This window comes from Myotis yumanensis, unplaced genomic scaffold, assembly GCF_028538775.1.
Source record: "Myotis yumanensis isolate MYYU_CA2020_CCGP unplaced genomic scaffold, mMyoYum1.0.hap1 SCAF_17, whole genome shotgun sequence".
In the NCBI taxonomy this organism is placed as follows: Eukaryota; Metazoa; Chordata; class Mammalia; order Chiroptera; family Vespertilionidae; genus Myotis; species Myotis yumanensis.
This window is the reverse complement of record NW_027223768.1, coordinates 3,498,617-3,570,705: the sequence shown is the minus strand read 5'-3', so window position 1 is coordinate 3,570,705 and position 72,089 is coordinate 3,498,617. Positions and strand designations below refer to the sequence as shown.

General features: G+C 41.5%; 1 protein-coding gene across 1 annotated transcript; it reads right to left on the bottom strand.

Moving 5' to 3' along the window:
• Window positions 1–53,331: 53,331 nt before the first annotated feature.
• LOC138996383 (pancreatic alpha-amylase) lies at window positions 53,332–63,583 on the bottom strand. Its single transcript, XM_070397569.1, has 11 exons — window positions 63,398–63,583; window positions 61,277–61,490; window positions 60,785–60,931; window positions 59,638–59,835; window positions 59,003–59,233; window positions 57,659–57,792; window positions 56,691–56,813; window positions 56,496–56,595; window positions 55,217–55,335; window positions 54,988–55,113; window positions 53,332–53,557 (listed from the first exon to the last, which is right to left on the bottom strand). The coding sequence occupies exons 2-11, from the start codon at window positions 61,442–61,444 to the stop codon at window positions 53,368–53,370; spliced, it is 1,536 nt and encodes a 511-aa protein (XP_070253670.1). The 5' UTR covers window positions 61,445–61,490; window positions 63,398–63,583; the 3' UTR covers window positions 53,332–53,367.
• Between the last annotated feature and the right edge of the window lie 8,506 nt (window positions 63,584–72,089).

The window sequence follows — 72,089 nt, the reverse complement described above, 5'->3', positions numbered from 1 at the left end:
TTTTTTATGTATTTTATTTATTTTTTTACAGAGAGGAAGGAAGAGGGATAGAGAGTTAGAAACATCAACAGGCTGCCTCCTGCACACCCCCTACTGGGGATGTGCCCGCAACCAAGGTACATGCCCTTGACCGGAATCGAACCTGGGACCCCTCAGTCCGCAGACCGACGCTCTATCCACTGAGCCAAACCGGCTAGGACTTCACTTATTTTTTTAACCTGGGTTATTGCCATTTGCCTTCCAACCATCTATCTTCATTCACATTCTGTCGATTTTCACAGTTGCGTCTTAAAATTCTAGCAAAACATGTCCTATTCATTTTATTCTCTTAACTGTGAGACAGAGGATAACATCCTTTTAGAAATGATCAGATTATTCTTATCAAAAAGAACCAATTACAACAGTCACTCTCAATTTACTGGCTAAATATACTAGTATTTACTGATACTACAGTGTAACCAGAGTATTTTGTAGGTGCACAGGTCTCCATTTTAGTTGAGAAAATTAAAAGCATGATGTAATGAATAGTTCATTAACTTGCAATGCTTTCTTATGATGGAAAAAGGAAAATTATTATCTTAAATTGTCAGTTTGGTAATAATGAACAGAGATGAAATTACTTGTTCCCAGTCAAAGCTTGAATCAAGATAGGAGTAGAGCCAGTCAGATAATCTCCTTTACAGTAAGCCTACCAAATAGGTTGAACCCTTAGGAGAAAAGTATGAATAAATTGAGATGATACATGACTCTATTAAGTATTGCTAATTTACAATAAGTACTTTAGCTAACATTCTATTTTAAAGCCGAATTACAACAATTCTGTGAAATTTACTAATTTCCTTTTCCATTCTCCACCGAGGATTTTGTTGAAGAAAGGAAAATTGTATTTTTATTAGACACAAAAATATTGCCATCTAAATTCCATATTTTACATGATTGTGGTGAATAGTTTGAGTAATCTTAAATTCACCCATATTCACTGGTGAAGTGATCATGTACCAGTCACTCTTAGATCAGAGTAATGTTTATTAAATTATAGATGTATACCGTGAAACCTAAAAGGTTGGGGGAAATAGCATTAAGAATACAGATTGCCTGGCTGGTGTGGCTCAGTGGTTGAGTACTGACTCATTAACCAGGAGGCCACAGTTCGATTCCCAGTCAGGGCACATGCCCGGGTTGTGGGCTCAATATCCAGTGGGGGGGCATGCGGGAGGCAGCCCATCCATGATTTTCTCTCATCATTGATGTTTCCATCTCTCTCTCCCTCTCTAAAATCAATAAAAATATATTTTTTAACAAAAGAATATAGATGAAGGTGCTTAGAAGTCCCCAGAATAACTGCATGTCTTTATGAAGTGAACAGAAGGAAATATTATCTACATTCGGTTGGTAAAAATAACAAAACAACTTCAACTGCCCTTGGTTGCTTACTTACCACAAAGATTTATGATGAAACTGACATAGAAAGCCAAGACCACCAAAATGCTCTGCCTTCCTGTAAGGGAAGCTTTTACTCATCACCAAAAGTGAAACAATATCATGGAATGAATGCATATTGTGATTTATTTTTATCCACAGAGAGGAATTTGATGAGGACGTGAAGGGTTGAAATGTGTAAATGGCCACAGATTCCTCAGAAATGAGTATTTTAAAGCATTGAATCTACCCCTGAATGGGACAAAAGCAAAAATGTAAATCAATAAAAAAAAAATCAAACCCTACAGCACACCACCGCTGAAACAGTTTATATTGCCAATTCTGTGTGGCCAATATATTTTTACAGCATGTAGACATTAACTATTCAGAACAGACATCTCTGACACAATAGAACGCTACATGAGAGGCCTGAGAAATCTTCCCACTGTGAAACCAGGCCCCACTGAGAAATTGGCTCATTATTTCATTTTTTGCAAAAAGTATTATTTCTGCCCTTATCTCTGCATTCTTTCCTTCGCCGTGCACCATTCCTTCCTGATATCTGACCACGTCTTTCCCTCGGAACAGGCTGCACGTTAGCAAGAAGCCACTGTCGCCTTCTGTGTCTGGAACTTGGTGATCTGTTGTCTGCTACTTTCGAAGCCATTCAATTGTCAGAAAGAAATCCCTCTTTGTTCCTCTCTGGACTGTGGTACCCATGGCTGGTCGTGAGTCATTTCAAAGAATACCCAAAAAATTCTTCACAGGAAACAGAAAATGATGGGTTTTCTCCAATATGAAAAAATATGTAACTTAGCCAGAACTTCATTTTAAAAAATTTTTAATTTAGTACTATAAAAATACAGTATACATAGTGAAGAATGATATACTGTATGTTAAAGTATAATTAACAGGTATATTTGACACACTACAGACTATTTACACTTTACTATTTATATGTACTTACATGTGATATGTATTACATATTGTTTTTAAAAAATTAAGCTTTAATTTTTTTCAAAATCACTAAAAAACCTTATTTCTTTTGAAATAGAATATAATGCATTTATAATTTTTTTTCTTTTTATTGAATTTATTGGGGTGACACTGGTTAACAAACTTGTACAGGTTTCAGGTGCACAATTCCACAACACCTCATCTGTACACTGTATTGTGTGTTTACTACCCCATGTCAGGTCTCCATCCATCACCATTGACACCCCCTTTACCCTCCTCCACCTCTCCCAGCCCCCTCCCCCAGAAATCACCACACCGATGTCCCTAACCATGAGTTCTTTCTCTTTTTTTCTTCTTTTTCGCTCAATCCCTGCACCACCCCCCACCCCGCCCCACCAGAGCTATCTGCCTGCTCTCTGTCTATGAGTCTGTCTCTGTTTTGCTTCTTAGTTCATTTTGTTCATTAGATTTCACATCTGAGTGAAATCATGTGGTACTTGTGTTTCTGACTGACTTTTTTCACGTAGCATGATATTCTCTAGGTCCATTCATGCTATCGCTAAGGCTAAAATGTCCTTCCTTTTTCTGGTTGAGTAATATTCCATTCTGTATACCCACCACAGCTTTTTTATCCACTCATCTACTGATGGGTACTTGGGTTGCTTCCAAATCTTGGCTATTGTAAATAATGCTGCAATGAACAGGGGTGCATATATTCTTACAAATTAGTGTTTCGGGTTTTTTCAGATAAACTCCCAGAAATGGGTAAGAATGTCCTACTTAAAAACAACAACAAAACAACAACAAACAACCTGTAGGTACTGAAAATCAAAATAGATCAAATATTTTGTTCCATAGAAAGTTAATTTAGTGTGGACTAGAAAAAACCTGTGAATAGTGCCTGGGTTCCTTCTCCCTGCACTGTCAGAAGTCTCCATCCGGTTCACGCGGCCACAGCACTGTCCAGCTCCCTCCCAGCTGCCCACACCCTGGCTCCTTGTCGCCTGCCCTGCAACCCTGGCCTCCCTCCCGCACCTTAACTGCACCTGGCTCTGCTGATTCCTCCACACCGCTGACCACACCCCTTCTCCACTAGATAATCCGCTAATTATCTGTGAAAACTCCCATTCGGTTTGGAATAGCCTCCTAAAAGAACATAAGACAGTTTTCTCAGTGTGTTTAAAGAAAGGAGTGGGAAGTGACATGCATAGTGGCTGTGACAAGCCATGCATTGGGTGCTCACTGCATGCTTCCCCACTGCACAGAGCCCACACAGCTATAAGCCAGAGCATAAATGGCATATGTAACAAAGTCCTAATATGAAATTGTAGGAAAGCAGGCATTAGCCTCTCTCCCAGAAGCCATGCAGAGAGTTCGAGCTGTGTATAAATATAACGATAGAATTACAACCATGGGCGTTGTCACTGTGCAGAGATAAGAAAGAGTTCTTTCTTGCTTGGCCACGGAAGGATCATATATAAGTCAACTAACCTCTGGGAGACATTCGTTGCCACCTTCCTATTTCACAGGAGGGTTTTGGAAAAGCAGATGAATATGAATTAGTGTAGCTCTGTTTATTAAGTGGCTGTAATCCAAAAACTGAAGAATAGAAACTGCAGCAATCTATGCCCAGGTACGAAAATCAAACACATTGCATTGTTGGTAGCGTTGAAAAGGTATTTATTGCAGAATTGATTTTAGCTCTGGTGGTGTGTGTGTTTTTTTTCTGTTATTAGAGTAATTCTTTCAAAAAGAACTGTATTCCTTTATGAGTATATATTAGATTCTGAAAACATTGTGTTGAATTTGAATACATACAGCAGGGAAATAAATTTTCACCTCAAAACAACATGCATTCATTTACCCTTAAAGTTAGGCACATCTATTGATATCAGTTGTTTGACAGGAGACATGTTTTGTTTTAAACTGATCTTAAACATTTGGAAATTTGAGTAGATGTACCCTGATCCTTTTATCTAGGTTAACTTTTATTCTTCAAAGTTGTAAATTATTTCCTTCACAATGTCCATCCAAGGTTACTGGATATCTAGTGTATATATTTTTACATTAGAATACATAGGGGGTATTTATATTAAAATAAATAACTTTAATTAAAAGTGGCCACAAAAACTTTACTTAGAAAAATTTGCAGAACATTATTCAATGTTGCCACCTTCAGGGCAGATTTTAAAATAGCAGCGAATGAGTAGGATGAAAGATATTTTTTCCGTGATTAAATATTCCTGAATTCAAACATGACTTTTAGTTCCTAGAGAAGATATATTTTTTAAGTTAGGAACACAGAATCTATTTGCTTAACAGTTTGCTATCTCGACACAGTTATGCTATAAAGCGCCATGCACTACCAATGTGTTCTACAACACGGGCAAGACTCTGAATAATTATGCTGGGTGAAAATGCCAGATTTAAAAAAAGATTGCATTTATTTAAAATTCTAGGAGCAATAGGTCTTAATATTTCTCTTTTTTTGGAAAGATTTTTATTGATTTCAGAGAGAAGGAAGAGGGAGAGAGAGATAGAAACTTCACATGGATCGGCTGCCTCTTGCACGCCCCCCACTGGGGATGGAGCCCAAATCCCGGGCATGCGCCCTGACCAGGAATGGAACCGTGACCTCCTGGTTCATAGGTGGATACTCAACCACTGAGCCATGCCAGCTGGGCAATATTTCTTTTTTTCTTCATTTTATTGATTTTTTTAGAAAGAGAGGAAGGGAGAGAGAGAAGAGATAGATGATAGATAGGGAGAGAGTGTGAGAGAGAAACATCAGTTTGTTGTTCTACTTACTTATGCACTCATTGGTTGATTCTTACATGTGCCCTGAACGAGGATCAAACCATAAACCTTGGCATATCAGGTCGCCACTCCAACCAACTGAGCTCCCCGCGAAGGCAGCTTTAATTTTCCTTGAGTAGTTAGTAGGGGTAGAAAGGCTGGAACAGGTATCATGTATGTGTCGACTTTTCGAGAAATGGGCATATCTTTCCCCAAGGCAGGTGCACCACTCGCACTGCCCCCAGCAGCGCAGGAGAGTTTTCATGCGGCTCTTCTGTGTCCTCGACAACATTGGGCTCAACCAGCCATTTCATTTCAGTGAGGGTCTCCGGTGGCTTTAGGTTGAATTTCTCGAATCGCCAATGATGTTGAGCACCTTTGCACAAGCTACAGTTCTGAGGAAAGGGGTTCATCGCTTTAACTTACTGAGGTTTTCACCTTGGCCCAGAATCAGATGTACCTTGTTTCTGTGTCCACATGAAAAGAATGTGTAGTCTGCTGTTGTGTACAGCGTTCTACCATGTCACAGGAGGTCAAGTCGGTTGATAGCGTTGTTCAAATCTTCTATGTCCTTAGCAGTTTGGGGTTGCCTTGTTCTAGCAGTGATTTCTATAGAAGTATTTAAATGTGTGTCTACAACTGTAGATTTGTTTATTTTTCTTTTCAGTACTATTTGCTTTTGCTTTGTGTATCCTGGAGTTTGTTTTTTTGTTCATAAAAGTTTAAAATTTTTAAGATCTCCTTATGAACCCATTCCTTTAATATTGTCGAATGACCTTTATCCCCAGTAATATACTTTGCTCTGAAATTTGCTTTGTTCAATATTAATTGAACCACTCACCCTTAATTTTTTATAATGTTTATGAAGCATAACTTTGTTTATCCTTTCACTTTTAACATATTTGTTTCTCTTTTTTTGAAGTGTGTTTCTTGTAGGTAGCATATATTTATTTGGGTCCTTTACTTTTTTAAACCCAACCTAACAACCTCTGTTTCTTTTTTTTAAAAAATATATTTTACTGATTTTTTTACAGAGAGAAAGGGAGAGGGATAGAGAGTTAGAAACATCGATGAGAGAGAAACATCGACCAGCCGCCTCCTGCACACCTCCTACTGGGGATGTGCCCGCAACCAAGGTACATGCCCTTGACCGGAATCGAACCTGGGACCTTTCAGTCCGCAGGCCGACGCTCTATTCACTGAGCCAAACCTGTTTGGCGACAACCTCTGTTTCTTAATTGGAATATTAGACCATTAGATTTACTGCATTATTGATTAAAATCTATCATATCGCCCTTTGCTTTCTATTTATACCATATGTCTTTTATTTACCTTTCCTCTTTTTCTTCCTGCTTTTGGCTTAATTAAATATTTTTAATTAATGTATTTTATCTCTGTTGCTTAATATGCTAATTGCTTTGCTATTAAGTGGATAAATAGTTTATATCATTACATCGGGTTTATAGTTTACGTCATTAATTGGTCACTGTCCAGTGATATTCTACCACCTGACATATAGTATGAGAATTTTAGATTTTTATATCTCCATGTCCATTATATTCCTGGTGGCTGTCCCTCAAATGCTATATCATGGCTTATGGAAAATTACAGAGATAAATGGAGGCTCTGGGTGTGAAATTTTCCCAGAGAGGATTTGGGAGAGGGGTGTCCCTCCTTAACCCCTTCTGAGATTGAGCTGATTAGACGTTGACTTGAAGCTTGGTTTTGGTCCCTTTCCGATTTGCTCTTACTTAGAGCGTAGGTCAGTTAGCATTTCTCCATCTGCATTTTCTAAATTTCAAAATTGGGTTCCTGTTACCTCTCTCTTTATACTTCTGTCCTCGTTAATTTACGTCTTTTTCAAAATGCCTTCACTGTGGTTTTAGTGAAGTTTAAAGAGGGAGAAACATTTGCTGTGCACTCTGTCTGTGACCTTCGTTTGGAAAAGTCTTTTCCATTTTCACTGCTGACCCTACTTCTCAGGATTTGCTATGAATTTGAGAGAGAGAGAACAGATGATCAAATGACTAAGAGGCAGAGTAGAGTTCTTTATTATAATATTCATGGACCCCTGAACTTAGGGTGCTTCTCTTGAACTCACTTGCTTTCATCTTTGAATGAGTCCTTTCTCAAGTATACACCTGACTTCTTGTTCAAGTACCTAGTCCTTTTGTGCGTGTACCCAGCACATCCTCCAGCCTTGTAAGGGAGTAGGGTAAACACGGCCTAGGCTTAGAGAAGGTAACCCTCCTTACTTTCACAAAGTGATAACCAAGGGAGTTTCCCACAGAAAATGAGTCATTCAGCCACTGTTTACTTAGGGCTGTCTATATGGAAAGCACTGCATTGGTCTTCATGATTCAGAGCGTTTCTTCATATATTAACAAGTGAACAAATCACCGGAAAGCTCAGAATTCACTGGAGGCAACTGCCTCTAAGCATCAGAACCAACAGGGCCTCGGGGCCTACATAGTCTTCATTCTGCAGGTGAGAAACCGGAAACACTGAGTGGCCTGAGGATTCAGAGAGCTGCCCCTTACTGAGGAGTCATGATGGTTCCTGGGGGAATTTCTAGTCTGTTCAACCCAAACTGAGAGTCAGTGGACTGATTTGGAGACCGTCTGCGCTCAACAAGAAAATCAGTTGCTGATGGTGTATTAGCTAGCATCTTGGGTGAAACAGAATCCTTATGTTCCAGGGAGTTATCAGCTCAGGTCCAACCCACTGCGGAGGCCCTGGCCTCCAAGCTGCCGCAGTCCTAGTATAATGGCACGGCCCTCCCTATCTCCACCAGAACGCAGAGGCCCATTTCAAAATGACTCATTCTTAACGACAGTGGCTACATGTTGGAAGTTCTGCCATGCATTACGCAAGTACGGAATTTCACTGCCATTTTGTCCAATGGAATATTTTGGTAAGAGCACGTGTCCTGCTTTTGTCTTGCGATTTCCAAGTCAGTGAGTTTCACACTCCCTAATATTCAGCCATCTTCCTAAGATCGCCTTCAGGTACTAGGGACGTTGGGATGGTGGTGGGGTCAGAGGCATGTCACCATTCAGAGAGGTGCTTCACTGCCTCAAAGGGTAGCTCCTTCATGAATGTACCAGTGGGTGCATACATACCATCAGCAGGAGCGCTGGGGAGGACACACTGGCACAGGGTAGTGAACTTGAACTAGATAAGCCCTAGATCACTCCCAACTTTAGGTTATACGTTTCTGGAGAGTGTTATAGGGTAAATCAATATTTTCAAGCCAAGAAAGAATGTAAGGGTGTATTCATCAAAATGTCTTTATAGAGAGATTACATGTTATTCTAGCACCTACTTCTTTTATTTCACATAATGCCCTCATAGTAAATTTATATTATTCCTACATAACCAGTGATGTTCTATATCTACACAGCATGGGTACAACTCAATAGTAATGTGACTTTGACGCAAAGTATTGTGCCAGCATACAAACATACGTTCTCTGTGTCCTAAAGGAACAAATGCTGATGAAGTTGGGTTAATGAATAAATGCGGTGGTGTCTGGGGGGGATCAACGTGTCCCAGAGAATGGGTCCTTGTTCCTCACCCCAGGCTACCTGCACACAGCATGAGGAAGCTTCCATCTCTTTGTAAAAGCAAAATCACCAGCTTTAGAGTAAAGCCCATGCCACACTGAGAAATCAATCCCTTGAGTGCACTCCCTGAAGTCAGGCCCTCAGCCCTGAGGGGTTGGCGGACTCCAAGTCAGCGTGAGGCAGGGGCTTAGTGACCTTTCATTCCACACACACAAAGGACTGTCGCCTGGTTTCCTCACTCCCGGGCTTTCAGAAAGTAATGCTTCAATGCCCTCCTTTGTGTCTGAGCCGGACCCAGAGCCATTATCCGCCCTGGAATCCGGTGTCGGGCTGATTGGACAGGTAGTGAAAGTACCCCAGATGCCTCCGCGGTGGCAGCGAAGACACAGTTGGCAAGTGCCCTTTTAAATTGCTGTGGCTGCATTGAAAGCGATGAGCTATTTGTTTCATAAAACATCTGCAGGAAAAGAAAGTATCCTATTTCAGTCCACGAAGCACAAAGCAGCCCATAAATATTAGTGAATTAATTAGTTAATTATTGTGTCCAAATGGTCAGTTGACGCTCTTAGCAGAGTAGAGTGTCCTTTAGGGGGCACGGACAAAGGAAAATGGGGTTAATATCACCAGGCAATACATGCATTAAGTGGGTGGTAGCTGCCTGGGGAAAGAGGCAATTGAATAGATTGAACCATCAGGGCTGCAGGACCCTGTGGTGTGTGCCACAAAGGAGAAGTCTCACCAAGGAAGGAAGCAGAGGTGAGAAAACACTAAGGCCTTGTGATGCTCAGAGGAGGGAGGGCAGGTACAGTGAACAGCGAGGATGGGAAGGACCGGAGTTCTATGTGTAGAAGCAAGACCATGAAGGGCAATGCTTTGGAGTACAAAGACATCTGTATTTGAAATCAGAAGATTTAGGTCCCTGATTGCTAGTCATGGAAACGTAGGCAAGTGAGGCAACATTAAACGGAGTCTCTCTTCCTCTGCAAAATAGAAGTCAGACTAACATTCCCCAGGGCACCTCCCCTTCTGTGTAGCCCTATTAGTTTGAGTCGAATGAGAGGATGCCATTGCAAAAACCTTGAAAACAGTGACCTATTTTTAAATGGAAGGTATATTAATACTTCCATTATTGGAAATATTGATTGTAAAATATCAAATAAGATGGTACATTTAAAAAGAATTTTTTTTTACTTCTTTCTATTTGGCCTTCAGGGATGGCACTAGAGTCTATAACATCATTTAAAATGTTGCAGTAACCAAAGTAAGAAATAGCACTCATTCCTGTTAGAAGAGGACACTGAATAGGAACAGGTCAGAATTGTTAACAATATCCTAGGTTATAATAAACTCCTGTAGAAAATTAATAAATAGCACTTTAATGACCATGGAAGTATTATCATCTTGTTATGCTCTAAAGTTTAGAGAAAGTGACAAAAACATTCTCTGCCTCCAGAGGAGGAGGGTATTAAAGACGGTAGAAGCCATATCCACACTCCTTTCCTCATTCATCTACTTAAGATATTATTAACTGAGTTCATCTTCGTCACGAGGCATGTGGGAGACCTGATACAAGGCCCATGTCTAAAAACAATGAGGAAGTTACAGTATGCAGATGATGTATTATAGAATTGTACACTTGAACCCTGTATCATTGTATTAAACAACTAGAGGCCCGATGCACAAAATTCGTGCAAGAGTCAGCCTTCCTTCCCCTGGCCATTGGCACCAGCTTCCCTCTGGCACCCAGGACCTGGGCTTCCCTCGCAGCCCCAGCTTCGTCCAGAAGGTTGTCCGGTTTAATTAGCATATTATGCTTTTTTTATTATAAATATCACCCCAATAATTTAATTAAAATATAAAGAAAGAAAGAAGAAATTGGAAAATGGTAGGAAGCTCTTTATATTCATTCAATAAAAACTAATTATGCCCAGTGCCATTTTAGGCAAAAGAGAAAATGATACGGAGATAAGGAGATAAGCAACAAATGAGATCATCATTATGCTTGTCAGAACTTGTAGAGTGGTTGTTACACAAGTGCTTACAATAAAGAAAGCTGACTGTTATGGTTGGAAAATGCAGAATAATATGGGAACATAAACCTAAGCTTAGAGTCAATAAAGTCAAAAAGAAGAACTTATGTAAATTGATACCTGAAAAATGATCAGGCAGAGTGTCCTAGGAAAAGGACACTTCTCATGCAAATATATGCAGATGAGATGGGGGGACTCCACCTCCTTCTCCCGCCTGGGATGAAGAAAGTTTCCTCAGCCACCAACAGAACACCCTGTGCTTCTATAACATGATATGTGTAAGGCTTTATTGTGATGCCGATCTTATCAATCATTTTGTAATCTCGCCGAGGACAGGGAATCCGCCTGGTCCACTGCCGTACCCACCTCTTCATCCTGAGACTTACTTAGAGGGAGCTCAATAAATACAGGCTCAATAAAAATAAGTTAATGGAAGCAGTTCCATGAAGCTGGCTCTGAGAATGATAACAGGAGCTTGGAGAGAAATGAGGTTGGAAAGATGGCCAGAGGCCAGATGTTCCTTCTAATTGATGGGAAAGCCACTGAACTATTTTATGGGGTGTGCTAAGCTGATTAGAATGGTGGGTTGTAGAGGGTCACTCTGGCTGCGGAATAAAGAAGTGTTGAGAAGAGAGAAGATGAGAGGAGGGGAAGGGAGGGAGGGGAGAGGGAGAGAGGGGAGGGGAGGTCCAAGAGAAAGAGACCTTGGTTAGGAAACTGATGCGATAATGCTCGTGGCAGATAATGGCGGCCTGGTCTAAGGTGTGGTGGTAAATAGGAAGGGCAGTGGATGGACTTGGGAAATATTTAGGAAGCTTAAAAAAAAAAAAAAAGGAAAGACAAGAGAAACAAATATCCCTTATTCAGATCTCCCTGGGTCAATCCTTTATGCAAGAAATATATACTGAATGTCTAATATAAACTCAACTGTGAGAATATAGGGAATCTCACAGCTATAATAATACATTATTACAATACCATAGTCTGAAAGCTAACACAGAGTAAGTGCAAACACACACACACACACACACACACACAGAAGTATAAGGAAACTAACTCATTTGTTCATTCATTCAACAAGTATTTATTGCTACCCATCATGTTCCAAGCATTATGTTCATAGCTGCCTTCAAGAAATGTGCTGCCCCTGAGAACCTCAGGTGGTGTGGCTAAGTGGTTAGAAGCAGCTCGCGTATGTTGAGCCACAGAGCTAAGGGACAGCCTTTGCTTTACCGTGTTTAACCTCCTGACACACCTATGATGATAATGATTCTCCGCTCTGGGCTTTTTGTTGATTTATCTTCTCCTCCCTTACTGCTTAATGTTAAAATGGAACTCAAGTCTTTGGTTCTTTCTCTTCTTCATCTACACTTATACCCCAGGCGATCTTATTCTTTGTGTGTGTGTGTGTGGCTTTAAATTCTCTCATCTGCTGTGACTCCCAAATATGTAACAACTACTCAAACCTCTCGCCCAAATTTAAACTTCCTTACCAGATACCTCCTGATCGTCTTCTCAGTGTCCAGCATGAAGCGTGAATACTCTCCCAAACCTGCTTCATTAACAGCCTTTCCTATTTCTCATGCTGAGAATAAGGAGGTAGAACCTGATGATCCCCCAAAGCATCAACCCCTAATAATATACTATCAACTCCTTACCTGCTTAAAAAACAAACAAAACAAAACACCCTGAAATGTTGCTTGTAGTATAAACCAGACTTTCCCCAGTAGCTGCCATTCTCTATCATCATAGTTAACTATCCACATCATAAACCCTTTCCAACGAATACCTCATGTAATTTCCTGATGCGAGGATACTGTTCTAAATGCTGCCTTCACAGCAGAACGATGTGAACACCACAGATCCCTGTTTTAGAAAATGCCCACCATTCCTGACAAGATTATGGAAGCTTATTGGCAACATTTGTGTCTTATCATCCCCAATCCAATGATGAAGCTACCAAGAAGGAACCGTGAGACACAGAGCAGTGAGTACAATAGTCCACTGTGGGGTGGGGGGAGATGGTTCTGATGGAAGAGAGAAGCTATTGAAGGAATGTTCCAGTAGCGGACAAAGCAGCCACTAACACATATCAACTAGTAAGGCATTTGCTTAAGTGAGAAAACTAGAGGAAGCATGTATCAAACCCTGGCATGACACCAGGGATTGCCACAGAGAAGCACTTTGAAATCAAAACGTGTCCTTTTCCTCCCTCTGATCGGCTTTATCCTTCAATTAATCCCATGCTCTGCAAAATGATAAAATAACCATCTCCTCGAGCCCGAATCATTGAGTGCTCTTGAAGCATCTGGACTAAGAGGACCTTCTCTGTCCTGTCACCCTCTTTTGAAATTGGTGTGACGCTTGCAGAAAGATAGTCACTTGAAAGCTCTAAACATGTAAGCCCTCCATTAACCCAGAAAGCCAGCGTGGGAGGCAGAAGACACCCCAGCTGCCTGTCATCACCGCGCGCATGCGTGACGCCGCTGGCCTTGGCTGCGTGGACAGCGAGCAGCTCACACGGCACCCAGGCCACGCGGCACACTCTCCACCGTCAGGATATTTGGGGATGGAGCTAATTAGCCGCAGATTTGTACAATTATTTCCGCTCACAGAGACTCTCCAGAGATATGTCCCTCGGTGTTACGGTGAATTTGCTTCAAGTAGGATGCTGGCTAAAGGATATTAAGTCACTTCACCCAAGTTAATAAAATAAATGGACTGGTTATCAATCTAATATTCTCATTTTATCTTCAGTGACATACCTCAAGGTACATGATTTTATTCCGCCTGTAGTCTCTGCATGATCTAAATCCAGGATGTGGGAAGAAGAGGCATTTTAACCTGATAGCTGCTGGTCAAATAACTGGCTTTAAAAAATACATTTTTACGGGCTTTGCACTCAGCATCTACGGGCTACCATTGAACCTCATGAAACGCAAGAAATAGTTGACAAGGATATGAAATACAAATATGTCTTTATAAACCTCATTTAAAAATAACAGTTAATGTGAAAAAATGCATAGTGTAAGAAGCTGAGCATCAGATCTGTTAAGCATAAGCTGTGTTCCCACACACTAAAATGTGCCTGGAAATACAGTCCACACTGCTTCTGAGAAGAACAGGGTTGTCTCATAAAACTTGGGGAACAGAGCTCCACAGACCACAAAAACACTATGCTATCAGCTTCCATTGGTCCTTGTATCCATGCCGATTTTCCAAAAACTGACTCTGAGGACTTAACTTTGGGAAGAAAATTCCCATCAACGAATAACAGATAGCTGTATTAAGCCAAGTTACACAGCCCTGGCTGGTGTGGCTCCGTTAGTTGAGCATAATCCCATGCACCAAAAGGTCCCAGTCAGGGCACATGCTCAAGTTTTGAGTTCAATCCCTGGTCTGAGTGCATACAGAAGACAACCAATTGATGTTTCTCTTTCTATAACCCTCTTACTTCCTCTCTTGCTAAAATCAATAAAAATATATTTAAAGAAAGAAAAGTTACACAAAATTTAAACATCCATAAAGAGCATAGCACACCCTGTCAATGGTGTACACTGATTATTTAGTTATCTATACTAATAAAAGAGAAAGATGCAAATTGACCATGCCTTCATGACACCCACCAGCCAATCAGGAGTGGGTATGCAAATTAACCCAACAAAGCTGGCAGGTTAATTTGCATACACAGGTGGGGAGCGGCCAGGGGCGGGGCAAGACTTGCATCGTCACTACAGCGATGACGCAGGCATAATGCACCGCCCCAGCCACTCTGGGCCTCTGGGCAGAGTAGGAAGGCAGAAAGGCAGCTCCAGGCCGGAACTAAAGCAGAAAGGCAGCTCCAAACTAGAGCACAGACAGTTCCAGCAGCCAGGGGAAGGAAGGCCCATTCTTGCATGAATCTTCGTGCATCGGGCCTCTAGTTTCAGATAATGTTCTTGTGTTTGACTTTTTTAACTCTTCAGTTAACATGTAACTAAACAGACAGAAGTGACATGTTCACTGTGGATTTATGTCTAATAGAAAAAATAACCCCAAAGAGTATGTTATTATTGCCATAGAAGAAATAACCTAGTTAACCTCACCATCTTATGTAAATATTATTTTTCTTCAGAATGGCTATTGACAGTTGCTCCATGATTTTGTCCTACATTCTGACCATCATTATTACCCCATAAATTAGTGAATTGAATGAGACCTTTGGCGGGTGTTTATTTTTTAAGAACATATTTTTATCTACTTGAAACTTATATTTGGACAGTGAATTAAAACTTTCAGGAAAGAGAAATTTGAGTTTCTAATCCTTTCCAAGTCACCTAATTTTAGAATCTTACTTTCTTTATAATCAAAACTCCACTAACTGTACACTCAAAAAGGTCGATTGTATTGCAAATTACCTCAGTGAAGCTGACTTTATAAAAGTAAAACAAACTTTCCCAGACTTTCTACAAACCAAGAAGTCTTATTTGAATGAAAACAATCAAAGCAACAACTCAAAATTGCCTAATGTCTGGGAAAATTTGGAAAAACTGTGAGAAATAAGCATTTTTAAAGTGGAAAGAAGAAATTGATTTCTCTCCCTATAGAACTGCATACCAAGAAACAGTATGTTGAAGAAGGCAATTTAAAAAAAAATAATAACGGGTGTAATTTGGGAGTCCAACCTAGGCAGATAAAATAGAGCTTGAATTTTAAGCAACTTTCAGAATCTCCTGGATCTTGTCCTTGCTGAAGTCACACTTCCTGAAAGGCGGTAGCCACAGGTTGTCAGGAGGCATCCAGGAGAGTGACAGTGTCTGGGCCCAGACCTCCGTGAGGGCACTAAAGATTTTAATCTGCAGCTACAGCTTCCCATATACCCCCAATTCTACAGCAGGACGCATTAAATAATTCAGTGAGTGGGAGGCTTTTTAAATCAGCTTGTCCCCCAACCAGCACCCAGGCCTTGGTTACAAGGAATCACCAAGTGGTGAATACATCATGCTCTTCCCACGAGGGCACCTTTCCCGGATATTCTTTTCCCCAGAGATATTTTATTGTTTTCCTCCACCTCATCAGGGTTGGGTTGCCATGGCGACAAAGTAAGCAATCTCGCTGGATTTCACCTTTGCTGTCTGACTTCACCTGCTTCTCTGCCCTCAGAGCAAATAAGGTGGACCCTGTGAGCACGCATGTACACACACACACACATACACACACACAACACACACACGTCTGACTCCATGGCCTTCCTGAGGGCGCCTGGCAGCTCCTTTCCCAGGTCAGCGCCCGCTGCCCTGCACACACCAGCATTTCCTTCTCCCTGGTGGCCACCGCCGCACGTCTTACTTGTCTTGTGATCTCTTCGTTAAGAAGGGCCGTGGTTCCTCTGCAAGGATTTCTCTTTCCCATTGTAAACAGAGGACTTTCAACATTTGCATGAGAGAGTTGTCAGATCAATTCCAAATGTGTGCCCTGTTTGAAGTGACCCACCCTGGGAGGTAGAAGAGGGCGTAGCGGGGATAAATGGTGATGGGGGAAATTATTAAGTTACATTAAATTTAGAAAAGAAAACGTTGTCCAGCCAGAATAGCTCAGTGGTTGAGCGTTGACCTAGGAACCAGGACTTCTCGCACAGTTCCATTCCAGGTCAGGGCACATGCCTGGTTTGCGGGCTTGATCCCAGGAGGGGGCGTGCAGGAGGCAGCTGATTGATGTTTCTATCTTATAGATGTTTCTATCTCTCTATCCATGTCCCTTCTGCTCTCCTCTGTCTCTAAAATCAATCAAAAAATACTAAAAAAAGTAATAATAACGTTACCCATCCTTAAGATATAAAAGAAAAGAATCAGAAGTGCATATGTTCTCACAAATACAGGTAAATTGATTTCCTCAGTGATAAACACCTAACTGCAGTCTCATTATGTATACATAGCAATGACCAATTCTCCCAGCTATACAAACATAACACCCGATTCCTGACAGAGGATGCATTAGTCTTGAACAGGACTTGCCTCTGTTAAAAGCAAATCATTTTCTTGCCATGTTTCCTACCTATTTCTGATTTCCCAATGTCCGTTCTGCCCTGTTTATTTCCTTCTGCTATCCTGGGACCTGTGCGTGTGATTTGTTGCACGGCAAGAGGAAGAAAGGTAGCAGGTGACAGGTTGCTAATCCATGGAGTAAAGATTGGGGGTCTTCTGAGTTACCCAGGTGGCCGCATTGGAATCTGTAGACTGAATTTCACCCAGAAGAATAGAAGCACCAAGGGGACAAGAATACTTATCTGTTTTCATTTCATTTTATTTGCTTCCTTCCATGTCATGTAAGTAGTGAGTGCAGTGGAGGCAGCGACTGGGAAGCAGCCTGAGCTGACAGATCTCTCCGGAGGTGGCTCTCGGCACCTGTTTTAGTTATTAGTTTCCATCTTGATGAACATTTTATAAGATTTGACTCCGTCCTAAAGAATTGAAAAATGACATGACTCACATATAGCTGTGTTCATAGAGTATAATGTCGGGGCGGCAGGGGTGGATAGTAGGAAGCGTTGTTGAAGAAGAGAAGGAAAATACACACTTCTTTGGCTAAGATTCAACTGAATAATCCAGTCAGTGCAATCTATCTGGCATTCATTTAGTCATTTATTACTTAATTTTTAACTTAATATTAGAGATACATGTTGCTATTTTGTATTTTATTATCTAAAGCAATATGCATCTTTGTCTTATGTTAGTGTCATAATTATTATTAATAATGAAAGCCACACTTTTAAAAGGTATTTCCATTTGAGATTTTTCTATCTTGAAATTTCCTAAAGCAGAGACGACCTGAATAATTGACACTATTTAAATGTTGGGAGCTTCTAACTAGCTTTTTCCCTAATGTAATAATAGATTCAAGTTTTTAAAAAAATCTTTATTGTTGAAAGTATTACATATGTTCCCTTTTTTCCCCCATTGACCCCTTCTAGCCCACCCCCACCCCTGGCCTTCACCGCACTATTGTCTGCGTCCATGGTTTAAGCATATATGCAGACAAGGCCTTTGGTTGATCTTTTCCAACTCACCCACCCAACCCTGCCTTCCCTCTGAGATTTGACAGTCTGTTCCATGCTTCCGTGGGTCTGGATCCATTTTGTTCATCAGTTTATGTTGTTCATTAGATTTCACGTATGGATAAGATCATGTGATACTTGTCTTTCTCTGACTGGCTTATTTCACTTAGCATGATACTCTCCGGGTCCCTCCATGCTGTCTCAAAGGGTAAGAGATCCTTCTTCTTTTTTTACTGCTGCAGAGTATTCCATGATGTAGATGCCCACAGCTTTTTTAATAAATATTTTACAGAGCACTTGCTCTTTAAGAATTTTCTCCAGAAAAGTCCTGAAATCTAGAAGTTTGAAAAAGTATTTTGATAGTAGACCACCTCCTAAAGAGTCACAGTTCACATTAACATATCTTTAAATCAAAGGATTCTACAGTCAAAACACATTTCATTTTATTCATCCCAGCACTTACAAACTTAATAACTGTTATCTCATCATAGCAATTCCAGCAACTGAGCGTGACACAGGTTATCTGACCACCACCCTCCCCTCCTCCCACCTCCACCTCACTGCTTGCCAATTCCCCTCAAGCATTTGATGCCCAACATGTTCTCTTGTCATCCCCTGGCCTTGGGCTTCCTTCCCTCCCATGGCTCCTTCTTTATCTGAAGAACAGCCCATTATGCCTGGAGACAGCTTCTTCCAAGAAGACTTTTTTAAAAAATAATTCTTTATTGTTGAAAGTATTACATATGCCCCCTTTTCCCTCTCCAGCTTTTATTTTTATTTTTTTTTAACTTTGAGTTAGGATTGGGTTCCTCACCTATTTAGTTATTCGTTCATTCATTCACTTATAACATCCTTTCCTTAGATCTTCTATCTGCTTGTACTTGACACTGTGCTATTTTTCTTAATAGTTCTTGTGAGCCATGAGAGGGAAGAACCAACTCTTATTTATCTTCCTCTCTCCAGCACTAATTTAGAGCCTCGTGCAACAGATGTTTATTGAGTGAATCATTTACTTCTCTTTCAAGACTAAGCATTTCAAACAACTGTCTGTACACACTCTTCATGATAATGATAATGTGCATTTGAATAGCACCTTGAAAGATATGAAAAATGCTTCCACACTGACCATGTTTGACCCAAATCACCCATTCAGAGGGCATTCATGGGCTCTAATAGTCCCATTTTTCATAATAGGAAAGGTTGAGGTTCAGGGAGGGTTATTCCAGATCAAACAGCTGGTGCTGAAACTGTAACTCTGGCATGATTTTCCCCCACAGACCACACCGCCTACTCACGGGAGTGGGGACCGGCCTCCTCCACCCCCTCCTTCCTGAAACCCACCAGACACATTTCCTCACCACGAAGAGCCTAACCTCCTAAATGCAGACCCCTCTGCCCCAGTGGGTCTGACCTTCCAGCCCTGAGCTGCAGACCTGGAGTCCTAGCTACCTGCTGTGTAGATCTCCCCTCGGATGTGCGAAACTGCTTCAAAAGCAACATGTCTGAGCATACAACTCATCTGGCTCTACTCCCATGCCCTCTGGCTCCCACCCAGACTGGCTGGTCCTCCCGAGTGTACGATCTCTGTCACCGCTGTTCGCCTTGGGGATTTGGAAATTAATGCTCCAGCTGTAGCTCGCTGTTCATCTCTTGGAAATAACCCCCTTTACTGATAAATTGTCATTACTTATTGAAGACCTGTCAAGCTATCATTCATCCCTTCCGGGCTCTGCAGAACAAAGGCATTTCCGAGAATTAAGTGTGGCATGCTGAAAACAGGCCTCTCCCCCCACCCCCTGCAGCGGGAGATGGAGGCGGAAAACGTCTCAGGGACAACTCGCAGGGATCACAGTTGAGACCTCTACCAACCAGGAGATTGCTTTATCCCTCCAGTGACTTTTCATCCCTCAGCGAGTGGAAACGATGTCGCTGTTATCTTTCATCTTGTTGTTGTTTCAGTGAATTTTCTTTATAGCGAGGAGGGCAGCGATGCCACTTGTTTTATTCCTGTTTGTTCCTGGCTGTGCTCTGTGCCTGTCAGTCATTTCGTTTCACTAATAGAATCAGGGCAGCACGATTTCCTCTTGGATTCATCGAGTTTTCTCCTGGTGAGATCTTCCTGCATCGGAGCAACTCCCATGCTACTTTAAGATCTGCTTGAAACCATTAACGATTCCAATGTTGTTATTGAAATGATCTTTCAAAGACCAGAAGGTTCAAAATAAGCTCAAAATATAAATGACCTACTCAAGTAAACCACAGCTAAAATACATCACTGAGTTAGTAAGACATAAACTATATTAATCAAGTTGTTGCTCTTAATTGGTCTTTAGATTAGATTTTTTTTATTTATTTATTTGTTTGTTTGTTTATTTATTTATTTATAGTTGATTTGAGAGACAGGAAGGGAGACCCAGAGATAGAGATAGATAGAGGTAGAGGTAGAGAGGTAGAGGTAGAGGTAGGAGAGGAGAGAGATACCTATTTGCCGTTGCACTTATTGATTCCTTACGTGGTTGATTCCTGTATGTGCCCTGACCAGGGATGGTCACAGAGCCGCACTGAACCGCCTCCCGAATTCATAAAGAAAGTCCCTCGGGGGTCTCACTGCTCGAGGACACAGCCTGCTGGCCTGACAGGTCATCATTGCTTCTCCCTCGGGGACTGAGTGCCGGGCCAGTGAGTGATCCCCTCCCTGCTTCTCTGGGAACGTCCGAGGGGTGATCGATCGTCTGTGGGCCGCAAGCTTTGGAATCCTCACTGTCCATGAGCGCTCAGAGGGTACCTGGCCATGGATTTGCGCTGCAGGGCAGGGCTGTCACGGAAACGCAGTGGCGGTGGCAGGATTGCAGTCAGTGTCCTGGCCAAGGTCACAGTGCAGGTGCTTGACGGTCCTGTGGTTGGGACCACCTGTTGTAACTTCCTGTGACTCAGCACTAGGTCAGGTGCTCTGTCTCCCCTTTTAAAATATTGTAACTGAAAGTAATTTCTTTGAGCCCGGCCGGTGTGGCTCAGTGGTTGAACTTCGACCTGTGAACTAGGAGGTCACGGATTCAATTCCCAGTCAGGACAATGTGCCTAGGTTGTGGGCTTGATCCCCAGTAGGGGGTGTGCAGGAAGTAGCTGGTCGATGATTCTCTCTCATCATAGATGTTTCTATCTCTCTCTCCCTCTCCCTTCCTCTCTGAAATCAATAAAAAATAAAATAAAATAAATTTCTTCAAAAGGAAAAGTTTAACAGCAAAAGGCCACATCTACCAAGTTCTGAGGGAAGAATGGAAACCAATATAGGTTAAGTAAAACCCTAGGGAGGTATACGCTGTGTGTCTAATTAGTCCACAGCCTTCTAAGTTGAGATGCATCATGGGAGAGATTGTGCTTGGAGCAAAGCTCCTTCCATCCTTTAGTAATGATATACTTTTTGATCATTAAAATATTAAAGTCCTAGAAAAATGTTACACCACAGAATTCACAGTGTAATTCTCCTTCTATAGTTAAGTCTCTGAAAAAAAGACATATTTTAAAATTCATATTATGTTTTAACAACTTTTTCCCCTCCTGTTGTGCTCATTGTAAGAAAAAAGAAAAATACCTAAAGATATAAGGAAGCAAATAAAAATGACATAGAACTTCATTACACAAGAAAACACAACCCAGACTTCACTGAAAACGCACACCTCGCCCCCTAGGGAGCCTGAGTCCACCAAAGATACTGTAACATGTCAAAGACATTTGGAATTGTTGAAAGCTAACAAAAATTTAAGTTGACTAATTTTTCAAATAAGTTAACTAATTTTTTTTCAGAATTACCTCAAATTATTTCTTGTTTGTTTAATGTGCAGCAAGCAGGTATAAGCAAAGATAGTTGCTCTGGAGCAGGGGTCCTCAAACTACGGCCCGCGGGCCACATGCGGCCCGCCGAAAACATTTATCTGGCCCGCCAGGTGTTTTTGCTGATGCTGCCTGTTGCTTAGCAGCCGACTAGTTTTTTTTTTAAACTATAGTCCGGCCCTCCAACTGTCTGAGGGACAGTGAACTGGCCCCCTGTTTAAAAAGTTTGAGGACCCCTGCTCTGGAGAATGGACTGGAACAGAGGTGAAAAGCTAACCCTGACCAGGTGACGCCAATGATTCTTGGGGCTTTGGTGTGAACATTCCTATTCAGAACCAAACTCCGTTGACATTGTGGTCATTAGAAGCTTATGAAGATCTTCATGGAGCCTGTTTCCATAGAACAGTAATATTTCTTGTCGAGTTTTGAGTCCTAATATTGTTCTGGACGGGGGTGGGGGTGGGGGTGGGGGTGGGGGTGGGGGTGGGGGTGGAAGGGGGGGGCACATGAGGACTCTAAGCATATGCCTTCAAGATGTGAAAAGTGACCTCCTAGCTCTGCCCCAGAAGGCTGCGGGTTTGATCCCTAATATGAGAGGTTGTTTTGTTTTCTTTTGTCTTGTTTTTTGCTTGATACCCTTGGGGATGGATTTTATTTATAGAAGTTGATATTCAGAAGTTTACTTTAATCTTTACGAATAGTCACCTAGTTAAATTTATAATGAAAAAAAAAACAGTTCATTTTTAATCTTCTAAGCTCAGTTTTCTTACCTCATTCTACTTCTAGATCTAGCAAAAATCTCAAATTGTATTAAAGGTCTTTTCACAATGTCTAGTCTCATTTACAAGGTTAGTTACAAACATTTAAACATTTTAAACCACAGATAGAAAAAATAGTTTCCTCTATTTTCCAGTTTTCTGACTATAATTTCTGACCTATTAACTACTTCTTGTAAAGCTAATAAATTACATTTATAAAATGAAACTAGAATTCTCTTAAAAATTTCTATACATTTTTAATTTAAAAATAGTAACAGCTGTTTGCCTCCCCCCCCCCCCCCCAAAGCTAATGTAAGATTAAAAATAAAAATAAAAACAGAGGAAAAGCTGCAGCCCCAATTGAGCCAGAGCTAGAAATAAATTATCTGCTCTGGGAAAGGTCTGAGACCATAAAGTTACTAATTAGTGAACGAATATGAGACCAGGCTGGAATTATTCATTTCAGTTCAATACTATATTAGTTAAATATTCTTCCTAAAATCTTTAAAGCAGCCTTTTCTTATTTTAAGCATTAATGCTTGCATTTGTTTTCTATGGATGTATACAAACTACTATAAATTTAAAATTGTTGTTGATTGATTTTAGAGAGAGGAAGAGAGAGATCCATTTGTTATTCCACTTATCTATGCACTCCTTGGTTGACTCTTGTATGTGCCCTGACCAGGATTTGAATCCACAACCTTGGCACATTGAGACGATGCTCTAACCAACTGAGCTACCCGGCCAGGGCCAAACTGCCATAAAGTCAGCAGCATAAAACAACACATTGATTATCTCAGTGTCCATGGGGCAGGAGTCAGGCCACAGATCAACAGAGTCCTCTACTCCGGCTCTTACCGAGTTGTAATCCAGGAATCAGCCAGGCTGCAGTCTCATCAGAGGTTCAGCTGCAAACCTTAGTTTTCCAACATATCTACAAAGATTAAATCGCATCATTTTTGTCTGGTTAAAGATTTGAAGAATTTATATACATCTTCCATAGTTTAAGCTATTATAATTATTTGTAATGAGAGAAGATGACAACAAAAAGATCATGCTCAAAATTATCTCTTTGAATGTTGTCGGTTTCTTTTTAAAAAATATATTTTTATTGATTTCAGAGAGGAAGGGAGAGCGATAGAGAAACAGAAATATCAATAATGAGAGAGAATCATTGATTGGCTGCCTTCTGCATGCCCCCCACTGGGGATTGAGCCCGCAATCCAGGCATGTGCCCTTAATCAGGAGTAGAACCATGACTTCCTGGGTCATGTGTCAACACCCAACCACTGAGCCACACAGGCAATGCTGGTTTCTTTCTTTGATCATCTTCCTGCTTGGTCATTAACGTCATCCACTGCTTTATAGCATCAGTCTGACTTCCTACTCTACTTTGGAATTATTCAGGAGACCAAGTGCCCGCTACATCTTGGAGTGCAATTTGGCATTGTAACACACCTCACGCTAGGAATGTTTTTCCCTTCTTCTGTCTGGTTTTCCCTGTGCTCTGTCTCATCTCATTACTTCTCCATTTCATTCTGCGATGCCACATTGCAGGCTTTTACCTAATTCCCAGTGCACTGTCATCTGCTCTTCTCTCTTTAGTCTTGCTGTTTCTTAAGCAGTGCTCTCCCATAGAATCACTTTCCCGTGGCATCGCTGTGTGCCAGGTGTATGATACCGACTTGTCGTGCTGCCAGATGAATCTTGTTTAATTTTCTTCTTAACCTTGCCTAGAATGTATAGAACAGCACATGTTCAAAGTGCATTGAACAGCAGGAGTAAGACATTGTTTTTGCAGGGAAAAATGGAGCAGTACATGGATAGCCTACTTTAGGTGAACATAGGCGCACTGCTGCTCTTCCACAGGTGGCTGTCGGCAGGTGATTACCAACAGGAAGACACGAGGTGGTCCTAGAAACGAGGGCGCTCAGCACAGCAGCCTTTCAGATAGACTAGGAAGAAGCTCTCAGTGGATGGGCTTGCAAAGTGTGATTCTGAACAGCAAAGCAAAGGCTAGCATCACAGACACTGAGTGAGTGTTCCGCTTCATACAGCCAAATGCAAAAATCCACGAGACATCACTCCCTTCACACCCCCGGATTCCCTTCATAAGTTTCTAAACATAGAGAAGAATATTCTCTGGAAAAGTATGCGTATCTTTTTCATTTTTATCTGAAAACTGTTATTTACTCTTAGCCTTACACAGTTAGAATAATTTTAAAAATTTTACCTTAATAAATAGCTATCTGATGTGATTCCTTTTTTGTTTAAACCTGAATATTTTAAAAGTTGACAGTAATAAAAAAACTAAGTCATATTTTATTTGTTATAAAGGCAAGAATTTAAATATAATGTGCCAAATATCAGGTATAGGTCAAAGTGGAAAAAAACATACATAGTGTGTGTGTGTGTGTGTGTGTGTGTGTGTGTTTTCTCCAGTGCTCAGTACTAATTGTATATTCAAGAACATTATGATCAATTTAATTAGGGATAGCTATATATATAAAAGGCTAATATACTAAGTGTCCGTCCGGGTAATGATGTCACATAGCAATGCCCAGCTTCCTTTCCCTAGCAACTAGCCTCCTTGGAGTTTCTTCAGCCCAGGAACATGACTTGCTTCATAGCTGGGTGGAAATATTTTACACTGTAACCAAATGTCTGTGAAGCGTTTTCCCATGCCTCATCTCATTTGATCCTCACAGAAGTCCTGATGTAGGTAGATAGGAGACTCAGTGGAATTCTATTTTCTTTTCATTAGCCGGAAAACAGAGATTTAAAAAGCTTAGAAACTTGACCCGACTGAAAAGAAGTAAGAAATGATGGACCTTGAAAATGACTCCAGGTTTTCTCACTGCACAGAATATAGTCAAACACTGCTGCAGCTAAATATTTTACCCTTTGTTCTCCCTCCATGATCTACAATAATAATCTGCTTTGTGTTGATATTTACCGCTGTGTTGCTGACAGTTACCTGAAAGAGAATTTGAGGTGTTTCACTGGGCTGGAAAAAGTATAGCTACATCAGAAAGCAGGTCTAATTAAGCAAGTTTATTCTATATATTTAAAAGGCTAAGTTGACTCGCACATGCACAGTACATATAAAGCTCTTGCTGGTGCCAATCGCACAGGTGTGTTTCCCTTTGTCATTGTTGATCGTGAATTTGGTTGACACTTCTATTATAGAGAAAGGGAGAATAGCGATATTAAAATATTTCTTCTAATTAATTTCCTTTCAGTGTGCATGAATTTGTGCACAGGGCCACCAGTGTTATAATAAAATGGAATCTAATACATTTTCATCCAAAAAAACAAATTTTCTTGACCATAACTTTGGCAAGTTCATCCAGATCTCCTTAAATACTTCTAGTGACTCAGAGTTTCTATTTCACAATATGATTCCCTATGGTTGGGTCGTTCTATTTGTGTATCTTATTAAATTTTAATTTTTATAGAAATAAACCTGCTTCCTTAAACTAGCCATTAATTGACTCTAGTTCCACCTTGGAATTATCCATTTAAATCTGTTTTGTACATAGTCCCTACCTAATAATGTTTAAAAATCATTTCAACTCAAGACATGTTCACATTAAAGGTCTAAAAAAACTTTCCAGTAATTTAAACTATGGTTTTCTGCACACAATCGGGTTGGCCATTACCCTACCTATAGGACTGAAGATTAAAATCACACACAGTAACAAATAAAATAAAATAAATAAAATCACACACACTAGCTTAGGCTAAGATTACAAATAGCCATCATTTTGTTTCCTTTGTTCTGACTTTGTTTTTTGAGGTTTTGTTTTTTGTTTTTTGTGGGGGGTTTTTTTGGTATAAAGCTTTCAAGGTAAGTCTTTTGAATTCTAACATTTATATTTGACATTTTCTATAACCTTCATGCTGAATTCATTTAATTATTTGTTGCATAACTACTCGTGGCCAGCACTTCCCCCGGTGCTGCCGGTGTATTGCGAGCAAGGACACTGGTCAGGATGACCTTGTAGTCTCTGTGAAGAGTCAGACATTAACCAAATCATCACAGCAAAATGTATAATCAGAAACTGAGATAAGTGCTGCAAAGAACAACATCCAGTTTCTTGCACACTTTTGTAATTATTACAATTAAATTTCCTCTTGTTAGCTTTACCCCATGCTTCTACTCTGGGCATGTTTTTGAATCTGTATTATTTTATCCAGCATGTTAGTGAGCCCTCTTAGCTCTGTGTCATCTGAAATCATAATAAGCATGAGCATGGCCCTATGTTCTTTGGCAAATCACTTCTCCCTTTGAATCTCGGTTTCCATGTCTTGTTAAAGATAATCACATTGTCCCAGCTTTCAGCACAAGGCTGTGAGGAGGATCAAATGCGGTATTTTACCTGAAAGCTCTTTTGTGAACTGTAAAATGCTGTGCAATGTCGGGCATTATTACTCATCTGAGTTAACAGACCCAAAACCCAAGCCTTATTCGTGTAATCAAAGCTTTCATTCATTCATTAACCAACAGTCATTAGGTGTATTTGCTCAACCACTTAAAATGTACCCAATTGTGTTAGCATTTGGCCTGAGCTTCTCCATGTTGTTCATAAAGATACTGTGTCATAGAGTTCAGATGGCTTGCTGAAATCAAACTATAAAATGTATCTACAGGATGCTCCCCCCAAATGTATATACACTTAACAGCTGATTATGTTGCATTTGAAAATAGAATGTATTTTAATACACACTGCCCTTATCGTTATTCAAAGTGTGTACACATTTTTGGGACACCCTGTATTTCCCTGAATCTTTCATTTTTTTTAACATGCATTCAATTAGTTAATAAAACAAATGAATACCATTTGGGTCCTCTTTCTTCTCACCCTTCTCAGTACTGTAGCCACAACATGTCGAAGAATCCATGGGAAAACGCCTGCCAACCTTGAACGTGCTTCACCTACTCTTTTAAACGTTCGGTACCTTATGGAATGTTCCTCGTTTATTATGCAAATGGAGAAGCTCTAGTACATGTTTCTCCTTTTCCACTCTTTAAGTTTTGTTTCCAGTTTCAAAGATAACACTTCCTTTTTCTTTCATTTCATACTGACTGCAGGTGGATTCTTCTTAACGAGCAAGCGATGGGGTAGCACACTGGGGAGATCAGAGACCTGAACGTGGCTTTTAAATAAACTTTCATCCATCCAGAGGGTCCTGTTGGAAAGCTGAGTTATAAAGCAGATCTTAGCAATTACTCCCCCGTTTTAATAGAAATATATGATTTCTGGTATATCCTGTAATAATTAAATCTCAAAGGTTAACATTCTTTGCTGACTGTATTCCTTTGAACAGCAACAGAGTTTTTAAAAAGAACATGTATTTTGACAGATGTCAGAGTTCTGCTTTTCACTGTTTCACTCAAAACTACACCAAAACCATAGCATTTCTTAGAATCTATGTGCTCCTTTTGCTGGAGGGTATCAAAATGATCTAATGGGTAAGCAAAGCAATCAAGACAGTAAACCAACAACTTCACAATCCATATTTTCTCTAAATTGACCAATATAGAGATTTTTATTGAGGTGCGGCTTATCTATGCACATTCTGATATTTAATGTTTTCAGATGTTGAACCTCAGAGAGAAAGTGGGGGAGGTTGGATGGGTGGGAAGAGATCAATCAAAGAACTTGTTTGCAAATATGCAGAACCCAAGGACACAGACAGCACTGTGGTGAAGGCCTGGAGGGGGAAGGACTGGCTAGAAAAGGTCAATGGCGGGGGGGGGGGGGGGGGGGGGGGAAGGGGGACATATGTAATGTAATGCTTTCAACAACAAAGATTTTTTTAAAAAAGGATTCCTTTGCCTGCAAGCAGACTTAAGTGGTCATTGGTGGATAACTGGTGGACGATATTACAGGCTATTGCAATAATTTAGGTGAGAGATGATGGTGTTAACTTGTATTAGGGTAAAAGCAGTAGAAGGGGCTGCTTGCACTCTATGGGTTTTAAAATAACTTTAATTACAACAACTTTCAAACAAAGTAAAAATGACAAATAACATGATAATGACCTTATATACCCATTACCCATAAAGAATCATCAAGGTTTTGTCACATCTGCTATATCCTCTTCCTCCTCACAAAGTATTTAAAGCAATTTCTAAATATCTTGTACTTTCCCTCTCTAATTGCTTTCCTATAAATTCCGAAGCGACAGAGTTATGACCAACAAAAAAGATAATATTCCTTAGTATCCTCTAATTTCATAATCAAATTCCTCCCGTTGTCTAAATATGTATTTATACAGTTGTTTTATTGGAATTGGGCTCTAAATAGATTTCTTCCATGGCTCTTAGATCTCTTTGCTATAGAACAGGTGCGACATCCTTTGTTTCAGGTAAGTCTAGTGGACAGCATAGAGGGGCACAGTCCAGGTGGTCCTCAGACAGCTCGGATGGAGACACACACTTCTTTGAGAACAAGGTCTGCTCTACTCTCTGCAATTAGGGAGCAGGGTTCCACGCCGGGGCCTTGAACTGCCCTCTCTAAGACCACGTGGAGCCAACACTGCCATTAAGTGACATGACAGATACTGTTCCCATGCCTGGTTGCCTACTTGGTATGATGGTCACATTCACATCCGGTGAAATATGTCAGGTCTTAATGCTACACTCGAGAGCTAGAAGAAGTGGTTACAAAACAGTGTGATGAATACTCCAAGACAGTCCTTAGAAACAAAGGAGAAAGCCACCGATTTTCGGGGGGGGGTGGGGGGGAGGTGTTGGTAGGTTTCAAGAGGTGAAGACTATGGCTCTGATTCTGCATGTGTGAGTGCTGAGAGCCATTGCAATGAGCCACAATGCCCAATGCAATCTTTATACCAAACAGTTGCCAGATACAGCCATAGGTTTTAGTGAAACAAGCAATATTTTTTAAAAATATGTTTTCTGCTCCCTTTGAGTGTGCTGTGTGAAAAGATAGGGACAGCAGGAGACAGGCCAAGTCGAGACAAGAGCAGTTTGAGCTGAGCCCACTCTGTGTGAGAGCATTTAATTCGGAATCTTCACATAATTTCCTTTTATTTAAACCATTATTAAGAGATATCCTCCAGCTTATCCCGTGTGAATTTTAAGCCCCTGTGGTATTAGCTTTGAACCAGACGGAGCACTTCTGGGATTATATTAATTTAGGCAGTAGTTCCTGTTAGTGGGCATTTGATTGCCCACAATGCAGAAGGATTTACTTACAGTCTTGATTTGTTGGCAAATTTATTAGGTAAAAATCCCCTGATATTGCTGGTCGTTGTGCATTCCAAATTTTTTTTGAATTTGTGAGCCATTTCTGTCTGTGTCTGAACTTGGGAGATCTTTCTATAACTAGAAAAACACGGCTGTTAGCTGCAAAAGAGCATTCACTGCTGTGCAACTGGACCCTGAGCTGGTGTCTCGGATGCTCAGTTGCAACAAGTGCTTCGATTCCTTTTCAATTTCCGTTTTGCTTTGTCACCTCCCAGTCAGTCAATAGAAGAGGAATCACAAAATAACTACAAGTTATCTCAGCAGAGGCAACCCCTTGACCTCCTGAAGACCAAAATGACTAGATGATACGCCTGGATATTTTTAGGTAAATTATAGAATTTCCTTTGCAAATAAATTGCCCTACACTTGTCTTTGAGAACAAGGCAATTGGCATACAATGTATTGTAGCTTTAATTTTTAAACAAAAAACATGTATAGATGTATATGCACGTATATTTCACATGCCAGAGTATATTCAGGCCAATTCTACTTCTGAATCCAGCCAAATCCTCATAAAACCTGTTTTGACAAATCCTACACTACAGACTGTATAACCCACTGCTAACCTGCAGCATCTGGTATTTCGAGGTGGTGGTAGAATTTTTATTCAAAATTAAGGGCCCCAAGTTGTCAAAACCTAAAGCCCCTAGCATTTACAATTTTGTGATCGTGGTATTAGAAATAGAATTTACTTAACCTTTGCAGTGTCCTAGGACATATAGATTAAGTCCACATAAATGTCAGTCTCTGGGTCTCAGGAGAGAACACTGTCTTCCAGGCCAGCACAGTCGCTGGGAAAAGAGACGAGGAATACCGGGAGCACAGTAACAAAGGGCTGCCTCGTAGCCTAAGAGGAAAACCATCCAGATGTTTGTTCCTGAGGTCTCCAATGGCATCTCTTCATAGCTAATGGCTGTGGTGGTAATTTGCCCCCCAGCCCAGATTTCTGTCTCTATTTCACTGCTTTTCCCTTAGACATTCCAAGACAGACATCTGGCAATGGGAGGACCCTCACTGGGAAAGTAGCAACTGGAATATCTGAGGCCACGGACTGAGAAAACCAAGCACACAGGAAGGAAAGACAAGAAGGGAAATTTAACCAGAACTCTATACCTGTGTGTATTATTCTAAACACACATAGCAAAGTTTTTGTATTTCTATTGGTGTATATGCAATCAATGTTCCCCAGACTGTGTTTGAGATCAAAGAAAGCATTGGGTTAGATTCTAGTCCCAGGTCTGCCACCAGACAGCTCTGTACATTTTGACAAGTGATTAAACCTCTCTGACCATCAGGTGACTTAGGCTCAACCCAACTTGGTGACTGCAAGTAGCTCTCATCTGAGGTGCCGGTCCTGTGTTTAATCTGGGAGCCCAAAGAGGAGAATTACTTCTACTTGAGTTACTGCAACTCCTGATTGCAGTCTCACCCCACTTGACAATTTCCAGGTTGTCCACATCCCTCCAAAGCAATCTCTTTGTAATGGAAATATTCTCAATAGTTTTCAAATGCTTCAATAACACCCTGCGGCCCTAATAAAAAAAAAACAAACACATCTTTATCGAGATACTAGAGGCCTGGTGCACAAAAATTTTTGCACTCGGGGGTCCCTCAGCCCAGCCTGTACCCTCTCGCAGTCTAGGACCCCTTGGGGATGTCCACCTGCTGGTTTAGGCCCACTCCCCTGGGGATCGGGCCTAAGCTGGCAGTCAGACATCCCTCTGGCAGCCCGGGAGCCCTCACGGGATGTCCACATGCCAGCGGGGAGCAGGCCTAAGCTGCAGTTGGACATCCTTAGCGCTGCTGAGGAGGCAGGAGAGGCTCCTGCCACCACCGCTGTGCTGGCAGCCGTCGGCCTGGCTTGTGGCTAAGCAGAGCTCTCCCTGTGGGAGCTCACTGACCACCAGGGGGCAGCTCCTGCATTGAGCGTCTGCCCCCTGGTGGTCAGTGTGTGTCATAGTGACCAGTCATTCCCAGTTGTTCTGCTGTTAGGGTCAATTTGCATATTACCCTTTTATTATATAGGATGTGTAATGGGCACTTTATGGCCAGCCCCTCTTGGCCTCTCTTCATCTATTCTTTTAAACATATTTTTATTGATTTCAGAGAGGAAGGAGAGGGAGAGAGAGGTAGAAACATCCATGATGAGAGAAAATCATGGATCAACTGCCTCCTGCACGCCTCACACTGGGGATGGAACCCGCAACCTGAACATGTGCCCTGACTGGGAATCAAACCATGACCTCCTGGTTCGTAGGTCGACACTCAACCACTGAGCCACACTGGCTGAGGTCTCTCCATCTATTTTTTATCCCTCCTCACTAGACCTCATCCATAATAACCCCACACTGTCTCAGCAAAGCTCTCTCTTTTCTCTTCTGTTCCTTTGTAGTATATGTCCTTTCCACCTAACGCAGCATCGCTGATCACTCCTGTTTGTCAACTCTTGTTAGTCCTCTGTACCTCAGTCCCTAAGCCTGCCTTCCCTGAGACAGAGCCTCCTTGATCCTGCTGATGTACTACGGAGTCTACCAAGCAGTATCTTTATGGATCTGCTCACCAACTATACTAGTGATCTGAGAGCACTGATTTAGAGTATGATCTATTGGGTCAGATGACCTAGGTTCAGATCCAGCCTACCCCAAACTGTAACCCTAGGCAAGTTTTTTTAACCTCTTCTATCGTCAGCTGCTTTACATGTGAAATGGGAAGTAATCATTTGTTCCTAGCTCTTGGGAATGTTATGATGGTTAGAAAACAAACAAGCATAAAACCAAGCATGCAAAAAAATAAAAATAAAATCAATGAAAAAAAATGTCCTTAGGTGAGGATTTAAAAAAAAGTAAAATAAAATAACAAAATAAAATGTCTACACCAAAAAAAGAAAATTCATATCGAGAAAAAAATATTCATATTGAGATTTTGAGGTGAAAGCTTCATAAATGTTTAGGCTGTGTTGGGAACATGAAGACTATAAAGATAGTTTAGTGAATAAGCTTAAAAATGATAAGCCTGTAACTTCAACATATGATATGCCAGCCATGAGAAGCAAATTCTTCATTTTTACATAAAAATTCTCTTGTTCTTTAGTGTGATTTACTTTACCATGATGTCTATGGGTGGGGAATGTCAGTATGACAACACAGTTAAAACGTATTTAACATAAAATGAAGTCGCCTGGTTTGGGTTCCTTGTCTTATTAAAGTTTTATATTAATGGCCTGTCACCTAAAAATGTATGCTTAAAAATGACACATTGTCACCTTGAACTCTGGATAAACTCATATTACAGGGCATATTATTAACTCATTTATAGAGCCTCCTGGCCTTCCACCGTAACAGACTTCTTCCAGGCATATTCGGGGACCTGGGAAGAGGTCTGCATCGGGAGCTAGATGGGCCCATGGCAATCACGGATTCCAGGGCACCACTGTGCAGATGGGGAAAGTACCATCCTCTCCCCCAGCTTTCCTAGGCGCTCCCTTTCACGGTTTCTACTTCCACATTCCTCAGTTATTTCATTGTACCTCTGGCCAGGGTAGACTGTTCCAGAAGGTGATGTCTAGGAAGCTTTTCTTTTAAAACAAAACAAAACAAACAAACAAACAAAAAAAAAATATATATATATATTTGTCTTGATTTCAGAGAGAGCAAGGGAAAGGAAGAGAAATAAGAACATCCATGCTGAGACAAAATCCTAGATGGGCTGCCTCCTGCACGCCCCACACTGGGATTGAGCCCGCAACCCGGGCCTGTGCTCCTGGTTCACATGTTGACGCTCAACCACTGAGCCATGCTGCCGGCAGGGCGAGGAAGCTTTTCTAATAGAATGTTCCCTAACACTCAGGCTCAACTGCATACCCCTCCCCCGATATTCCCATGCCCACCTGTGCTCACCTCTATCACCGCAGTTACCACATTGCACTCATCTGTTTATTAGTGTGGCTCCTGCATTTGTTTATCTTTATTCTCCAAGCACATGACACAGTACTGGGCACATAACGGGTGTCTGAGTCCATAAATGGTTCTATGATGGCATAAGCCAACGCTTATCAAGCTCAATATTGTATTGGGGGCCGTGTATCAGTGGTCTATAAAGAACAGAATCCCAAAGCCTTATCTTTAGACAGTAAGAAAGAGCATTATTTTTATTTTAAAAGAGACATGAATAGATAATGAAGTGAACTATAAAATGTGTAAACATCTTTGATTACATCCTTAGAATTCAAGACAAGCTATTTTGAGCTCACCCCCCCCCCCCCCCGCCCCGCCCCAATCTCTGTGCATAGAAGTCTGTAGAGGCTCACACCAGACCTTTCTGTCCTCACCCCATGGGATTGCCATGGCAGTGGAGCTCAGCCAGCTGTCCCCAGGGGGTGAGTGTGCCCTGCTGGAGAAGTAGGAGTTGGCCAAATTATTGTTCTGAAAATAGCATCCCCAGTGAGAAGACCATATAGGAAGATTGAATGTGTGTATGTCTAAGGCTGAAGTCAGACCTAAATATTCTGATTGTATCCAGTGAATGCCCCTGGGGGAGTCCCCTTGGTGGCCACAGCTCAAATATTCTGATTCCTCAAACTTGTACGTATTTTTCTATGCTCCATAGTGTAGAGTGATTAGAGAAAAACCACATTGGACATGCAAAAGTTTTAGTCAGGTAAAGCCCACTTTTAGGAATTCTCTAATAGCTCCCCAAATTCATTTTCACTAAGTATCTGCTACTGGTTGCTTACTATGATGAAAATAAATTGAATCTCTAGATCCATGATGTATGAAAATTCATTTCATTATTGAACAAACATGTACTGAGGCACCGATTATGGGTTGGGTGGCTGAGACACTGAGAATGCCACAGCGAACAGAACAGGAAACCTGTCCGCTGTCATGGCTCAGTGGTTGAGCGTCAACCTGTGAACCAGGAGTTCGCAGTTCAGGGCACATGCCTGGGATGCAGGCTCAATCCCTAGAGTGGGGCATGCAGGACGCAACCAATCAGTAGTAATTCATTCTCTCTCTCTGTGTGTTTCCCCCTCCCCCCACCCCCTCCATTCCGCTCTGAAATCAAGAAACCAATGAGTTTCTACTCCAGTGAGGCAGAGAGAGCACACACAGGGCCACACCTGCCGTGTCTGGCACCAGGTGGAGTGAGGAGTGGCCAAGGAAGGGGACTCTCTGAGAAGGTGACATGGGTGGAGGGTTTTGTTTAAGAGAATATGCAGGGGACTGACTCACTGCAGGTCAGTTGCCGAAGGAAGGCCTACAAGGCTGACATGCTGTCCACACGCCTGCAAGGCCAGATCATGCGTTAGCTCCAAAGAGAAATGCCCAGGCTGCTATACAGGCAATTCAGGTCTGAGCTCCAGCACCGTTAGCCCTGAACACACGCAGTTGCAGTTGCGATGCTTAAAGGCTGACGTGCTGTCCTTTCTCAGACTCCATTTTTAAACGAATGCTGTCTCTCCCGGTGACTTCAGGCAGGAAGGTGTTGTGGGTCTGATGCTTTTCTCCTTATATTTGAGAAGGTGACTGTTTGTCGTTAGCAAACCTTTATCCCTATTAGTCTTTCCAGATCCTTAACGAGCCTCACCTCTCACCTTACGGTGTTTGCAGCTCGCTCAGCTACTTTATTGTGAGAGTCCTGTTTTCATGTAAAAAGTGATCCTCTGTAATTATCATGATAGCTCTACAAGCCACGACTGTATGAAAAAGGAGCCTAAATGAATATTTCTCACAGAGAATATAAGAGCCTGTGATGTTATTTTAATTTTTTTATTTTCACTTTTCTTTTTAATTCATCTATTGATTTTTCAGAGAGGAAGCGGGGGAAGAGAGAGGGGAAAAAATATCATTTGTTGTTCACTCAGTTATGCATTCATTAGTTGATTCTTGTAACTGAACTCCCAACCTTGGCATATCCAGGTGATGGTCTAACCAACTGAGCCTCCCGGCCAGGGCTTTCCCTTGGTCTTGATTTCAGCTTCAAGATGTCTGTACGTTGGTAGGAGATGTATGGCACTGCCGCCTTCCCACCATGCCAATCCAGAACCTTCACACTTTCCTCTTTCCTAAAAATGAAAAATGCTAATGACTAACCCGACGGACAAAAGTTGATTGTCACCCCTAATCATGACATTTAGTAAAATGGAATCCATTATTTTTTTCACAAGTCGACAAGGAAATAAAAGTCAGAAATAGAACTAGTATGGCCTGGAATATGTTTGTCTGCATATTCTCCCCTCCCCCCGGGCACTGGATTCCATTTGCATATCTAAATTCAATCAAAGCTGGATGTTTGAGGCAGGGAATTCACAGACCTTGATGGGGGGAAAAAAGAAATGTAGCCAAAGGCAACACTAATTGTGAAGTTTTCTATTTAAAAGTTAATCTGAGATCTAAAAATTCTTAAGATAGCATGAAGTATTTTCAAAACACTTTTATCATTACAAAAGAAAATTCACCCCCTGAAGAGAAATGCTCTATTTAGCCTCATATCTGAAATAGCAGTGCCCCCTTGTGACAAGATATTTCACTGTCATTCTCTCTGTATTTCATTATTCTTAGCCAGCTGTGTTGACCTCTGCAGTATGAAAATATAATGAGAGAAATAATGGGCTTTGATTTCTTTAGGACGTTTTAAATTAACATATTAAAGGGAACATGTTAATCTTCATTTAGTATTAATTAACCATTAGACTCACAATCATCAAGCAGCCACCATATTTAACACACTTTCTTAGGCTGCAGAAACATCTGTGAAAGAAATGGCCATTGGTTCTGACTGCAGCTCTCAACAAACCCATAAACAAATAGAAAGACCATCAAACACCAGGTCCAAGAAACAAACAATTGAAAAATACACGAAATCACAGAGAATGGCATTTTCACCCAGGAAGGCGTCCTAGCGAAGAGAGGGGACCTCTATTCTGTCCCAACTCCGTGCTCACAACCGCACAAATATTTTAACCAAGGTTAGTTGGGAGGGATATTCCTTTTGTATTATCTCATGCTTTTCTTTCCATCTATGTTCCTACTCCCTTTTTCCAGAGATGGGAGAGGCAGTGTCTGCCCTGGCGTGGGGGGCAGTGGGTGAGAGTGTGGTCCTGATCACCAGGTTGCAGGTTTGCTCCCTGGTCAGGGCACATCCAGGAATCAACCAATGAGCACATAGATCAGTGGAACAAAAATTGGTCCCTCTCTCTCCTCTCTCTCTCAAATCAATTTTTAAAAGATGCAGTTTTTTGTTAGAAAATTTTTATTTCTGTAAAATAATGTGAACAGGACCAATACAGTGGGATCCATTTCGTGCTGGAGGCCTGCATTAAAGGAGACTTTGAACACTTACATGTGTGTCAGTGTGTTTCTTTCCTCGCAGCATGCAGGCAGGTGCTGCATTTAGAAGGCCGTCGTCCCGTCTGCTGAATAATGAAATTACTCTCTGATATGATCTGTATTGATCTGGAAACTCCGAGTGTTAGTGCACATGAACAATTCAAATCACAATTAGTATCGAATGCCCATTAGACAATAAGAGGAATAAGGACATCTATCTTCCCGCTGTGCACGTCACTCTGACAAAACTCTAGCTGATCGCAAGAGAAATTGCCCGTTCCCTGTCCTAAAACTCTATCGCTCTGTTATCTGTGGGGCCGGGCAGTTAGCTGGACTCCAGGGCCCTGGTTTGGGAACACTAAGGGGAGCGGGAAAGGACGCAGCACCGACGAAAACTGCCAGTTCTTGCCCACCGCAGCCGGCAGCACTGCCATTTCATCCTTTTCTACAGTGACTGTTTTGACAACCAAATCACCATTATGAAGCAGTCCACCAGAGTAAAAGGATAGAAAAATAGGCCAAACATTATTCCTTTCTTTACATTTTTATAATATTTTAAACCTTATTTATTATATGTTATTATTTTATTGTTTGCTTTCCTTCCTTTACCTTTTAGCTCCTTGAACACCGAGCATCCATTTCTCTGACCTTGGGCAGGCTTAACAATACTTATCATTGGATTAAGATTTTTCATCCCTTCAGCCACGCTTTTAGCCCCAGTGTGTCTCAAAATTCTTGGAGCCCTTTTGTTACACTAGTGAAAAAAATGTAACTATAATTAGTCCTAAAATAATCAGGTCTCATCCTCTAAGTATTTTTGTTGGGTTTTTTTTTTCCACAGCAAATAGATATTTTTCAGACACAGAGTCATTTTTCTCTGAAAAAAATGAAATTCGCAGAGTTCAGTGATGAGAAGAGTCACACGTATGTTTGAGTCACATGCTTACTTTACATGCCTGCTGCAGTCTATCTGTTAATTCCGTGCTCTGTCTACACCTGCTGCCTATCACTCTGGTACCTAAGAAGATCCTGTTATGAAATGTAATGAAAAGGTGCCCCCTCTTCTGCTCTTTGTGCTTTCTGATGTCAACATAACTTTAACCAGCTAAAAAAAAAAGCTATATTAAAGACTCACCTCCAGCCACTCTCTAGGTTATGGGCTTGACATAATATTTTTATTCATGGCAGCATATTGAAAACCTTTTATAATTAAAAGCAGTCATTCAAGCCCGGCCAGCATGGCTCAGTGGTTGAGCATCCACCTATGGTCATAGTTTGATTCCCAGTCAGGGCACATGCCCAGGTTGTGGGCTCAATCCCCAATGTGAAGCATGCAGGAGGCAGCCGATCCATGATTCTCTCTCATCATTGATGTTTCTATCTCTCCTTCTCTCTTCCTCTCTGAAATCAATAAAAAAAAAATTAAAAAATAAAAGTAGTCATTCATAAACTTCCTACATTTTTCTGCCAGAAAATGGCAGCACCTCCAGGGCATTCCATGTAGATGTACCTTCTAGTCTCTTTTAACTTTCTCAAGTTATTTCTTAATTGAAAAACAGGGGTTTGGGACCAACAAAATGACAGCCAGCCTGTCTTCCTGCTCTAATATGCCATGATTTTAGATTCGGCCCTCCTACTGCAATCATACTGTTACCAACATTAAACATGAAATCATCTAAAATTCAACAGACAATATTGAGAACTCTAATTAAACTTTCAGCCACTTAATAAAAATACCGCTCTGTAATAAAAAAAAGTCCACCCTGAAAGCTCAACTTTTTCTTTTTCATTAAGTTTTATCTGTAAAAAATAGTTGCTGCAATTTTTCCTTTTTATGTGTGCAGTTTTTTTTAATTAATTCATTTTTAATTGATTTCTGAGAGGAAGGGAGAAGGAGAGAGAGAGAGAGAGAAAAGCATCAATGATGAGAGAGAATCATTGATCAGCTGCCTCCTGCACACCCCTTATGGTCCCTACTGGGGATCGAGCCCACAACCCAGGCATAGGCCCTGACCAGGAAGGGAACTGTGACCTCCTGGTTCATAGGTCAATGCTCAACCTCTGAGTCACACTGGGCCAGAAGTTTCTCTTTTTTTTAAATATCAAATGTTCAAACCTATATTCTCATCCTATATCTAGACAAACCACTTCCTTCTACACTAACTTGAAGGTATAGCAAAAAGTAATTTTAAAAGTCATATTTACTATAATTGAATGTATTCCTAGCACAGCTGCAAATCTCTTAAAGTTGTTATAGACCATGCAAAACTACTTCCTGGTGATGGCTTGTTGAACATTTAAATGGAAATCAGAGAGCCTAAGCTATCTATTTCAATTCAGCTAGCAATTCTGCAAAGCTTCAACATCTAAATGCCACAGTACTGTGAAAACACAAACTACCAAAAATTCATACACTTAAATTAAAATCAATAAAAAGCCCATTGTTTTCAAACATCTATTAATCTCCTTGTAATCATACATTTCTTTTACAAAACCTTCTTAAGCTCTACAAGGCCCATGTTATGTATATTGTCTTCAAACTGCTCTGATATTCTAATGGAATTTAAGCTTTAGATTTCCAAGCACAGTGATTTGAAGTTGTTTATCTCCCCGTCTAATTCTCAGATAGGAGGTCTCCCTGTACACCCACCACTCCACTGGTACTGCCAAGGTCACCATGTCAAGGTTGTCAGTTGTCTATGCAGTCTCTCCGCCCCTATGTCTCACATGAGTCTTTTCCTTATTTTAGCTCCATTGTTTTTGTTATACTACTTCCTAGTTCTGACCTCCATAGCCATTTTCTACCCCTAGTATTAGCTCCTTTTCCCGTGCTTTCACTTCCACTTTTTCATCTCCTTTTCCTCTCTTTCTTCTCTCCTCTCTTTTCACTCTACAAATATAAGGGAAACTCCACTATGGCTCAGCTACCACTTATATAGTGAAAACTCAAATAGCTAATACATGTATTGAAGCCGAATACATGGATACGGCAAAGATTTTTCTTATTAAGCCTGAATCTATGTCAGTGATGGCGAACCTTTTGAGCTCGGCATGTCAGCATTTTGAAAAACCCTAACTTAACTCTGGTGCCGTGTCACATATAGAAATTTTTTTATATTTGCAATCATAGTAAAACAAAGATTTATATTTTTGACATTTATTTTATATATTTAAATGCCATTTAACAAAGAAAAATCAACCAAAAAAATGAGTTCGCATGTCACCTCTGACACACGTGTCATAGGTTCGCCATCACTGCTCTATATGTCTGCCTGCCCATTGAATTTCATTACCTTCAGATTTCCTATTTCTTCATGAGTCAGCCTTGGGTGGGTTATGTTTCTAGAAGTTTATTAATTTATTCTGAGTTACCCAACTTGTGGTCATATAATTGTTCGCTGTAGTCTTTAATGACTCTTTGTATTTTGTAGTATCAGTTGTAATGCCTTCTCTTTCATTTATGCTTTTACTTGTTTAAGTTTTCTCTCGTCTTCTCTTAGCTCAAAGTTTGTCAATTTTGTTTTGTTTCAGAAAACCCAGCTCATAGTTTCGTTGATTTATTTGTATTGTTTTTCTAGTCTTTATTTTAGTTATTTTTTGCCCAGATCTTTATTATTTTCTTTCTCCTTACTTTGGGCTTAGTTTGATCTTTTTCTAGTTCCTCAGGTGTAAAGTTATATTGTTTATTTGAGATATTTCTTGTTTTAATGTACATGTTTATTGCTATACTTTCCCTCAAAATTGCCTTTGCTGCACCATATAAGTTTTGGTATGTTTGTGTTTCCATTTTCACTTGTTTCAGGGTATTTTTTGATATATTCTTTGATTTCTCCTCTGACCCATTGGAATATGTAACCAAAAAGATCTCAAATATCCAAACCAATCTTGAGAAAGAAGAGCAAAGTTGGAGTCATCACATTTCCTGATTTCACACGACATTACAAAGCTATACTAATTAAAACCGAATGGCACTCACATAAAAATAGGCACAGAGAACTGAGATAGAGGAGAAAACCCAGAAATAAGCACACACATATACAGTCAATTAATCTTTGACGCAGTTGCCAGGAACACACGATGGAAAGAGGGTAGTCAATAATGGTGTCCAAACACCTGATATCCACATGCAAAAGAATGAAACTGGGCCCCTGTGTTCAGAATCCACAGGAATTAATTCGAAGCGGATCAAAGGCTTAAATGCAAGACCCGAAACCACAAAATAGAAAGGAAAACAGGAAGAGGCTCCTTGCCCTCAGCCTCAGCGATGGGTTATTTGGGCTGTAACACCAGAAACAGATGCGGCAAAGTCAAAAATAGCTTCTGCTCAGCAAAAGAAGCAGTCAATAAAAGGAAAACTCCACCTGCAGGATGGGAGACGGTATTTGCAAGCCATATATCTGATAAGGGGTAAATCTCACAAATATATAAGGGACTCTTAAAGCTCAATGTCATAAGAAATAATAAATTCATTGAAAAATGGGCAAAGGACCTGAATAAACATCCAAAGAAGACATCCACATGGCCACCAGGTTCATGAAAAAGTGCTCCATATCACGAAGCATTGGGAAGAGGCGAATCTAAACCACAGCGAGAGCTCAGGTAGCATGGGAGGTGGAAGATTAAAGATACATAGGTATTGGACTAACCATGAAGATTTGTCCTCCTAATGGCATTTTTTTCTTTTATGAGCTTTTCTCAAATTACCTATTTCTTTCAATAGATAACGTAGAATTCTATGAATGCAATAATAACTTTTGAAAACATTTGTCTAAGCTGTTGAGCTATTTTCCCCCTTAGAAACCTTGCCAGTTCCTCATGTAAAGTTTTTCCTCCAAAATCTCTGGAATGATGAGAATGCAGCCTTCCCTGCCCTGTGCCTGGGCTCACCTCACCCAATTATATTGAATGTGTTTTCCTAGCCTCTTGGGCTGTCCCTAACATATGGGTTCATACGGCACAGTGTTCATCTTTGAACAATAAAAATTGAGGACAGGGGTGACAGGAAAGCTCACCCTAATTGGCAATCTGTCAGCATTTCTCTGAGTGACATGCAGTGATGAACTTGGCAGCAGTGCGAGCCTGGGCACACCTGACCTCGCGGCACCCAGAGCATCCACGGACCAGTGATGAGTTAACTCTATGAACAGCTGGTATCCCCAGAGTAAATCTCTTTTTCTTAAAAGTGCCATTTTAATTTATTTTCTAAATATATTTTTCTTGATTTCAGAGAGGAAGTGAGAGGGAGAGAGATAGAGATATCAATGATGAGAGAGAATCATTGATCAGCTGCCTCCTGCACACCCCCTACTGGAGTTGAGCCGCAACCCAGACATGTGCCCTGACCAGGAATTGAACCGTGACCTCCTGGTTCATAGGTTGATGCTCAACCACTGAGCCACACCAGCTGGGTCAGGTGCTATTTTTTTAAAGTTCAAAGTTCCTGTATTGAAATAAAGCTTGGACGTTAATCATCTACCAAGGATGAGCTTAAGGATATCAGCCTGTTCCAAAACCTAACCTGACTTCAACTAACTTGATGGCAGGCAGCAGGTCAGAAACAACAGACACTTCCTGGCACCTCCTTCGATTTGTGCCTCAAGTTCTAGAAGATTTCAGAAAATCTCTTGATTTGGGGACGGACCAGGACCCACACCGGAGCCTCCATATCGGCTGCGCACTTCCTTCTGCATCAAAGCCCAGGTGGAGTGTGCCCTCCTGCAGGAGTGCCTGTTTCTTCCAGGCGCCTCCGTGCAGACCGAGCCGCTCAGCAAAGCCCGCGCTGGACACTGTGTTGGTCGTGCTGTAGGACACACGTTTCTCCAGAACTTCAAGGTGCAATGGCCCCCAGACCACCAGGGTTTTCCAAAGTGTGTTCTACATAGTAGGGAGGCCACAGCTGGATTGCCTCCAGTGGTCGGCAAACTGCGGCTCGCGAGCCACATGCGGCTCTTTGGACCGTTGAGTGTGGCTCTTCCACAAAATACCGACTTCTGCACATGGGCCACGAAGTTTCAATCACACTGTACGTGCGCGCCCGCATATGGTATTTTGTGGAAGAGCCAAACTCAAGGGGCCAAAGAGCCGCATGTGGCTCTCGAGCCGCAGTTTGCCGACCACTGGCCCTAGGCTAACCGAAGATGGAAGATGCCACAGGCAGGTTAGCCTGTGCTAGTGGCTTTAGAAAACCTGAAACAAGGGAAAACTGCGTTTTGGAAACATTTATATTTTTTTAAAGATCAACATTAAAATAGCATAATGCAAAGCTCAGAACTTGGTTAGAGTTTCTTGCATTTGTATGCAATTTAGTTTTTGTTATTTTTTTTAAATCCTCACCCGAAGACATGTTTTTCATTGACTTCAGAAAGAGAAACATCGGTCGGTTGTTGACCGGTAATCAAACCTGCAACCTTTAGGTGTACGGGACGGTGGCCCAACCCACTGGGCCATACCGGCCAAGGCTAGTATTTTTTAAAAATTACTTTATTAGGGAATGTGGGTTCCAAGTGGATTTTAGTAATTAATGACTCTAAAGGTTTGAATCTAGCACTGACTTTGCACTCTCATTCAGGTGACCTTCGATATTTAAAAATAAACGTAAACTGAAATCTAAGGATTCTCCTGGGGTTTTTTATAAGCGAAATCTATTCTGAACCACCCCCACCCACTGTAGATATTATGCATTGATTTCCAAATATAGAAGGCAGCAATGAGCACCATAACTCATCCTTCACTCTGTGCGTGTTCTGTTCCCCATGTTCCCAATAAGGCTTTATTAGTTAAATCTAAATTTACTGCTTTCAATATATGTCTTCACAAGCATTTCTCATCCTGAGCCACGCATTGTAACATTACATAGACGATCGTCTTTCCTCTTCTGAAAGTTACGTTATAATTTTTTTTATTTGCTTGGCATTTAAAAACAATCCATTCCCCAAACCTGCAACCGTTTTCTAGAATGCTTTTTAATCAGATCTTCCCGTGGTCAAGCCCCTCAGACAATACATCAGCTTTATTTTTCTAAAATGACCTTTCTCACAGATCCCACTCATGTCTTCATCTGACGTTTCCTGGTTTCTCCCCAGCCTATGGGACCCTGCTGTCCTTGGACTTGGTCATTATATTCCGAGTCGCGTTCCCGTCTCTTCTGGATGGGATTCTCTCATCTCTGAAACCTTATTTTCCTCCACCTGGAGTTACTTACTCATTTGGACTTAAAAAAAAGAAAAGACACACGGGGGTTACATATTTTTAGGTTTCTGCACGGGATAAACATTGATTCTTCCCCACAGATTATGGCTGCGGGTGTGGCTGCCCGGAAAATTCCAAGTTGGAAATCGTTGCCCTGGGGATGTTCCCGATATTGCTGCATTGTGCTGGAGCTCCCAGTGATACTGCTCATCGGTTTTCTAATAACAGCTGACATGAACTTAGCGCTTCCTACGTTCCAAGTCCTGCAGTGGCCTCCTGGTCCCTCCTAGCAAGCTTATGAGTAGGTAATACTGTCCTTGATGACAGGACACTGCGGTCCAAAGAAATCAACCCGTTTGTCTCGGGTTACTTAGCAAATCAGTTGTATAGCCAGAATCTAGATCCATCCGCACTCCGTCGACTGCCTGCCATTGGCTCTCTGGTGCTAAACTTTTCATTTAAAACATTTTTTCCATCTGGTGCTAATAGTATTTTGATCCAGGAGATGAGAACAAGTCATTCTCTTCCTATGGAAGTGTTCATCATGCCTCTTTTCCTTTCCGTTTTCTGAAATATTGGTGATATTCATTACTTCCAACATACCAATTTTAGGCCTCTGTACTCATCCTTGAGCTCATACCTGCCTCTTTTGTCTTCCCTAGAGCCTTTTCAAAAATCATCAAAATTAGATGTTGGAATTCCTGGAATAATATTCTTATCTACCTATTTTCTCCCTCTTGTCCTTTTCCTCTATTTTCTGGAAGATTTCCTCAATTTTACATTCCAACATTCTTACAGAATTCTTATATCAGTTATCACAGTTTTAATTTCAAGAAACCCATTCATGTATAAATATATTTCCATTTTCATTAAGTGTTCTAAAAAAATTAGGATTGTTTTTATAGTACCAATGTATAATTCTGCTAGGTTTATTCTTAGGTATCTTACAGTTTTGTTGTTTATTGTAAATTAGATTTTTTAAATTACTTTTTCCAATGATTTAGGGTGGTTTTAAAGAACACTATTGATTTTGTGTTGCTGGAATTTTATGTTCCTCTCTTGTTTACTTTACTTTCCTTGTTGAATAATTACTTCACATGGGCCATAGGTACTTTCCTTTCTGATTCTTACTCATTTTAATTTTGAGTAGGTCTCTTACTCCCCCTAACACTTTGAGTGTGTGCGCTGAGTGTGAGGAGGCCCTGTGAGCTGGGACGGCTGCATTTGGTGTATATTGCCTCAGTAGACTTTTTTCTTCTAAACTTCCGTGTCTGCTCTCAGATCATTTATTTTCGTCGTAGTACCTTTGCCTGTCTCTCACATCTTTTCAGAATGAGCTGAAAATCAGATGATTCATTAATGAAGCTTTTGGGGTTATAAGTTCCCTCCATGGTGTCAGAGGGTACATATTATTCCCTCCTGGGAACACACAGCATGAGACTATCAGCTCAGACACAGTGCAGCAGAGACTCATCCCCGCATCAACCTTTCGCTCATGATTTGAAGGATACTGTCAATCAAGAGGTTCAGAGAAAGTAGGAAGAGGCCTGTAATGTCAACAGCAGCCCCAGGGGGCCCACGTTCCTGTATGAGCAGGAGTATCTGCCTCCCAACAATGGCTGGGGTCTCTAAATACGGTCTGTGGGTTGCCTCACACAATAGGAACACAAGATATAAAACATATCCATTTCAAAAATCAGAGAGCTGAAGAACTTAGAAGATGGCTGCCATGCCTCATAGAGTCTACTCTAGGGTCTATTTGTTATAGGTAACCCTTAGCCAGGGACACGCTACAAAAGGCATTTCAGCCCAGCTGGTGTGGCTCAGTGATTGAGCGTTAACCTGTGAACACCTAGAGGTCACCCTTCAATTCCCATGTCAGGGCTCATGCCCAGGTTATAGGCTCAATCCCCAGTGGCGGGGGTGTGCAGGTGGCAGCTGATCAGTGATTCTCTCTTATCATTGATGTTTCTATCTCTCTCTCCCTCTCCTTCCTCTCTGAAATCAACAAATATTATATATATATAAAGGGCATTTCAGACATAAGGTGGTTTCCTCCTCCCACACACCAGGATTCCCTTGCCCCAGAAGTCCAGCCAACAGGGAGACTAGACCAAGTCCCCTACTTTGGCCTGTGCAGCGCAATGAAACGAAGTACAGTAAAATAAGGTATGACTATTCTCTTTTGGATGGGCAGAGCAAATCTCGAGCAGTGTAACATTTGTCAGAAAAGAGAAGAGAGAAAACGAAATATCTCAGGCAAATTAAATTAAGAGGGGATTGGCACTGAAAGAAGGCAGGAGCCCAAGATGGAACTTGCCTAGAATTCCTACAGTAACACCAATGCTTAGTGAATGGGCCACTAGGAAACAGAGGTTCCATATTACCTCTCTTTGTATCTCGAAAAGGATTCTTCTCTAGCAAAGTCCCCACATCCCTCTTCAATTTCAATCTGACATTTATTTCGAGGTTAACAGATATTAATAATACAGACAACCAAAGGATATCAGCTACAATAAGACACTAAACAGAAAGAAGGCAACTCCATAGCCTCTATTCCATTAGGACCCAAATCTGACCAGGGCCCCAGATCTGACCAGGTGTAAGATTTGTACCCTTTAACTCATTCGGTGCACTGTTGTGCCATAGGGCATCTGAGGGAGACCCTGAGTGACACAGTTTCCCAGTAACATCTTTCCTGACGTGGTTTCCTCATAAGAACAAATTTCAGAAATGAAAGATTTTACCATAGAAAGCAGCGTCATTGTGGAAGGCTTCGGGTTCAGAGAAGTTCTCCAATGCCAGTAATGAACACAGTATTGAATTAAAATATATTTCAAAATATACGCATCCATGCATTTAAATACTCTCATAATTGTATTGCTAACCTACCAAGTACCTTGAGCTGACTAAGTAAGATAAGTCAATTCCCGGTAGAATTATTGATACGCAGGTAGAGTAGGGGTCTCAGGGCAGGGTAGGTGCTAAAGTGAGGCCAATGTCAACAATCCCAGGAAGCCAACAAGGACGCCAAGACTTGGTCTGCTGACTGAAGCAGTTCTGACAGCTCTCACTTCTGATGGTGAGTGTGGGTCCGTTGAAGGGGGAACGCTCTTTGTGATGAGTTTGGAAGGAAAGATTGGAGACATGCAGCCCAGCCCCTCCTCTTCCTGCTGGCCCTGACTTCCTGTTGAGAATGATATCAAGCTTTTTGTTTTTTTTTCTCCAGAGTTTCTGCCCCTGTTCAGGGGAGCCCTGCCCCAGTTTAGGCTGCTGAGTGGGAATGTGGAATTCTTAGATTCACCATTAGGAACGCCACTTGCCCATTGGTACAAACTGTATTTTCCTAGATAGGCTTTTTAGTAAAGGTGATATTTTGGTTTCTGTCTTCATTATTCTTTTGTTTGCTTTTTCAATTAGTTTGACCCCAGGACCCAGAAAAAAAATGTATTATGTATATTGGGAGATCTCTAGCCTGCACACTAAAAATGTTTTCACATAGTACCTCTAAAATGAAATATCTCTAAAACTGTGTTTTTCAAAAAACACTTTTTTTTTTCTCAGAAAACGTTTTACTGAGATATAATTTCCTTTCTTTCTTTCCTTTAGTTGTTTTGTGGCATGGATACACATTTCTTCATTAGTTTGGTACCTTTTGGAAAAAAAAGGCACAAAATACTTTGTACCAAATGATGCTTTTTTCTCTCCATGAATATGTTAAAAGTCTATCTTCATTGAAAGAGAATTTTGCAGGACATAATTCTATAGTTTAATTTTAAAATGTATGAATACTCATTGTGATATAGAAAAACATTTTATATCTGAACTTTTTCCTACTGAAACCATCAGCACCTGGCAGATTGTGGCACTTGGTTTAATCTCATCCTGTGCTTGTGTTGTCACTTGACTGACAGTTAAATCAGGGGGTAGTTCCATTATTTCCATCCCCAATTATATAAAAATAGTGAGCGGGAAGCAAGTTGTCATTCCCAGTCAGTTATTTCAACATGACAATAGGAGCCTGGCGCGGGGACTGGCAGGACAGGCCCGCCCTCGGAACTGGCAGGAAGATTGGCAGGCCTGTGTGCTGAGCAGACCCCAGTAGAACCAGTGCCATTGCAACTACACGGCGGGGGCGGAAGAGAGAAAACCATAAAGGTAATTGCACTGAAGCGTCATTAACTAACTCTGTCTTAATAGCAGCATCAGGAACGATAGTCGCTGGCTTCTTCCCGCGGTCACACATGCTTATGTTGCATAGATGGTAACATCCTTTCTCTTCAGGAGTCTCCAGCCCTCGCTGGAGTCCATACATCCCACCTAATAGAAGAGTCTTGGCAGAAAATGTATTTTCCTGGTGAGTTTCATTCTACCTCTGCAGCCTCCTTTCCAGTAGTATTCCATACTCCCTCTGCAGCCTCACCGACCCAGCCATCGGTGCTCCACTCCACAGCCTCCTTCGTTCCTCGGTGCCTTGTCATCATCACCTTTCTTCTTCTGGGCTTCCTCACAAATCCTCCTCATCCCCATCGAGGCCTTCCTTCCCCACAAATCTTTCTCAGAGCCTCTCAGACCTGCCTCCTTTGAAATCAAACCACTTACTATCCCTCCTACTTTGCACCCTGTTACTTCCCTCTGTGTTCTAGTTAATGTGTCCGACAGCTCTGTCTTGTTTTCCCCACTCTACTTGGCACTTAAGCATGGGTAACATGTTCCGAAGTTCCTCAGAGAGTGCTTGGACACATAATAAGCACACGGTGGCTTGATCAATGCTCATTTTTATTGGAACACACCTAATCTTTTTACTTGTGGCCACAGAACACGGATAAGATCATAACATACAAAGCTGAGACTGAAATTTCTGATTGTGGCATCCCTAGACCCAGAACTAAATTAGGTCCTGTGAGCTAGAACTGAATTGGAAACACTGAAGCCAAGAGGAATTTTCTTTGTCCTTTTTTTAATCCTCAGCCAAGGATATGTTTTTATTGATTTGAGGAAGACAGAGAGAGAGAGAGAGAAACAGAGAAACATCAATGTGAGAGAGACTCCCTGCCCAGACTGGGGGTGGGGATCAAACCTGCAACCCAGGTACATGCCTTTGACCAGGAATTGAACCTGTGACCTTTCTTTGCACAGGTAGATGCTCTAACCACTGAACCACTGGCCATGGCCAAGTGGGGTTTTCTGTTAACTTTCACCTAATGGCACACAGGTTGAACCTGGCAAGATTTCAAATTAGAGTAGACTGTTGCCTTCTGCTCCAGGCCCAAGACGTGGTGGTTCTTAGGAGAAATACTGAATTGCTAGCCCTCAGCGTTAGGGTAAGAGACACATCTTGACTGAGGAAGTGAAGTATGCATGTAACCAGCAACAGCAGTTAGTATGTTATAGGCACAGTTTCTCAGTACACCAAACTGAAAAGGAATTGTCATTTTCATTTTACACCTGAGGAAACTGAGGTGCGGAGAGGTGCTCCAAAAAAGGCCACGGATTGAATTGATCATGAAAATATCATTGTTTCTTGACTAGAAAATGTCTTTAAAAGTATAGGAAAGTAGTGAGCTGGTCTTGGCAGATATGCAATTATAGGGAAATAATAAATATCACCTTTTACTCTAGCCTAAGTGGTGCTCTTTGTACCCAAATCCTCTCAGCACACCGAGTTCTACCTAAAAACAGATTATGTAAGTGGCCCTGAGCCACACTTCTCTCTTTTTTTCTTTTCCCAGAATTTATGTTCAAGGACAAAAAGAGCAAACAGGCTGTATTTGCCCATCTGTTCAATTTCTTGTGAAAGACCTTTAAAGGTATTTTAGTATATCACTTTTCTTCTGTTTTTTCAAAGTATTGTGTGTTTTTTTAATTAGAGTTCTTACATGATTTCTTCTAAAACCTTGTGATTTTTCTGCCACAAATTGTATGCTACATTTAATATATTTAGATTTCCCCCTTTATATCTAGTTTTTTATTGAAGTCAAAAGCTTTGTTATATAGTTTGAAACAAGGCAGTGTGATGTCGCTAGTTTTGTCTGTCTTTCTCAATTGCTTTGACTATTCTGGATCTTGTTTGGTTCCATAGAATTTTAGGATTTTTGTTTCTATTTCTGTGAAAAATGCCACTGGATTTTAATAGGGACCATATTGAATCCTGGATCATTTTGGATAGTGTGGATATTTTTAATAATATTAATTCTTCCAATGCAAAAACACATGATACCTTTCCATTTACTTGTGTCTTCTTCAATTTCTGTGATATGTGCCTTACAGTTTTAGTGTATAAATCTTTCACCTCTTTGGTTAAATGTATTCCTCAGTATTTTTATTTTATTATGCTATAGTGAATGGGATTGCTTTCTGAATTTCTTATTCGGATAGTTCATTGTTAGTGTACAGAAACACAACTGACTTTTGCATGTTGAGTTTGTATCTTGCTGCTTAACCTGAATTTTATTAGTAGCTCTAACACTCTTTTGGTGGAGACTTTAGGAATTCCCATTATGAGATCATGTCATCTGGAACCAGAGACAATTTTACTTCTCCCATTCTGATTTGGGTGCCTTTTATTGCGTTGTCTTGCCTAATTGATCTTGCTAGAATTTCCAGTATTGTGGTAAGTAGAAGTGGTGAATGAAGGGACACTTGTCTTGCTCCTAATCTTAGAGGAAGAACTTTCAGCTTTTCACCATTAAATATAACGTTAGCTGTGGGCTTGTCATAATGACCTGTACTATTCTGAGACACATTCCTTCTATATCAAATTTATTGAGCGTTTTTACCATGAAAGGTTGTTAAATTTCATCAAATACCTTTTTCATTTCTATTGAGATCCCATGACATTTATGATCTGAGAAATCAGGGTTAACCAGGAATCATTAAACTTGGGAAGAATGGGAGAGAGAATAAAAAGAATATCTCTACTCTAAGACCATATCTTTACTAATAAATCTGTCTTCAAAAATGATATCTTTTTCTTTTCTTCCTCTCATGATCTCAATTTATGTTACAAACAAGCATTGAGCTCTTACATAATATGTGCCAAACACTGCCTGAGGCTAAAGGTCCAATACACTAAGGGAGTAAAACAGTACAAATATACATCTGTGTGAGCCTTAGGTCAAACGGAAGATGAGCCCGTAAAAATGTGTGAAAAAAGAGCAGTGAGAGAAAAGGGAAAGTGGGAGACAAAAGAAGCGCAGATGCCAAAGGAGCCGAGGAAGCAGTGTGGCTCAGCATTTTGAAAGTTGGTGCGAAGTGAGACAAGACAATGGTAGAGACGTACATTGGATTCGTCACATAAATTTTTTTTGATGATGTTGATGAGAGAAGATTCAATAAAGTGATGATACTAGAAACTGGACAGTCAAGAGATGAAAAATGCCTGGTTAAAACCACTGAAACATCACTTTGTGATGAAAACAAACCCCAAAAAATGACTAGGAAGGGGAGCAAGTAAATGGGAGTTGTGAATTTTTTGTCTGGAAGACTCGACTACGTGTCGTATGAAGGGACTAAATCTAGCAAAATGGAAAAGACTGTTAGAGCAGAAGAGGAAAACCATCTATGAAACAAAGTCCTCGGAAGGATAAAACTGGAATGGCATGGTGTTACTAACTCAAGTGGAGACACATTTTCCTCATTATGACAGGCGGTGAGAGGAACGTGATCGGGGCAAGGAATAGATATATTTGTAGGTAAAAGAAGAGGGTTTCCGAGTTGGGGCTTCTATTTCCTCATATGTTTTCATAAGAAAAATAACAGAGAGCTATAAAAAGGCCTAGATGAGAGCCTTAACAAGTCCCACATTTAAAGTCCATTTCAAGTCAAGGTGGAGGAGAATGAATAGCTAGACAATCAGGAGGAAAACCTGGAGTATCTGGTGTCAAGAAAGCACTGAATAAACATCCATCCACACTGGGCGCTAAGAGGCAGAACAGAAAGCCCGACAACATCAGGCTAAAGCCATTGGAAAGAATGAAAAGGGGGAAAGAATGTAGAGGCAAAGATTCCTGTGAGCTCTAGATAACTAAGAATTACAGACTGCACAATTTAAGTTTATTTCTTAACTTATTAACTGCAAAGGGGCTTTCATATTGTTAAAAGCACCCAAATGTTATGAACTTTTATAGGCTTCATCTTTAAATCAGCTATCCCTAACTAACTGCTAGAAACACTGTAGGGGAGAAATAAATACAAGCATACATCAATGAACCATAGCTGGGCAATGGGCATTACTATCAACAAAGGTGTTCATTAAGATGCCTATCTGGGTTTTTAGAAATTTCTTTTTTAAAATGTTTATTGAATTTATTGGGGTGACATCCTATAGAATAAAAGCCTAATATGCAAATTGACCGAACAGCGGAACACCAGTCACTATGATGTGCACTGGCAACCAGGGGGCAGACGCTCAATGTAGGAGCTGCCCCCTGGTGGTCAGTGTGCTCCCACAGGGGGAGACCCGCTCAGCCAGAAGCTGGGCTCACGGCTGGCAAGTGCAGCAGCAGTGGCGGGAGCCTCTCCCACCTCCGCTGCAGGTGGGCAGAAAGGAGCAAGGGGTCCCAGACTGCGAGAGGTGTGTCTGACTGCCGGTGGATATCCCCCGAGAGGTCCTGGACTGCGAGAGGGCACAGTCTAGCTGAGGGTCCCCTCCACCCCACTGCATGAATCTCGTGCACTGGGCCTGTAGTTGGTTAATAAAATTATATAGGTTTTAGGTGTACACTTCTATAGTACACCATCTGTATATTGAATTGTGTGTTCACCACCCAAAGTCAAGTCTCCTTCCATCACCATTTATACCCCTTTACCCTCTACTATACCGCCCTTTCTCCTTTCTCTCTGGTAATCACATACTGTTGTCTGAGTCTATGAGTTTTTGGTTTGTTTGGTTTTTTGTTGTTGTTGTTGTTGTTGTTTTTTTTTGGGGGGGGGTAATCCCTTTACCATTTTCACCTAGACCCCCAACCCTGCCAAATAGGCTAATGTGAGTCTTCTAAAATAAAAATGTGGATTGTAATTATCTTATAATTGTATAATTATGTGAGTGTTTATGCTTTTCTTAGATTTCAAGTTGGTTACTTATTATAGCTTTTACAAAAAAAATGAGTGAAGAATTTATATATGTACAGAAAAAGAAATACACGTGGTTATTTCTCTGGGGTCATGTAGATTTAATTCAAATCTTACAATTTAGATTCCACATGGATTGCAATAAATGGATCTTCGGCATTGTTACTGATAGAGAAGTGAGCTTTGCCGTCAGCAGAGACATAGATTTTGATTCCTGTACACTTGTCACCAATTTTGTCTCCAGAAATGACATCGCAGTAGGTGCCAGCAGGAAGACCCGTTTGCAAATAGGAAGACAATGGCCTGTGACAGAAACGTGAAGATTTCACTTGAGTTCCACACAATGAAAAGCAAGGACGCAGATGACCTCTGAAATGAGCGGCCGCCCTTCATGCCACGGACACCACACAGTCAGGTCTCAGGGAGAAGAGACTCCAACACAGAGACCTTTCCGTGGGATGAGTTTTCTCAGGGACAGAGGAATCCTCTAGGAGACGAGCAACTTCCTGGTCAACAGGGAATACCACCAAACATGACGGGTGAGGACTGTCGGTGAGGATTTGAGTTGTACAGGCCCCTCAGGTAAGAGTACTTCCTGAGGTGCCCGGCCGGCGTGGCTCAGTGGTTGAGCATCGACCTATGAACCAGGAGGTCAAGATTTGATTCCTGGTCAGGGCACATGCCCCGTTTCAGGCTCAATCTCCAGTAAGAGGTGTGTGAGGAGGCAGATCAATAATTCTCTCTCACCATTGATATTTCTCTCTCTCTCTCTCCCTCTCCCTTCCTCTCTGAAATCAACCAAAATATATATTTTGAAAAAGTACTTACTGTGATACACAAATATTTAAAATATGTCCTCAGCTGAACTTAAAGAAATACAAATTACTTTCAAAAATTTTAATTTGATTGTTTTCCAAAAAATCTCTTTTTTTCAAGAGGCCAAAATGAATTTGGGCTGGATATAAAAATAATCTAGCATTCCTTTGAAGGAGTATATGGTTTTAAATAGAAGCTGTCACATACATTTATTTTGCTTCTCCCATCCACAAAAGACAGAAACTAAAGGACTAGACACAAGAAGAGATATGCTGGATTCTTTGTTTTGTCTGTGGAATATAATTTAGGCTGGAATGAGCTGAGCATAAATAGAAGTTGCCCTTGGACGGAGACATTTCAGCAGCTTGCAAAAAGGTGTAAGGCACGCTCTTGTCTCAAGTGTAAAATTCAACTCTCCTCAGGTGAATCGCTGACCCTAAGATACATATTCGTTACACATATGCTTTGAAAACGATTGGCATGGAGAGCAGGAAGTGAAGAAAAGGACCAGAGAACCAGATATAAGACTAGTTGAGAAAAAGAACTAGAAAAAGGTATTTCAGTACCAGGCAGTCATCTCCCATCATTGACATGAAAGGGGGTCAAGCGACATGTTCATCTAGTGATTTCACAACCTGTACACTAACATGGGTGGATGTGGGCGCATAGAACGTGCCTTGTACCTGCACATGGTATACAAGGTGTACAAACACCGCTCTTCTGAGAACAGAGAGCCCTCATCAAGAGGAGATCAAAGAGATCAAAAGAATAGGAACCATCATTTTTTTCTGGTTCATTTAATCCACTGACTAAAGACTTTTTCTGATATTAAAGAAAAAGTAAATGAGCAGCAAGAGGAAAGAATAAACCCAGAACACGTTAGTATAAAATATAATTTCTGATTGATATCTACTTACCAGTCATCATTGTTAAAGATAATGAATCCTTTGTTTCCTCTTCCAAAAGCTACTTGGTTGCTACCATTATCCCACCAGTTGGTAAAAAGTTCACCGTCAACCACATTACGGAACATGACCATGTTCCTGAAAGCAAAACACAGTAGGATTGCGATGCATTCTTCGACAGTTTCACATAAAATGCTAAGCAAGGTTATTATAAGAGGATCTCTCTGAATAAGGGCCCCACCTGATTTGACGCCAGCGATGCTCACAGACCCAGTCGTTGCCACAGGTGGTGTCTGGGTTAATGGTGACTTCTTTAATTACTCCATTAGTATTTGGTGGCCCAACCCAATCATTAATATCCTTCATTAGCAAAAAGAATAAAAAAATGCTCAGATTTTAAATATCAGTGTTGCCTCTTCCTTCTCCAGTATGCCAAACCCAATCTCTCCTGTTTGTCTCTAGAGTGTCTTCATGTAGAATTCAACTCCTTCAGTAGCTATCAGCCTTTCACCAAGTTCTCATCACCTTCCCTCTGAATTCTCATTTTCTAGTGCCATGTTTCAAAGATAAAATTTTTTAAAGCCTGGCCGGTGTGGCTTAATGATTGAGCATTCAACCTATGAACCAGGAGGTCACAGTTTGATTCCAATCAGGGCACATGCCAGGGTTGCAAGCTTGATCCCCAATAGGGGCATGCAGGAAGGATTCTCCTTCCTCCTTGATGTTTCTCTCTCTCCCTCTCCCTTCCTCTCTGAAATAAATAAAAATATATTTTAAAAAAATTTACTCAGATGAGTGAATTTACCAAATTTTTTCTCATCTGCATCTTTCCCAGTATACTCTGCACATTTCTGTTCTTTAATACATATATGATCCTTCTTCTTATAAAGTACTTTGCCTATTTTAACCTCAATTCAACTATATATTTTTTTTGCCTTCCATACAATTTTTTTTTTTTTTTTTTTTTTATTTATTTATTTATTTTCCTCTTAAAGTATTACAAAGGGTATTACATAAGTATCCTTTCCCCCCCCCCCCCCGCCCTTGACAAACCACTACCCTCCCTTACCCCCCAGTGTCTTATGTCCATTAGTTATGCTTATATGCATTCCATACAATTTTTTTAAAACATTTAACCAGTATTTATATTGCTTAAGTTATGAACAGGTGCTGTTTTAAGTTCTTCACACATGTTCATTTGTAATCCACATACCAGCCAGGTAGTAGCAGGTACTTATAAGAGGTACCAATTATACTCACTGTATCCTTTTGTTCAAGTGTTTGGGGGAAATAAGGAGGTATGTTTCTCATGTTTCAGAAATAGCTTGCATAGCATTTAACAACAGAGACCATGAATTTTAGTGTTTTAATATCCACTCCATTGCTAAAAGAGGCCTGGGTCAGCTTACACGTAAAGAGTTGATAAACAAATAATAAATGTAACAGCATCAGGTAAACTTAGAACAAAGCTGCCCTCCTTTTCTTGAGAAAAAGGTATGTTGCACGACACCAACACTTACTTTTCCATTCACAAAATACCTTGGCCAACGGAAGCTTGACATGACTCGTGTGAACCCATATGGATGGGCGAGCATAAATGCCACTCCCATTTTGTAGAGTCTGGAAGTTACAAAACGATACCATCGTAAAAGAAAGTAATGTTTTCAGTGTTGTTAAAAGGTAGGGGGAGACCAAATGGAGAACTCTGTTCCCACCTGGGGTCCCAGAAGGTAAGGATGGATGAGCCTCCAGCGCCGTGTCCCCGCTGGTTGTCATGGTTGTCCACAAAGACGAGGGCTCTGTCGGAAGGCATGAAGCCCCAGCCTTCTCCCCAGTTCCTGTGGGCGCGCACACACATACCATAGAGTAACTTACATGTGTGTTTCTTTCAGTATATAATGAAATTCTCTCACTGAAAGGATTTTTGTGTAAGGTTTATATGTACAGGGGTGGGCAAGAGTAGGGCTACAGCTGTTCACATAGAAATCATACAAATAAATAATACAACAACTAATATATCAGTAATAGGGGAATAATCTCACAACCATAAACCTACTTTTGCCTGCCCCTGTATACAGTCTATGTAGATATAGCTCTGTTATCTATGAATACACTCCATGTGTGTATATGCACACAAATTACTTGTATTGCATTCGCGTTACCGGTATTTCTGTAATTTATAAAATCCCTTCGGAAGTCTTAGGGATGGTGATTGAGATGGACTTCAGAAGGATCAACGTCCATCGCATACAGAATGGCAAACGGGTGTAAAAGAAGGTTTCCATGTTTGCGTTTACAATACAGACATTTTAAAACGTGAAACCATTTGAGAGGAGGCTCGTGAATGCCACAGCATGGCCACATTGTAGGGACTTTCTCAATGACAGACCATTCTAGTAACAACCTGGACTTCCCAGGTCAGTGCCGGCAGTCAGCTTAGGAGAGTCATGTAAGCCATAGATGAGAAGCCCCAGGGGATGGCTTTCTAGACATACTTCCTGGGACTGACATTCTCTACAATAAACATGACCCATTCGAGTCCGGGGAGCGAGCACACTTGCTGTTGGTAACTGAATCCTCGCCAGGGTCTACATAAGGTCTTCAGAAGATAACTCCTATCGGCATAATGTGATATGTAATCAGTCTGTAAAGTGAATCCAAGAACCAGGCGTGTGCCACTCACCTCAGATAGGCCATCTTCTCCCCGTGCCACTTGCGCAGCACTGTGCCCAGTTTGGCACCGTACTTGAACTCCGTCACTCGGCCGTTGTCGAAGTAGTCACTGCTCTTAATGGGCTCACCACCCAGATCGATTACCTGGAAGAGTTACTCAAGTAGAAGAAATGTAGGGGGAATGCCATTTTAGGTTATACCTTTAACCAACAAGTGAATGTCATACAGAAAATGGCTTTTGCCCACCTGGCACGTCTCAGTGGTTGGGCGTCGACCTATGAACCAGGAGGTTACAGTTGGATTCCAGGTCAGGGCACAGGCCCGGGTTGCGGGCTTGATCCCCAGTGTAGGGCGTGCAGGAGGTAGCCCATCAATGATTCTCTCACATCATTGATGTTTCTATCTCTCCCTCTCCCTTCCTCTTTGAAATCAATAAAAAGTATTTTTTAAAGTGGTTTTAAACAATGTTACTTGACATGCCCCAGATGATGCTCCTTATTCCAAGATTCTCATTTTTGTTGTTACGGTATTTACTACGATATTAAAAGTGACTAGACAAGGTGGCCTGCTGTCCTGTGAAAACCCGCATCTGATGGAGTCTTCCCTGTAAACAGATACCCTCACAGAGCAATCCCTATCTGGCCAACAGCATCTCTAGGTGCCTGATAAGTACTAACTTGCCTAACTTCCTGACAACAAAGACATCACTATGACCTTTTCCTCACGTGAAGAAACTGCAGCACAGGGAGGTTAATCAATGTGCCTGAAAGAACACAGCTCCTAGTGCTACAGACAAGCCTTAACCTCTCGCAGCCTGGCTCACGACAACCAGACTATGGCCCGTCTTCTCTGATGGTCTCTGATGGGAGACGGTCCATTACAAAGAGGTGCTTGCAGCCTAAACGGAATCTCTGCTCTTCCTTAAAACCCCTTGTGATCAAGACTTAGAGAGTTCGACGAAGAAGGGCTTCTGAACAAAAGGAAGTTAAAGACACTGTCCTCGCCTGCCTGGTGTGGCTCAGTGGTTGAGTGTTGACTTATGAACCCGGAAGTCACAGTTTAATTCCCGCTCAGAGCACATGCCCAGATTGCAGGCTTGGTCCCCAGCAGGGGACGTGCAGGAGGCAGCTGACTGATGATTCTCATCATTGATGTTGATATCTCTCCCTGTCCCTTCCTCTTTGAAATCAATAAAAAATATATATTAAAAAAAAGAACACTGTCCTCTACAACTGATTCCTGTTCTGTGTGGATGATTCAGTTACTAACCTACAGAAGTTATATTTTAATGAAATACGTCACTCATTTTCTGATCAATTAAGCTACATTGTATGTGCACACATGTCTAACGCACCTCCTGGTAAATGAAAGGTTTACTTCCTTCAGGGAACCAGGTTGTGTTCAGAGGCTGCAGTTTGTCCAGAATTGCCTTCATGTCTCCGGGCCACATGTGCTTCGAGGCGTCGATTCTGAAGCCGGCCACCCCGATGTCAATGAGGTGGTTCATGTACTCGGCCACCTTGGAGCGCACGTAGTCTTTCTCCAGGGCGAGGTCAAGAAGACCGACCAGGCGACAGTCTCTGACCTATGGAGGCAGAAAGTTCGTGACTGATGGATAAGACATGGTGTCCAAATGAGCACCCATGTGGCCAGTCATTCACTTGTTCATCAATAAGTATCTCTATAGTGTTGTCTTCGCCTTGGGCACTGGGGACATGGACACTCTGGTCGGGACATACCTTTGAGGTACTTCCTGGTGTGAAAACGGAGCATGAAGGAAATGAAGTGGCTGAGCTTTTTAATTGGGAATCAGTAACTTGGAGAAAGTGTGGTACCTATTGCTTTGAGTTGTTTTATTTTTGTCCAATCAGACCTGGAGCCCTGTTTTCTTAAGGAAGCTAAGGTAGCACTTCAGTGGAGATGAACGACCGTGCAGAGAAGGGCAGACAGAGAGCTCTTTGTTCGGGTCGAGGCGGAGTCCCTAATTACCTGGTAAGCGTCATTGTAGTTCTCGATGTCCCCACTTGCAGTTCTACATTTACCGTCGTTGAAATCCCAGGCCGAGAACGGGACGGAGGGGAAGTCCCGGCTGCCAGGGTTGAAGAAACTCCCACAGGTGCTGCTGGTCCCCGGGCTCACGCCGTTGCCGCACATGTGGTTGATCACCGCATCCACGTAAATGTGCACCTGAAAGGCAGCGCTTCTGCTTCAGGTCGATCGATGGCGAGGGAACCATCTAGAACATCATCGACCGAAGCTGACAGCATGTCCATAACACTCCAGACTAGTTCTTTTTCTTAGTTACGTTATAACGTTCCTGCCTAGAAGACCAAGTGTACAGGGAAATCAGGTGAACCAAAGACCTACGTGCCTGCCAGCCACAAGGCCAAGTGTTTACATACATGGGAAATGAGCAGAACCAGAAACTCCCGTGACTGTGAACGGAGGCAAAGAGCCTTTGCTGGGGGAGGCAGGAGTAAGTGGAGGAGAGATTGCGGATCTTGGAAATGTCCATGAGTTGCCCTCTGCTACCGACTCAGCCTCTGAAGACGGGGTGGTAAACTGTCTCTTATTGTGTTCCTCATCAGAGGGATGGTTTATCATCAAACAGCCCGAGGGGAAGAAGACTCAGGAATTACGGATGGAGACACAAGCCACGTGGGAGGGACCCAGACATTGTCACTGGAATGTCCAATTCCTGACGAGAAAGTATCCCCGGAAATCTGTACAGTCACAAGGGTTAAAGGTTGATATTTGCTTTATAAGCAAGATGCCTTTAAACCCCGACTTAATCTTTAGTAGGTAAATGGCATACATACAAAGAATGATGAAGAATGAATATAAGCTACAATTAAACTTTAGTTACAGGTGAAGTATAAAGTAAAATAAAAAATATGGGAAATGTTCTCAAAAGGAGCAAGAGATGGGGGGCGGGCAGAGAGAAATTATATTTTTACGTAATTCATTTATTTTTTATTTTTTAAATGTATCTTTATTGTTGAAAGTATTACAGATGTCCCTCTATATTCCCTCATTAACCCCCTCCACCCCGCACCTGCGCGCCCCCCCCCCCCCCCCAGGCCTTCACCACACTATTGTCTGACATAGATATTTTAAAGAAAACGAATTCACTTACGCCAACGTTGTTACATCTGGTCACCATGTCTCTGAATTCATCTTCGTTTCCTGATCTTGTACATAACTTGTAGCTAATCGGTTGGTATCTTTCCCACCAAGGTCTTGAAGGGTTATTAATGATAACATTTTCATTGGGTGGAGAGATCTACAAAGAAAAACAATCTTAGGTATCAAATGGTGGCTTACTTGGTATCACTGGATAGTCTAGAAAACAATCCGTGGCCTTAAATTCTTTCTCAATCTTTGTATAAACTGCTTCATTTTTCTATAAGCACTGGACACGATGAACAGTCTATTGCTGCTATCCCGCTGAAGAAAGAATATACCAGAAACAGAACCTAAAGTTGCTAACAATACTGAATTTTGTATGTTCCTCACAAAACTCCTTTGAGGGCATATGAAATACAATTCCTGGGCTTCACCGACACAGAGGAGACCATGTGCTATAAGGCGCAGCAGCCCCGCGACGTACGCTGTGAGCCAGACCCACCTGCACCCCTCCGAATCCTTTGGGACCCAAGTACCGCTCACATTCCAGGGCGATGTCCGCCCAGCGCCACTCAAACAGGTGGACGATGGAGGTGCGCCCAGGCTTGGTGTTGGGGGCGTACTGAGCCCAGCAGAGCCCGAGGGCTGAGAGCAACAGCAGGAACTTCATTTTGCTCTGAAGTTGTCAGCGTTCTTTTCAGCCACTATTTATATCCCTGCAAGAAGCATGGTTTACAAAGCAAATGTTCACATGAGCAAATACTCGGGGCACAAAATGTTGACTCATAATCTGAAAGGAATTATCAATAAAGCATAAGATTGTCCAGGAAATGAATCCAACTGACCTCTGGGAACCTTAATGTTTTCTTTATTAGGGAATATCAGCCTTTTTTAACATCTGGCACTTTATAGACATAAAAAGCAGTCCCCAATCATGTATTATTTACTTATCATTCGATTTTATTTCCAAAGCCCTTCAAAGATAGAAGGAAAAGAACAAACAGAGCCAACTAAATTCATAGGCAGAATGTTGCCTTAGGCCTGGCCAGTGTGGCTCACTGGTTAAGCATCAACCTATGAATCAAGAGGTGAAGGTTGGATTCCAGGTCAGGGCACATGCCTGGGTTGCAGGCTTGATCCCCAGTGTGGGGCTTGCAGGAGGCAGCCAATCAATTATTCTCCCTCATCATTGATGTTTCTATTTCTCTCCATCTCCCTTCCTCTCTGAAATAAAATATATATATTTTAAAAATTGTTACCCCTAGCCCCAATTTTTCGGTTACTTAAATTTCTGCACCTAAGATTTAAGAAACAGTTTGGAAATTGAATGTCTATGAATTAAGGAAACAGAACATTTCATCTCTCCATCAAATCATGTGCTTAACACATGTCTAGAGAAGTAATGTGTGAGTATATATGCTTTTTCTTTACCCCTGTCCCCAGCAGTCTCACGTCTCAGACAGGTACAAATACATATTTTAACATGTACATGAATTAACATTAACCAAGAACAGAAAGTTATCTACTCTTGTCATTTGTAGTCATTAGTCTATCATCAGTTCTCAACACTTCAGCAGTCGAACGACCCTTTCACAGGGGTTATCTAAGACCATCCTGCATATCAGATATTTACATTACGATTCATAACAGTAGCAACACTACAGTTATGAAATAGCAATGAAAATAATTTTATGGTTGTGTCACAACATGAGGAACTATATTTAAAGGGCCAGAAGGTTGAGAACCACTGGTAGATGCTCTATAAATATCTTTATAGCAAGTAACTTAATAAAAGTATTAAAAATTGCCCTAACCAGTTTGGCTCAGTGGATAGAGCGTCAGCCTGCAGACTCAAGGGTCCCAGGTTCGATTCCGGTCAAGGGCATGTACCTTGGTTGCGGGCACATCCCCAGTGGGGAGTGTGCAGGAGGCAGCTGATTGATGTTTCTCTCTCATCAATGTCTCTAACTCTCTATCCCTCTCCCTTCCTCTCTGTAAAAAATCAAAATATATTTTAAAAAATAAAATAAAAGTATTAAAACTTTTAGTAGCAATGTCACATCTATGTCTGTTATTTCATCACTTGTATTTCTCTCCGGGTGTTTTTATATTTTTTCTGTTTTCCCAGTTTTCAATATTCTAGAACGTTAGGTAGTAATACTACTGCAGCACTTGGTCAAGGTAATGGTTTCTCTTCTAAAAATAGTCACAATCCCTCTAAGTTTTCCATGGAATCTCATGTACAATTTTCTTAAAACAATACCCTGTCGCCTAGGAGCCCTCCCTTTACCAAAAGAAAGGAGAAATAAATGCAGGAAAAATGCACCTGAGATCAGGATAGTAAGTCACATGGGAAGGTTAGAGAAGAGAAGGCAGACAGTCAAGTTTGCCTACAGTTCTCTGCAGGGAGCGCTGCCTTTTGAGTGAAGGTTTGGACGCATTTCAAATCTAAATTGTACGTTTTGTGCTGGTGGACACTGAGACTTTAGATGTCAACAAACCTAAAATAGATTGTGACACTTTGAACTCTATCGAATCATATGCCAGGAGCCACTTATTTCAAGACAAAAAGGGGGGAAGGGATTACAGGATACTAAAAAAAGCAAACTGTAAAATAACTTACCACATCAACTTCTGTAAGCCAGCAATCCCACAAATCCTCCGTTCAGTCTCTTATCAACGGTAAAAATTAAGAAAACAAACAGTTCTTTTTTTCTCTTCAATTAAGGGAAAAAAGGCTGCATTTTAGACTTTATAAACTGCCCATAATCCTCCTCCTCCCAGTAGTGGCTCTGAGGACCCTGCTGAGTTCTCCAAACCCACGTGGTACCCGGTCTAGCCTCAGCCCCACTTGGCATCAGGTCAGGCCAGTCTCCTGAGCGCCTGGGCTTCCCGCCCTGTCCCCCCCTCCTCCAGCCCGCAGCCTCTCCTCACTCCTCTGCCAGGTTGCTTTCATTTTGTCCTTCCTTTCTCTTTCTCTGAGCCTCTCCCAATCTGACAACCCTTTCTTTTCTGAATGGTTTATATTAATCCATTGGGGGGAAAATTGCTAAAACAAACAAACAACGCCCTTAAAGACAGATTAGAATATCGCTGTGTTAAATGAGTTAAGTAACATAAGTGTGACTAGAATGTAAACGAAGTCTCTAAACCAGAAATCTAATTTTGAATGCAAGCTTTGCCATCGGCTCTGAGCCTGGAGGAAAACCATGAAGTCTGTACATTACATGTCGATCCTCATTTAGCAAATGGGAATCATGGTATATGTTAAATATTCAAAAATAACTACAGCTAGCAACACGCATCCAGTGCTGCTGGTGCCATTTCCGTGTATTAGCACTTTGATTTCTCACGTGTGTAAATGCAAGAGAGAGCTATGCTCGTACCCAGTTTTAATTACTGAGACCAAACTGTGACGCCATAGTGAGCTTGTAACCCAGTCCGATCAGCCTGTCACTGGGTGTCACAGAGTATTGTATGTGAAGGTATTTTGGAATCTGGGAATTTGCTTGGCTAGTAGTAACTGTTGACAGACATGAGCAGAGCAAGGATGATGGGCCAGGTACAGAAACTCACCAGGGCAGAAAGCCCTGGATGCCTAGCAAGGGGCAAAACTGGGAACCCACCACCACCACTGCCGCCGCCCCAGGGTAACCTATCCTCCCCTAGAGCAGCGGTCACTAACCTTTCGGACCTCACGGACACCAGTGGTCCGCGGACCACCAGTTGGCGACCGCTGCCCTAGAGTGTGGCTGCCCACGTGGTTAGCACACCCTGATTTTTCATATCACTGGTCGTGCGGTTTAGACCCTGACCTTTCCTCCCTAGAGACAACGGCTAGTCCTCAGTTGTATTTCAGCTCCAGGCTCAGAAAAGCAGCAAAACCAGGGAAGCGATGCAGTGGCTGCCCCAGGAACAGCTACATGACTAATGACCCCTGCCCTGGTGCCGACCAATCAGGGGAGACCATGCCCTGAAAGAGCACGCCTGGAAAGCTGATGAATATTCTGTTAGACCCTCCTCTGAACCTCCCCTAAGATTTCCACCTGCAAGAGATACTCTGAGAACAAAGGAGCAAGCCAGTGCCATTCCCTCCTCCTCTCTTTCCCCCACAGGCACGCATCCCCTAACCTCCAAGGGACCCCATGAGACTTGCAACCAGGGGAGCAATGGGCAGCGGCAGCTCGTCTCGGGCTCAGCCCCTGAGCCTGTGTCCAAGGCCCCTTTTCTCTGACTGCCCAGTGAGCCACAGCAGCCCCGCCTCGGCTCTCTGTTGCTTCTGAGCCCTTCCTTGTTGCACTGTCCTTAGTATGTTTTTGCTGCCATCGTGGACCCAGTACCCTTTGGCTCAGTGCTGTGGATCCCTTCCCTTTCAATGGTCCCATCCCCCATCCCTTTTCCTTAAATAAATTCAATTTTTCTTTATTCACAGCCTGAGGTGGCTATTTAGCCTGCCTGACTTTCACCTTTCAGGAATATGTTTAGAAGATCACAGAATGAGGGGTTAGCCTCTTATTTTTTATTTCTTCAAATTTTCACTCTGAACAAAATTAACTCCCCTGTTAGGACTTGATCCATATGCACCCACAGAATGTTTTCTTGTTCATACTCAGTGCTCCTTCCCTCAGGGGAATTGTACACTCCTGCCCTGTTGAGCTGCCGAGTGTCCCTGTGACCTGCTTTGGCAGTGAAATGCAAGCAGGAGGAATATGTTGGACTTGGAGGCCTCTTTGTTCTCTCTGTTAAATCTTGTGTCAGAATGGAGTTCTGTGGCCAACTGTGAAGTGGCTAAGATGAAGGGTCAGTGCCCGTGTTGACCTACGATGAACGCAAGACATACACGTGGTTATTATAAGCCACGGAGGATTTGTAGGTTTTGTTACTAACCTATTCTTTTCTGATACAACCATTAAGTTCCCTTATGCTCTTTGATTCAGAAGACATTCTATATGATATTTGCTTTCTCTTGGGATGTAGGAAGTCAAGGGTATGCATTTCTAAGAATATGTCCATTTCATCTAGGTATCTAATTTGTTGGTGTAGAACACTTCATAGTACTCTTTTATTTTTTTTAAATATATTTTATTGATTTTTCACAGAGAGGAAGGGAGGGGGATAGAGAGCCAGAAACATCGATAAGAGAGAAACATCAACCAGCCGCCTCCTGCACGCCCCCTACTGGGGACGTGCCCGCAACCAAGACACATGCCCCTGACCAGAATCGAACCTGGGACCCTTCAGTCCGCAGGCCGACGCTCTATCCATTGAGCCAAACCGGCCAGGGCCATAGTACTCTTTATAATTCTTTTTCATTTCTGTAGACTATGCAGCAATGTCCCCTTTCATTTCTGATTTTAGTAATTTGAGTCTTTTTCTCTTTGTCCATCTAGCTAAAGGTTTAATTTTGTTGTTTCTTTCAGTCAACTTTTGGTTTGATTGATTTGTCTCTATTATCTTCTTTCTCTGTTTCATTGATCTCTACTCTGATCTTTATCATTTCCTTTCTTCTTCTAAGGTTGTGTCTCCTTACTTCTTCATTTTCTAGTTCCTTAAGTTGCAAATTAGGTTATTGACTTGAGATCTTCATTATTTGTAGGTAATTATAACTGTCAATTCTCCCCTTAGTACCACTGTCAATTCATCCCGTCATTTGGTACATTTGTTTTCAGTTAAATATTTTCTAATTTCCCACGTGATTTCCTCTCTGATGTATTGGTTGTTCAAGAATGCATTCATTTCAATGGGAATGTGAATTTTCCAGCTTCCCTTGTTATTGAATTCTAACTTAATCCCATTGAAAATTCTTTGAATACATTAAAAATACTTTGAATAATTAGTAGCTTGAGATATAGTCTGTCCTAGAAAATGTCCCACGTGTACTTGACAAGAACGTCAAGTATGCTGTTATTGTTGGGCAGGGTGTTCTGTGCCTGTCTGTTAGATCTAGTTGATTTATTAAGCTAAGTCCTCCATTTCCTTCCTTATTTTCTCTTTTTATCCCTTTTCCTGAGTGGGGTACTGATGTTTCCAACTATTATTGTAGAAATATCTATTTCTCCCTTCAATTTTGTCCATTTTGGCTTCATACATTTTGATGGTCTGTTATAATTGTGTAAATGTTTAGAATTGTTACATCCGTTTGCCCTATTGAAACTTTTATTAATACCTATTGTCTTTATTTTCTGTTGCAACCTTTTTTATTTAATCTATTTTGTCTGTATAGCCACCCTGCTTTCTTTGCTTACTAATTGTATGTAACATTTTTTTCTATCCTTTCACTTTAAATCTATTTGTGTCTGTGGATCTAAGTCTTGTAGACAGCATATAGTTTGACCATGTGTTTTTACTGAGTTTCTTAATATCGGTGTTTTAATAGAAGAGCTCGCCAGCCATGAGCTCGGCTTCTGGCTAAGCCATGCTCCCCCTGTGGGAGCACACTGACCACCAGGGGGCAGCTCCTGCATTGAGTGTCTGCCCCCTGGTGGTCAGTACACTTCATAGTGACTGGTTGACCAGTCGTTCTGGTCGTTTGGTCGTAACGGTCACTTAGGCATATATATATATATATATATATATATATATATATATATATATATATGAAGGGAAAGGGAGAGATACAAACATCAATGATGAGAGAGAATCATTGATTGGCTGCCTTCTGCATGGAATTAAACCTGGTTCATACATAGGTTAACACACTGGCTGGGCAATAATCATGAGTCTTTTGAAACGTACACATTTTTCTCCACTTATTTAAGTTTTCATTTTTAAAAAATGTTGAGTTTAGAGATAGGATGGGACAGGGGAGGGAGAGAGAGAAAAGAAACATCAATTTATTGTTCCACTTATTTATACATTCACTAGAGGCCCGGTGCATGGACTCATGCACAGGGGTTCCTCTGCTTGGCCTGCACCCTCTTGAAATCCATCCCCCCTTCGGGGATGTCAGATAGCTAGTTTCAGCTCAATCCCCACAGGCTCAATCCAGACAGGAGAGAGCCCAATCCTGTGTGTTGAGCATCCGTCCCCTGGTGGTCAGTGTGCGTCATAGCAACCGGTCAACGGTCGTTTGGTCGCTTAGGCTTTTATATATACAGATTGGTTGATTATTGTACGTACCCTGACTGGGGACCACGGGTATAGGTGCATAAATCCTCAATCAAGTGTTAATAAGTTGTTCAAACAATATATAAATAGAATTATACATCATGGTCAAGTGAAGTTTATCCTGGGAAGTTCAGATAGTTCAAATTCTGAAAGTCAGATGTAATTCATCATGTCAACAAAGTGTGGCTCTTCCACAAAATACCACGTGCGGGCGCGCACGTACAGTGCGATTGAAACTTAATGGCCCATGCGCAGAAGTCAGTATTTTGTGGAAGAGCCGGTATTTTGTGGAAGAGCCACACTCAAGGGGCCAAAGAGCCGCATGTGGCTCGCGAGCCATGGTTTGCAGAGCCGCAGTTTGCCAACCACTGATATACTCATGAGAAATAGGGATATTGTAGTTTTCTTGTACTTTGCCTGGTTTTAGTATCAAGATAATGCAGGACTGAGAAAATTAATTTGGAAGTGTTTGCTTCTATAGAATTGTTGGTTTTCATTTGCTGTTTAGCAGAATTTACTAGTGAAAATACCTAGACCATGAGCTTTCTTTTCAGGAAGTAAATTTATTAAAATAGAAAAAGGATTGTTCAAGCCACCTACTTTTTGAGTAAGCTTTGATAGTTTTTCACTTTCAAGAAATCGGTCCATATCATTAAAGTTGTCAAATTTATAAAAACAAATTTGTTCAAATTCCAGTATTCTTATAATTTTTTTTGGGTGGGGGGAGGGGCTGTTTTTCTTATTTTTCTTTGCAATCTGGCTAGAACTAGTTTTGTTTACAGTACAATATTTCCTGCTTACAAAGTATTGGTTTGTGCTTATTACTGTTATTCCCTTTTCCTGCTTGCTTTGGGTTTAATTTATTCACTTTCTAGTTCCTTAAAGTAGAACGTACATCCTTACTCTGTCATTTTTATTCTTTTCTAATATAAGCAAATTCCCTTTAAATACTTCTTTAGCTGTACCTCACAAATTTTTGTTGTACTTTCATTCATTCAAATTCAATTATTTTCTAATTTCCCTTAAGAATGCTGCTTTGCTCTATATGTTACTTAGCGATGCATTATTTAATATCCAGGAATTTGAGGTTTTTCTGTTACTTGATATCTGGTTTCATTTGGCTGAGGTCAGAGAACACTCTGTATGCTGTTACTGTTTAGTGGTAAGAACCGCCTGTCTTCCAAACGATTAGCCTTTGTTTTGCTCTCCGGTGAGGGAGGAAGAAAAATCTTCCTTTGATCACAGGACAGATACGCACACGGTGTACAAGCAGATGTACAGTGTGTTGTGATTTTAAAATTTCGTGTAGGTTGATTAAAAAGTCTAAAAATGCTCCTTTGGGAGGGAGAGTAATTTTAAAAAATAGCTGAGAAACTGGTTTAGAGGTATGCCACTCTTTTGCTTTATTTTCGTTTTCGTTGTGATATATTTGTCATACAGAAAGATGTCATTAAAAAAAAAGACTCCATGTCCCAAGACCCAGGTTTAAGAAATGTTAACATTTTGCCAAAATATTCTTCAAACATCCTTTTTAAAGAAAAATACATACAGCGCTGCCCACTCCAACTTCATTCTCCTTTCATCTTTTTCTCCCACAGTGAGGCAGTCAGTGCCTCCATTAGCACATAATGCTGTTCTCTGTATCTGTTTTTGTCTAAGCTCTGAAAAATTTCAAGTAATAAAATAATCTGGGGCTCAGATTTTCTTCTGTATTCTAGGATTTTCAAGGACTCTGATATATTAACTACCAGTAAGTGGTATACTGGTGCTGTCATAGTTTTTCAAATAATATACCTTCTTATGTTGTCACACACCCTTCTTCTCATTTCTAACTGATGTACATTTTTAAAAAATATATTTTATTGATTTTTTACAGAGAGGAAGGGAGAGGGATAGAGAGTTAGAAACATCCATGAGAAACATCGATCAGCTGCCTCCTGCACACTCCCTACTGGGGATGTGCCCACAACCAAGGTACATGCCCCTGACCGGAATCGAACCTGGGACCCTTGAGTCCGCAGGCCGATGCTCTATCCACTGAGCCAAACTGGTTAGGGCCTGATGTGCATTTTTAATAGATGCAATCCCCATTTTGATGTTAGTCCTAGATGCTCTCAAGTCTTGTGTGACCTCCTCACTTGCCCACGGCGTTAGAGCTCAGCTGCTTGGTGCAGGGCCTCTCCTGGCACCTTTCCATGCCGGTGAGACTCCCCCCTGCTCTTTGTGACTGCTCTGCCTCCACACAGCTCGCTTCCACAAACGTCAGCTGCTTAAGTTCTTGGGGTGGAACTCTGTTCCTCCTAAGAAGCACCAGCTCTCCCTCTTACGTGCCTAACACAGTGGTCTGCTCTCAGGTCTACTGAACGATCCCACCGAGGTCACTATTTTTGTTGTATGTGCATGAGTTAAGGAAATTAAACTCACAGTTGGAGTTTACTTACAAACTCCATTACTCACAGAAGGACGTATTTTCTTATGGGGTGGTAAACATCAGATAATTACTACATCCCAGCACTCAGCACAGTGCCTGGTGAATGTTAGGTGCGCATCAGCTATTGATTCTGTTCCCTTATTTCCTCTGAAAGCCTTAATATCTCTTTTTTTAAAATTTTTTATTTATTTATTAATTTCAGAGAGGATGGAAGAAGGAGAGATAGATAGAAACATCAGTGATGAGAGAGAATCACTGATGCCCGCAACCCAGGCATGTGCCCTTGACTGGAATCAAACCTGGGACCCTTTGGTCCGCAGGTCAACACCACTGAGCTAAGCCAGCTAGGGCCCTTAATGTCTTAATATTGATTTTGAAGGAGTCTTATTTGTACCGTAAATACTTTGATTCACCTAAAACAGCAACCTGAATGCTGTGCCTTCTGTCTGATGACTGACTTACCAGGATGACGCTGACTGTTCATGTTGCGAACAGGCAGACTCCTTAAAGGGAACAAACACTTAAGGTGTCTCACTGCTTCACACTCCTCCGAGCCCTTGTAGAGGCATAATGGAAAACCACCGTATGGCAATCAGAGTTTACATGTCAGATATTATTGTGTTTGTTCTGACTGCTCCACCGGCCAGCCGTTCCCTGCCCCCCCCTCTCCTCATGCCTCCCTCCTCCCTGAAGCACAGTATTGAAAGGAGACCAATTAATAACCCTACAGTAGCCTCTAAGTGTCCACGTGCAAGGGAGAGTCACAGGTCTCTCACTCCAAGTCAGAAGCTAAGGATGAGTAAGCTTAGTGAGGAAGGCATGTCCAAAGCCAAGACGGCCACAGGCTAGGCCTCCGGCCCCAAACAGCTGAGTTGTGAAAGCAAAGGAAAAGTTCTTGAAGGAAATTAGAAGTGTTACTCCAGCGAACACACAAATGATAAGAAAGCAGAACTGCCTTATTGCTGATAGGGAGGAAACTGTAATGGCCTGGATAGGATAAACCAGCCACAACCTAATTAAGGCAAAGCCTAATCCAGAGCCAGGCCCCAACTCCCGTCAGTTCTAAGGTGAGGAAGCGGCAGAACCAAGTCTGAAGCTGGTGGAGGCTGGGTCATGCGGTTTAAAGAAAGACGCCGTCTCCACAACACAAAAGGGCAGGTGAAGCAGCGGTGCTGATGCAGAAGCTGCAGCAAGTCAGCCAGGGAGCCAGCCAAGATCATGAAGGAGGTGGCCACACGCGACAACAGGCTGCAGTGAGAGAACAGTGACACTGGAAGCAGATGCCACTGGGACTTTCAGAGCTGGACAGGAAAGGTCATTGCCTGGCTTCAAAGTGTCAAAGGACAGGCTGACTCTCTCGTTAGGGGCTAATGCAGCTGTGACTTTCAGGTGACGCCTGTGCACATTCACCATTCTGAAAGTCCCGGGGCACTTAAGGACTATGCTAAATCTCTGCCAGGCTCTAAAAATGGAACAGCACATCTCTTTACAACATGGCTTACTAAATATTTTAAGCCTATTGTTGAGGCCTACTGCTCAGCAGAAAAGACTACTTTCAAAATATTACTGTTTATTAATAATCAATGTAAGACACTCCAAAAAAAAAAAATGACTCACTGTAGGCTCAGACTATGGTAGCATTTTTTTTTTTAAACAATAAAGTATTTGTAAATTAAGGTATGTGCATTGTGGTTTTTAGACATAATGCTACCGCATATTTAATAGGCTACAGTATAAACAAAACTTTTATAGGCACTGGGCAATCAAAAAAATGTGA

What these genes read in the sequence shown, in the direction of transcription:
- LOC138996383 (XM_070397569.1), bottom strand. Translation starts at nt 61,444, where the DNA reads ATGAAGTTCCTGCTGTTGCTCTCAGCCCTCGGGCTCTGCTGGGCTCAG. An exon ending in CCAGATGTAACAACGTTGGC is followed by an intron (nt 59,836 to 60,784) that starts GTAAGTGAATTC and finishes GCTGCCTTTCAG; the next exon opens with GTGCACATTTACGTGGATGC. An exon ending in AACCTTTCATTTACCAGGAG is followed by an intron (nt 57,793 to 59,002) that starts GTGCGTTAGACA and finishes TAACTCTTCCAG; the next exon opens with GTAATCGATCTGGGTGGTGA.